This window comes from Primulina eburnea, chromosome 11, assembly GCF_022965805.1.
Source record: "Primulina eburnea isolate SZY01 chromosome 11, ASM2296580v1, whole genome shotgun sequence".
NCBI lineage: Eukaryota > Viridiplantae > Streptophyta > Magnoliopsida > Lamiales > Gesneriaceae > Primulina > Primulina eburnea.
The window spans coordinates 34,427,910-34,499,998 of record NC_133111.1 but is presented as its reverse complement, the minus strand read 5'-3'; the positions used below and the strand labels follow the sequence as shown (position 1 = coordinate 34,499,998).

Genomic DNA, 72,089 nt, shown 5'->3' with positions numbered 1-72,089 from the left:
GAGAAGAAGAAGAGTGGTTAGCATTGAACAACAAAAGCAATATGAAATGTGTGATTCTTGATATGACGGGTTAGTCTTGACGAATTTTCGATCCTGATACTAGTGAACTTACAATTTTTTCCTGATTTTGTCGACGCGAGATAATATCCACACTCTTAACTTTCAATTTATAGTAACAGGACTTTCTTTTCTTGTTCAGCTGTTACAGCAATCGACACGAGTGGTATCGACATGATCAACGAACTCAGAAATATACTCGATAAACGGTCACTTAAGGTACAGGAGTCCTCACATAACCACCAGTTTCAAATATCTCTACCAAATTTCCAGTCTTTTACATTATGCTGTAAACATTCAGTGTAGTAGAAAAATTGTACTGATCATTAACTCGATCTGGTCGTGCAGCTCGTGCTCGTGAACCCTGTCGGGAGTGTAGTTGAAAAGTTGCATCAATCAAATGTTTTGACTTCATTCGAGATGGAAGGACTTTACCTGACAGTTGCAGAAGCAGTTGTTGATATTTCTTCTTCATGGAAATCATAAATAGCCACTGAAAATGGCTTTAACACAATTTCTTTTAATACTAGGTTGAGGGATTGAGCTGGTTTAGGCTTGGTCGAGAGAAGTTCCATTAGAATAATCAAGTGTATTATATCATATAATTCATTGCATCTTATAGTAACTCTTTGAACAAGAAGAGTTTATTTGCGTAGAATCAAACTATGGAATCTGTAACTTGTAATTTAATGCCAATCTTAGCAATTTGTGATATCCCACTATGAAAACATTGTCATCAAGGTCTATGTTTTTCCCTGAAAATTTTTGGAATTTTTTTCTACACTACACTGGATAAATTTCACCTTATGTGATGTGACGCAGTAAGAGTCATCGCATCCTTAAATTAATGGAGTAGGTGAAAATTTGCTTAATTATCAAGAGTTCAATTTCTACTACAAACACTTTATCAGACAACTGGTCATACGAGGTTTGTTCAGTGTGGTCCTAGCTAATATGATTTATATCATATTGCGTTAATATGAGGGTTTACTCAGTACGTACCAAAAGATAGTGACTGCAAGTTCTCGTGTCATAAAAAAAACATATAGAAGCTATTATATGTTGAATTGGCATATGACGAGCCATCATTCTGGTGGTATAGTACGATAAACAACTCCCAAGAAGAAAGAAATATGAGTTCAAATCTATGCAAAATAAAACAATCCACTCCATATTGTTATAAAAAGAGAGAGAAACTAACTTAGGATCTTTCCAACTTATTCTGTAAGTGTTTTGTTAGCTTAAATCGATTAGCAAAATATTAAAATTACTAGATTCCATAGTGCAAGTGTATTGGTGAAATTCAACAAAGTAGTCATTATAACATAACTTGCGAACGCTAATTAAATTATAACACAAATTTTCAACCAATAGCACTTCTTTAATGATGACATTACCGTATATAATCTTACTTTTACCTATGGTTTTAACTTTAGAAATATAACCAAATGTGATTTTTGACCCTTTACATTCAATTATTTCTGATATTAGTTTTTTGTTTCCCGTCGTGTGCCTAGAGCACCCACTGTCCAGGTACCACGTTGATTCCTCGACCGTTTTTGTCTTTTTACCTGTTGACAAAAAAATAAAAAAAAAATTGGTACCATATCTATTTGGGACCAAAATAGATTAATCCTTTCGGGACCCATACTTGAATCACAAGGGCTTATCCATGTGTCTGTCCAAAAATTAAACAGTCGAGTAAAAGTGTCTGTAGTGCTATGTAGTGTTCTAGATTTACATATATGTTATTTGAGCCTCTTATCCTTGCTATCTAACCTGTATCCCTTTTGAATCGTCCTGCAATTGAAGTACTATATTGGTTTCCCCTTTTGAACACTTTGTCTAGGTTGTGATGGCATGTTCCAAGACTGGTTGAGATAAGACCAGTTTTCCTATCCATTCTCAGTTGGTCTGAACTGATTTAGCCAAGTCTTCTTAGACTTAAGCCAAGTCTTCTTAGACTTAAAGTTTTGAGGTTCAACATATCCCAATCTTTTATAGTTAGCTTTGTTCCTATATGAAACTTTTTGGTCTGCTTGGATTTCAGGCTTATCATGTTCATATATCGTACCGGACCTGACAAAGTTTATTACATTAAACTTGCCTTTGTCTAGATGTGGTTGAGTGCTTGTTTCAGAAATGCTGCAATCATTATTGCTAAAACCTAGGCTGGTTTTGTCATCAGCTTGTTTTTTATTTTCTTGCATCTTACTTAGAGAAACTGGAGATTGATTCCAAGTGTTGATTATTTTTTATCAACTTTTGATTTTCATTCAAGGTGTCTTGGAATATTCTGCACATATTATCATTCTCAGTGGTTAATAGACTTAGTTTCACCTTAAGTCAGTAAGCTCCTTTCATTGCAAGAAACTAGATTGACTTGGCTTTTCTTTTAGGCTTACTTTTTCTGTTTTCACTTCCTCGAATGATTGTTACAACTTCTTGTACTCATTAGTAATTTCATGTAGTGCAGTGAAAAGATCTTGACGTTTAAATTTACAAGATCCAAAATCAAATACCTCATCAGTATCTCTTTTGCTTCTAAGTTAGCCATTAAGCACTGTACCGGTTCATCATTACACTAATTTGAGTTGGTGCTAGATTCAGAAGACTCAATATTCGAATCCATCAATTTTATTTTGTTCTCCTCTGAAACAAGAACTTTCGGGTCCGTCTTCTTTTTGAAAGATTTCTTTTCATCCTTCGACCATTTTCTCTCGAACAGTTTCTTATCATCCTTCTTGGGTTTGTTTCATTCTGCAATAAAGTGACCCTTCTTAAAACAGTTAATACTTGATCATCTTTGGTATGTTTTTTTTTTTTTTTTTTTATAATATGGTTGAGTAAATTTAGATTGATTTTTGTGCATGAATTTACTAAATGTTTTAACAAATAAATACATGACTTCATTGTTTAATTACTCAACCGACTTCTTACTCGTGGTCTCTTCGACCAGAAGAGTAATAGCGGTTGCAGCTAGAGCCTTGGTTGGTTGGGAGATGGATGTTTCTTCTTTAGTTCAAATCTGAAGCTCAAGCTCATAGGCCTTGAGATCAGTAAATAAATCATGCAACTCCAGCTTGTTTAAATCCTTAGATTCTCGCATGGACACGATCTTTACATCTTACTCTTTGGGCAGTGATCTTATTACATTCAAAGCAATTTCTCTATTATATTATTCCTTACCAAGAGATGTAAGCTCAATAATGATATGGTTAAATCATTCATCAAACTCATTGAGAGTTTCTTCCGGCTTAATTTTGAAATTGTCAAACTTCTGGATTACATAGTTAGCTTGTTTTCCTTGGTTTGATAATTGCTCTCGTATAGTTCAGTTAACTTCTCCCAGATTTCTTTATTTGTAGGAAAAAAATTTATTTTGCCTTATCTAAAGTTTTATAAATGATATACTTGGCCACATTATCCAGGTTGGACTTATTTTTGTCATATGCAATCCATTCTGACCGGTGCTTCTCCACCATTTGTGGAGCAGCTTTAGTGTCAACAACGGTTGTACTTGTCTTTAGAGTCTTTATTGAACCATAGGCGATGACATACCACATATAATCATCTTTAGCGGCTAAATGTGCTAGGATACAAATTTTCTAATCATCATAATCTTGTTAAACAATGTCATTAAAGTGTGTGTGTCTATATATATATATATATATATATATATATAGAGGAGAGAAAGAAAACCTCTATGATACCACTTGTTAGGATTTTTAATGTGTTTAGAGGGAGTAAGTAAACACTTTTTAAATTTTTTATGAGTGGTCTTGATAGTGTTAGCTATGCAAGACCTGTTTTTTTTCAACTCTATGGAAATAGTCAAACTAAAAATATTCGAAAGAATGGTAAGATGATTCATTTGCTTAGTATATTCTTAAATATATAACGTCAAAAAGATAAATAAATTTTGTAGAGTAAATGACACATAATATATAGAAGTTCGAAGGCAAAATCCTTCTACGTCTCCCCTTCTTTCACTTAGGAAAGAATTTCTCTAGAAAACTTTGGTTTTACAAATTCTTTATAACAATCCGCTTCAATATTAGGTCTTATCTACTAATTAAGTTGAAACTCCTAGTATTTTTTATAGTGGTTGAGCCTCTGAGTCAAACAACTAAACCACAACATATATGACAAAAATGAATCCTAAGATTTAAAGTATTTGTAACTCCTCGAACAGTCTATGACAGAAAAAGGTTGAGTATTTGTTTTTCAAGCTCTGAATCCTTGTATATTTTATAATATCTTAAAGAAAGAGCTGTTGAGCAGAGTAGGTTATATGATAAATGTGCTCAAAACTCATGGAGTATGTACGCTTTATGAATTTTTTTTTCTTCATATTCATCTTTTTTTCTCTCTTTCTTTACTTCGAATTTTTGCTTGCATTATCTATATATAGCACTTGAGTCTTTTTTCCAGTTCAACGACTATTTTTACTGTAGACGAGAATATGGACATTTTACTATCACATGCTTCAGCTTTTATTAAATGCTCTTTAATGTTTTTTTTTGCTTTTGTGGTTTTAGAGTTCACCTTATACAAAAGCTGTCAGACAACTGACTGATTAAAATACTTTTTTCAGATGAGAGTTTGCAGGATATATGCAATCTGTGTTTTAAGCTTTTGACTTATATGTTTAATTTCACAAATATCCTTAACTCTGTCCAATCGAGAGTTGCTTTAGTATATCATTGGCGGTCTGGTCGGATGACATATTAGTGGGATAATAAAAGAAGCATTTGAGTAACTTTACCAGTATAGAGATTAAGTAGCTTGCGATCGTTTACTTAGCTCTTGAAACCGGTAGGATATTGCTCTGTCTTTGGAAAACGGTCGAGTACATGTGAATACACGAAAAATGATAGTTTGTTCTAATACAATGAATTATAGTTTATTATCATCAAAACTAATGGATGTAACAATATATTATTTGTGCTTCAATATTTTTGATAAAAGCAAAGGTTACATGTACTATCCCCAATCCACGTGGACAAAAATTTAATATTTTAAATGAGTTCATATATATATATATATATATATATGTATATATTTGTCAGCTATTTTTAGTAAAATTTGCAAAAAAAATTTTTGCTAAAAAAGGAAATAAATTGTATTTAATTATATATTTATAATTAACGCACCAAAATCATTCCCAAATAATCTGCTTCATTTGGAATTGTTCAAATTTCCATAATATTTATAAAATTCTGTAACAATATAATCAAATTCTTCTTCAGAGAAACTTTTAAATATCAATCTCCGAAAAATTCCCATTTGGGTTAATAAAATTCCGTTTTATCTTGGCTCTAGCTATAGAACTGTTAGATATGAATTTTATTGTGGCGATGACCAGCAGACCAGAACAACAGAATAGATTATCAGTAGCTGCTGCTCTAGTAAAACTAAACCAGTAGAAAATGGATAACAATACAAACCAGTAGAGAACGTTTTCTAACGTTGCTATCTTAATTGTTACCGTTAAAGAGTTCCTAGTACTAGCATTAATTGCAGCATTAAATACTATACGGAGTCATTTAATGCATATTACCCAATTAAGTATAAAACAAGACTGATTGTCTTATAGCTTTTCTGCAGGAACCTGTTTCGGTAATAAAGCTGATTGTATCAGTTATCTGAAGACTTCTCTGATTGTGAACGTTGAACTCAGTCGATTATATATACTTGGATCAAATCCTTGTTCGAGATGACACTTCGCATAATATCATTTTCAAGGAACAAAGCTACTCTCTTATCAAACGAATATCAGAATTCCTTGAGCACTTTTAAAGTTCAACACAAAGAAAAGTAGCACACGCTTCATAGCTTATATCTGATCTTTTATAGATCATCTTGTGCTACTAATTCTTTCACTCTTCACGATCTTTTACTGCACTAATACTTTATCAGAAGAGTCTGTAATCTGAAAAGAGTCTTTTTAGAATTTTGTGTTTCACATTTTTATGAGTTGATAAACTAAGAGTTTCAGTAGGCTGAGGTGTAAGTCCTTCTGAAGTGGGTGTGTACAAGTGTTGTACTGTAATATCCAAAGTTTTTTAGTTGTACCCTCTGGAAACAGAAGAAGGGGAGACGTAGAAGAGTTTATCTTCGAACTTCCATAAACAACTGCTGTCTATTGCTTTATTGTTTTTCCAACTACTTCATCAGATTGTTTCCGCACGTTCTACTGTAATCAGGTGAAAGTATTCGCACAAGATCAACTACTATCCTTAACAGGATTTTAGTACCTCATCAGAACGAAAAACGAGTAGAGTTTATTCACCCCCCCTCTAAACTCAATTTCGATCCTCAACAATTGGTATCAGAGCAGGTTATTCTTGTTTATGAAAAACTACAACAAATGGCACACTTCAGCAAGATCCCTATGTTCTCTAAGGAAGATTTTGACGACTGGAAGATAAGAATGCAAGCTCATCTTGCAGCACAAGATGATGACATGTGATATGCCATCAAAGATGGTCCACTGAAAATCTTAAAGCCTAACACAGCTGTTGCTGTTACTGACGGTGCACCACAGATGGTCGAAAAATCAAGAAGTGAATGGACCAGTGAAGATAAGAAAAAGGCCAATCTTGATAATGTGGCGAAGGATATACTGTATAAAACTCTTGACAAGAACACTTTCAGCAAGATAAAAATGTGTTCTACTGCAAAGGATATTTGGGAAAAGCTTATCCAGATATGTGAAGGAAATGAGCAAACGAAAGAAAATAATCTGTCTGTAGCAATGCAGAAGTTTGAAAATTTGAAAATGAGAGCTGGTGAAACTCTAAATGAGTTTGATGAAAGATTCAGTAGCTTGGTCAATGAGCTAACTGCTCTGGGTAAAGAGCATAGCAACAAAGAAATAGCCCTCAAGGTGATGAGAGCCTTACCCAGAGAATGGGATGTTAAAACAATGGTTATGAGAGTATCCAAAGACTTGAACAAATTGGAACTGCACGACTTATTTGCAGATCTAAAGGCCTACGAGTTCGAATTGGAAGTGAGAAGTGGAGAAGAGCCTTCAAACTTACCCACCAAGGCTCTTGCTGCTACTGCCACTGCTTTTACTGCTGCTGCCTCTACCTCTTCTACTGCTGCTGCAGTTGTACCTCAGGCATTACCTGCTGTGATCACTGACAATACAATGGAGAAGACTGCTGAACAAATCAGTAGTGATGCTATGTCCTTATTTGTAAAGAAATTCTCCAGGTAAATGAAGAAGAACCATCGAACCTATCAAGGTCCCAATCGCAACTTCAAGAAAGATTCACCATCTGGTGATATGGGATGCTTCAACTGTGGAAAGATAGGTCACTTCATTGCAGATTGTCCTAAACCAAAGAAGGATGATCAAAAGAGAAAGGATTACAAGAGGAATGACAAAAAGTCCAGAAGAGATCGAAAAGCGATGATTGCCGAAGAAAGCAAATCTAAGTGGGCGTACTCTAGTTCTGAGTCATCTGACTCAGAAAGTCATTCCAGTGACAGTGATGCAGAAGAAGTCAAATGTCTAATGGCAGACAATGACTCAACCTCGACATCTGGAGAGGTATTTGATTTTGACTCTAGTGAATTTACACGAAATGACTTGATTGATGCACTGCATGAAATGGTAAAAGAGTATTCCAGACTTTCTCAATCATTTGAAGAAGTTAAGATTGAAAATCAGAACTTAAAGAATCAGAACAGTAAGTTAACTTGCTTGCAAGTAGACAGCTGCAATGATTTACAAGTTAAGATGAGTAAATTAATAACTGAGAATGAAAGAGCCAAAGCAGATTACCATAAAGTGCTTTCTGAAAACCAGAAGTTGTTGCTACTGGTAAATGCTTGGAACAAGTCTTCTGTTTCATTGGAAAAGATGCAAGAATTACAAAAACAGTCAGGAGATAGGAGTGGTCTCGGTTTTTGTAATAATGAAGGCACTTCTGAAACGAATACTAAGCCAACACTGGATATGTGCAAAGGGAAATACATTCACTTTGTGAAATCCAGTGTGGTACAGGAACCAGAAGTACCTACTGCTTCAGTTGAAAGGAATGTAAATCTGACGAACAGAAGAATGCACTATGGTCTGGGTTACGTTAAACCTAAGGAAAAAGTTGACCATAGTTCTAGATTCAGAAAAGAATTCAACTCTGGAAGACAACATCCTATGAAGGTTAAGAACTACCAGTACTACAACTCTAAACCTGTTCAAAAGAGATACAGACTGGAAAACAGAAACAGAAGGGAATAACAACATTTTGGTATGCATACTGTTAGAAATAACAGACCTTCTGTTGCACACACATCTTTGGATACCCGAAGTACAAAGTCACCAAGAATTGTACAAATGTGGGTTCCCAAAGGACTGATAAGGCTTGGACCCAAATAGATTTGGGTACCAGTTACTAAAATTTGTGTTTGCAGGAACAGCAGAAGGAAGCAGAAATCAGTAACTCTACATGGTATCTGGACAGTGGTTGTTCCAGACACATGATTGGACAAAGAAACCTACTTTCCGAAATAGTAAGCTGTACTGGACCAAAGATAACTTTTGGAGACAACTCAAAAGGTAAAACCATGGGTAAGGGTAAGATTATCCATGGTAATATAACTATTAATGATGTGTTATTAGTTGACAATCTTTGTTACAATCTTATCAGCATTAGCCAACTATGTGATAATGGGTATTCTGTAGCTTTTCAAAAGCATTCATGTATAGTTAGAGATTCTGCTGGAACTACTGTGTTAACTGGAAAAAGAGAAGGAAATACTTACAGAGTCTCTTGGAACTCAAATCATGTCAATACTCCTACATGCTTAGTTGCTTCTCTTAGCAATAAACACTGGCTATGGCACAAGAAACTGAATCATCTGAATTTCAAGTCAATCAATTATCTCAAAAAGCAGAATATAGTTGATGGATTACCTGACATTAATTTCGTTAAAAATCACGTTTGTTCTGCTTATCAGCTTGGGAAACAGATAAGATCCAGCTTCAAGACCAAAGATAGCAAATCAACTTCAAGATTTCTGGAACTACTGCATATGGATCTATTTGGTCCTATCCCCGTCATGAGCCTAGGGGGAATGAAATATACTCTTGTTGTTATTGATGATTTTTCTAGATTCACTTGGGTAATCTTTCTCTCAGGAAAAGATCAAACCAGTAGTCTCTTGATCAAGCTTCTGAAAAGGATTCAAAATGAAAAATCTTCTACCATCATTAAAATCAGAAGTGATCGGGGCACTGAATTCACTAACAAGTACCTTGAGTTATATTTGAATGAGCAGGGGATTCATCATGAATATTCAGCTGCCAGAACTCCTCAACAAAATGGAGTAGCTGAGAGGAGAAATAGAACTCTAAAAGAAGCAGCTAGAACAATGCTAGCAGATGCAGACATTTCTTAGCGCTTCTGGGCTGAAGCTATCAATACTGCTTGTTACACGTAAAACAGATCTATGGTCAACAAAAGACACAACCAGACTCCGTATGAAATATGGAAAGGGAAGAAGCCCAATGTATCTTATTTTCATGTGTTTGGTTGCAAATGTTTTGTACTAAACAATGGCAAAAATCATTTGACGGCATTTGACTCAAAATCAGATGCTGGAATATTTCTTGGTTACTCTGCTGTAAGCAGAGCCTTTAGAATCTTCAACAATAGAACTCTTAATGTTGAAGAATCAATTCATGTTGTCTTCGATGAAGACAGCAGTGCTGAAATTTCTAACATATCTGATTTAAGTAACAGGATAGACAGGATTCACTTGGAAATCGACAGTGAAGATGATGTAGAAGCAAATACCAAGGATCTTCAAAATCCAGAACCAGACATTCCAATAGTGGAACCAGAAGTACAGACTCTGGATCTACCAATACCAGCAGAAGATGCTCAAGAACCTACTACTGGTTCTGTAGAAGACAATCTTAACATAACAAATCAGGAAGTTGTCCATTCAAATCCGTTTATCTGGAGAAAATCTCATCCTCCATCATTGGTTATTGGTAATCCAGCAGCGCCGTTGAGAACCAGAAGGCAAATGCTTAATGAATACATGCATGCTGCTTTTATATCTCTGGATGAACCAAAGAAAATTGAAGAAGCTCTTCTGGATCCTAGTTGGATTGAAGCCATGCAAGAGGAGCTGAATCAATTCAAACGTAATGAAGTTTGGTTTCTAGTATCTAGACCATCTCATCAAGCTGTTATTGGAACTCGGTGGGTATTCAGAAACAAACTCAATGAAGAAGGCACAGTGGTGAGAAATAAAGCTAGATTGGTAGTTCAAGGCTTCAGACAAGAAGAAGGCATAGACTTTGATGAGACTTATGCACCAGTAGCAAGGCTCGAAGCAATCAGAATATTCTTAGCCTTTGCTGCTTTCAATAATTTCAAAGTATATCAAATGGATGTGAAAAGTGCTTTTCTAAATGGTCTTTTACAAGAAGAAGTATATGTCGAACAACCTCCAGGTTTTATCGATCATTTCTCTCCGCATCATGTATTTAAATTACACAAAGCATTATATGGTCTAAAACAGGCACCTAGAGCTTGGTATGACACTTTATCACAATTTCTTATTGATCATGATTTCACCATCGGAGCAGTAGATAAAACTTTATTTACTTTAGTAAAAAATAAGCACATTCTCTTAGTACAGATCTATGTTGATGATATTATTTTTGGGTCAACTAACCCCAAATTATGTGCAAAGTTTGGAAAATTGATGCAGGATAAATTTGAAATGAGTATGATGGGAGAATTAACATTCTTCCTAGGATTACAGATTAAGCAATCAGAGACTGAAATCTTTATAAATCAAGCCAAGTACACCAAGGAGCTTCTGAAAAAGTTTGAAATGGAAGCATGCTCTGCTGCTTCTACTCCAATGAGCTCATCTATTAAGCTTGATAAAGATAAAAGTGGTATTCCAGTAGAGGTAACTCAGTATCGAGGTCTTATTGGTTCTTTATTATATTTAACTGCCAGTAGACCAGATATCATGTTTGCTGTTTGCATTTGTGCTCGATTTCAATCTAACCCCAAACAATCTCATTATATAGCTGCTAAACGTATTTTGAAGTACTTGAAAGGAACTCAAAACGTCGGCTTATGGTATCCCAATGATTCATCGTTAAATCTTATTGGATATTCAGATGCTGATTATGCAGGTTGCAAACTAGACCGAAAAAGCACAATTGGTTTTTGTCAATTTCTTGGTGATAGGCTGATATCCTGGTTTAGCAAGAAACAGACTTCCATAGCCACATCTACTGCAGAAGCAGAATATCTGGCTGCTGGAAGCTGCTGCTCTCAGATATTGTGGATTCAACAACAGTTAAGAGACTATGGGATTCAAGCCTCCGAATCACCTATATTCTGTGACAATACAAGTGCAATTGCAATCACACAAAATCCAGTACTTCATTCCAGAACGAAGCACATAGACATCAGACATCACTTTATTAGAGATCATGTGCAGAAGAAGAACATTCGTGTGGAATATGTTTCTACTGATCAACAAACAGCAGATATTTTCACGAAACCCTTACCAGAAAATAAGTTTTCTTACTTTCGTAATTCTCTTGGTTTGATAGATTTAACTTGACTATTTTCTGATATCTTAGTTAAACTTCCAATTTTACTTGATTGATTATCGCATTGAACTAACAGTAAGTTATTTGCAGAAAAGCAGAAGAGAAAAGTCAGATAAGCAAAACTGGAATTTTATTAGAAACCCTTTCAGTACTTTACACGATGCAAAAGGAAAAACAGTAGATCTTCTTTGCTATTTAACCAGTAGCGTTACATATAGTGCTTGTCTTCTGATACAGGAGCTTTCTGGCATTTGCTTGCAAAGTACTTCAACAGGAAAAAGATGGTCTTCTTCGAAAGAGAAAGGCCTAGAAAGAATCTAGCAAGCTTAGGTCTTGCCAGCACTAATGTAATTGTTAGATGCCTTACAGGGCATCAGAGAGGATTTCAGCATCATCAATCCACCAGCACTCTCTAATTGCATTAGCATGCTTCTGGAAGAAATCGATGCTTTATTTCAAACTCAATCGAAGCACAAGATCTGCATAACGGTGGAAACTACAACTCATGGAGTGTATTTCAAGGATCTTTACGATATTTATGATACCCTCAAACTTCTCTCTGGACAATTTTGCTTCATCTCCTGAATCTAACTCTAACTCTCTTTTTACTTGAGTTTTCATTGCTGTTGTTTAACTTCGTTCAAAGCCTTGCAGGTATTTATAGAGGGAACGAAGACTCTTGTGAATCACACGATTGCGACTGTTCATCTTCAAAGGCTCAGATTGAGAGATGGCCAAGAGTCACTTGTCGCAATTATGACTACTTATTAATTGCATTTACCGAGGGGGAACAGTATCTTAGTCAGACTAAGAGTTTGACACCTTTTCAGAAAACAGATAGGATATTTGTCTTTTCGATAAAACTACAAGTCTGCTGGTTTTGACAAAGTGCTCGCATATTTCAGCACTCTGAAACTTCCAGCAGACGTTATCATAAAATGACAAATCCTTTTCTGATTTCTTTTAGTAACCGTCTGGACAGCCCGCTCTTTTTCAAAATTTTAAAAATCATTCGTCTCTCTGACAGTTTCTGCAAAACTTTTCAAACACTCAACCAAGAACATACTGACACGTGTCTTTATGTTTATTTGACTGCTGTATATCTATTTCCTATTTCACTTTTTCACCTTTACTGTTTCATAACTATCGTTATTCAGCTACTGTTTTCTCTATATCATAACTAACTTCTGCAAATTTTTCCGATCTCATCTGCATATAGAAATGGCTGGAGCATACACTCTTAACGCCTATCAAGTTAACTTTGCTTCCGTTCTCACCATCAAGGATGAGAATCTCTTGAAAATGTTTCAGGATATTGAGAAATCAGGACTCCGGAAATTCCTGGAAGCACCAGCAGTTATCTACAAAAATGCTCTCCTGGAATTCTACGCCAAAGCAACAGTGCATGAAGGAAGGATTGTTTATACTCAAGGAGATGCTTCTATCTCCATTGATGCCGCTCATCTAGGAGCAACCTTCTTCCTTCCACTTTCGGGTATGTCTGAACTCTCTGATATTTCCAAGACAGATATGTCTATTGCTCTCAGCTCTTTCTCCGCATCTGGAGAAGAAGTGTCTCCTTCCTGCCACAAGAAATTGCTCAAAATCGAGTATCAAATTCTGGCCGATATTGTGGCTAAAGCTATTTTGATCAAGGCTGGCACCTTCGATAAGTTGACGAAGGAGAAGGTTCAAGTAATGACTGCCATCACCAAGGGGATTAAGGTGGACTGAAGTCATTTTATTTTCAGAATCATGAAGGATATGGTTGTCAGAAGAAGTTCTGGTTTCGCGGTTCAGATCAGTGTTTTGCTCAAAGATGCTGGTTTCGCATCTACCACTGATCTCGATGCTACTTCCGTTACCATGATTGATGCAGCAAACGTATTGGCTTTAAGGCCTAAGCCAACCATGGCGGAGTTTGTTGCGATGAAGAAGAAAATTGGGGAAACTGCTTCTGAGGCTCCTAAACCTCAAAAGAAAATTTCAAAGAAGCGATTGATTATTTCGACGGATTCCGATAAAACAGCATCAGAAGAGTCTGCTGCTGTTGTTCAACCAGCAGTGCCAACCCCAGCCAAGAAGAAACCGCGCACTATTCTTAAGATTAAAAAGACAGCAGCACTGTCTGAAATTGAGAAAGTACCTATTCGACAGGTCTTTCCAGAAGCGGTTCCTTCTGCTCGTTTGACTGTTTCTTCGACTGCACTCGCTACTGCGTCCATCTCAACACCTTCTTCTGCTACTGCTTTTAAGCCAACATCTGGAATTGTTATTCGGGAACCAGCAAGCGGGTCTTCTGCTTTCCGACCTATTGTGCCCATTTCATCTACTGACAAAGGCAAAGGGAAAATGGTTGAAGAACCACCTACTTTTGGTCACAAGGCCACTGTCACTACCGGCGTTGATCTTCATCTAGCAGAGATTGAGACCTCTGCAAACGATGACATTAAATTCTTTGATGAATGGCATACTGTCCTATTGTTCCATTCTTTTGACTACTTCAAAACAAAAGGGAATTACAGCAAGATGATGAATGCAGAAAGGAGGACTTTTCAGCTGGCAAAAACAGAGAATGTCATCGAGGCCTTGCGCAGAAGGACCTTCATCCTCGATCAGCTAAAATGTCAGAAATTAGAATCAGTTCTGAAAGTTCTTCAATCGAATTTTGATCCTGCCGTTCCTACTGCTGTTCAGGATCAAAATGTTATTATGATTCTATCTGACAGATTAAAGCAGATGAGTGAGCAACTTCTTGCTTAAGAACAAGGCTTTGGAGAGCCTACTGTTTATCATGTTGGCCTTGTCCCGATCTTTCAGCAGAATCAGACAGTTGAGGAAAGGACTACAGCCTCCCCAAAGGCTGCTGTTCTTAGTACTCCTGCATCTCCGACTAGGCCCATTCAGTCCTCATCACTATTGTCTGTGCATGAACTGGCTTCAGTTGAGGAAGTCATTGAATCGATTGTCCCTACTGTCTCTACAACTTTGGAATTGCCGGCTTCTGGTTCTCCTACCCCAGGGCAACAAGTAGCAGAACTAGACGCTACTTCTTTACTGCCGAACTTAGAGTTGTTTTCTGCTGCACATCAAGCAGAAATGAACGTTCTTCTGGAACAGCCTTCTGCACCTTCTATTGAAGTACCTTCAGATTCTCAGGCTGTTACTGCACCAATGGAAGAAGTTTTGGCCTCTGACTTGGAAATTTCTCCTGAAGACATTTCTCTTCCTCTGGTTGTTGTTGAACCTTCTGTTTCTGCAATTCCAGCAGAAAGCACAGCAGACCCTGCCGTTCCTACTGCATTGATGGCTGCTCCTCTTGTTTCTACTGCGTTGACTGTCTCCCTCCCTATTTTGACTGCGACGAATTCTCGTCTTTCTGAGATCAAACAACGTATTCTTGAACGAACCCCTTCCCCGGAATCAGATGCATTCAACCTCGAACATCAGATTCAGTGTCTACAAACCGATCTCAACAACATCTCTGAGTTAGTGAAACGTATGTCTTGTGAAAACCTTGCGGAATTCACTGGTGCTAAATCTTTCCGAGAGCGAATGGGGAAATACATCTATCTCACTAAGGAGACCTCGGACAAAATGTATGCTGAAGCCTCCGTTTTCAGAACAGCTGTATCAAGAAATCATAACGCCATTCTGCTTGCTCAAAGTGATATACTCACTCGAATCACTAAGCATGATGATCTCTTCCGATCACTCTCTACATCTGTGGAAATTTTGGATGCCAAGATTGACTCTCAAAATCAATCTATCACTGCCTTAGATAATCGCATATCTTCTCAGACTCCGTATCTGTAGATGCTAACCGATGACATTCAAAATATTTCCGGCAGACTGAATGATCTCTTTACCCATGTGGTGGCCGCTGATGCCAAAAAGGGGGAAGATAGAGGAGATAGAGAAGATCAAGCAGGAGTTAGGCAAACAGAAGATGATGCTGAACCTTCTAACAGAAGATATCAAGAACCTCAAAATGAAGAAATCATTTACAGGGACATTGCAACCGATTGATTTGTTTACTTTAATGCGTTATTAACATTATTCGTTTGTTTAAATGATTATCTGTTTTACTTAACGACTTTCTACTGTTTAGGTTTTGGCATCACCACAAAGGGGGAAATTGTTCGATATGAATTTTAATGTGGCGATGATAACTAAAACCAGTAGACCAGCAGACCAGAACAACAGAATAGATTATCAGTAGCTGCTGCTCTAGTAAAACTAAACCAGTAGAAAAGGGATAACAATACAAACCAGTAGAGAACGTTTTCTAACGTTGCTATCTTAATTGTTATCGTTAAAGAGTTCCTAGTACTAGCATTAATTGCAGCATTAAATACTATACGGAGTCATTTAATGCATATTACCCAATTAAGTATAAAACAAGACTGATTGTTTTATAGCTTTTCTGCAGGAACCTGTTTCGGTAATAAAGCTGATTGTATCAGTTATCTGAAGACTTCTCTGATTGTGAACGTTGAACTCAGTCGATTATATAGTTGGATCAAATCCTTGTTCGAGATGACACTTCGCATAATATCATTTTCAAGGAACAAAGCTACTCTCTTATCAAACGAATATCAGAATTCCTTGAGCACTTTTAAAGTTCAACACAAAGAAAAGTAGCACACGCTTCATAGCTTATATCTGATCTTTTATAGATCATCTTGTGCTACTAATTCTTTCACTCTTCACGATCTTTTACTGCACTAATACTTTATCAGAAGAGTCTGTAATCTGAAAAGAGTCTTTTCAGAACTTTGTGTTTCACATTTTTATGAGTTGATAAACTAAGAGTTTCAGTAGGCTGAGGTGTAAGTCCTTCTGAAGTGGGTGTGTACAAGTGTTGTACTGTAATATCCAAAGTCTTTTAGTTGTACCTTCTGGAAACAGAAGAAGGGGAGACGTAGAAGAGTTTATCTTCGAACTTCCATAAACAACTGATGTCTACTGCTTTATTGTTTTTCCAACTACTTCATCAGATTGTTTCCGCACGTTCTACTGTAATCAGGTGAAAGTATTCGCACAAGATCAACTACTATCCTTAACAGGATTTTAGTACCTCATCAGAACGAAAAACGAGGAGAGTTTATTCACCCCCTGTGAGGCCCATTTACTCTAACGACAATTAATAATCAAACAATAATGGGTTGACTTAAAACTGCAGCGGAAAAAGGTTTAAAATACTTTAAAACGGACCTCAGGGCCTAGAAAAATTTCGGCATCACCTCTCCGTAAGTAGGACATCCCGAAAACTCAAACAACAGTTTATATCAAAATATACTCCAACTAGAGTCATTAAAACAACAACCAAAGTCAACAACCTATAGCCGCACTGGCCAGGCCTAAACAGAATTTAAAACTTACCAAATACTCACCAGATCAAGAATATCACAGTGTCGCCTCAGAATATAACCAGAACAACCAAATATCAATACAGATACACGGGGCATCTCCCCGGCAAATAACGTACAATACAAGCCTGAAACAAACTCAAGACATACATATAAACTAACTGGGAGACTCCACTGAACAGAACCAAGCAATCCAACCTCAATCCCGAGCTCCACTGCCGGAACCTCGGCCTGATGCTGCAAAACGACTCGGAAGATCTACCATGGTGTCCAATAACAACCACAGCAGCCCCCCCAGTAAACAACTGAGGTTAGGATTCTGGTATGAAACAGTTCAACAATAACAACAATAAACATAAATCATGTATAATCATATAATAAAATGTGATATGAAATGCATGAAAGGCTCAACGAATAACCGGGATAACAGGAGCCAACAAACGGTACGATAACAACTGGAATAATGCTCGAGCAACAACACAGGGGAGCTAAATCGTCATGCAGCTAAACCGCCCTGCCAAGTATGCGAGGTATGCCAAGCTGTGCTGAATAACACCCCTGACTCGGCCTCCATACAGCTGATACGCTATAACAGGATGGCACAACAGAACGAACTAGATGACACAATCCCAGCGCTCACCTCAAAAGGCTGCACTAACCATGGAATTGTTCAATCACATCTACAGTATCATGTGTATAGGCCTATCAGCCACACAATAATCCCGAGATAAACAACAGTGCCAGATAACAACAGATATCAACAATGGGCTAACAAGAACGATAGGCTCAACATGAATGTCATAACTGTATGCCCGATGCTAAATGCCAATAATATGTCATAATAAATAAACATAGATCACAATGAAGGCATTTAACGATATACAACAGTCACCAAGTCATAAACACGATCCATGTAACACAGAATGACAATTAAACATAATTTATGTTTTACCGTCGTATGTTACCGAGCTGTAACATACCTATACCAACTTGACAATCCAATATCACTTCACTTCAAGACTCTCGGCCTAAACAAAACCACAATAAGCCGATCTTGAAAACTACATTTCCACACCAATGTCCGATTTGGCACAAAAGAGCATAAAATTCATATCTCGCTCAATATTAACTCAAATCACTATCCGCTAATTGGAAATGAAAGATAACTCGATTATCTAACTTTTTCTAGAAGAAACCATTTCCAGAATCCTAATATATAAATCCCAGAATTGTCAAGAACACACTGTCACTCTACATATTTTCGGACATAATATTGTACTGAGCAGTTTCGGAAAAATGAGCATAACTTGCTCAATTCTTAATGGAATTTAACGAATTTTATATCATTATGAAGATAACACATAGCTCTACAACTTTCTTTTGAATCCCAAGTCCAGAATCCGAGCGCTTATATGCCAAAAACCCGAATTACAGTAGGTGTTCTGCACAGCACCAACACAAAATTCCATTTGACACATTTTGGTAGAAAAATCATATCAATTCCGTTTCTTATCCAAATTCGATGATTCCAGTGGCTATGAACAGCTAACATAAAGCCCTACAAAGATATTTAGATCATTGCTACAAATTCAAGCTACAAAAATCGCAGCAACCCAAAAACTCTCACCCAAAAATCAAAGGAATTCGCGCAGAAACAGGGCACGGGAACAGCAGATTCGATCTACCCGAATCCTTGCTCAAACTTCACGATTTCTGACTTGAATCGAAGCTTAGGATATTAGGAAGACACCCCTTCAGACTGATCGAGATTTGGACGCCGGACGGAGGCGTTATCGCGATTTTCCCGCAGCTGCTCCAAGAGTTGCGAAAATTGGGTTGGGGGAATGAGTTCTCTTCTTCTCTCTTTCCTTTTTCTTTCTTATAAAGGTAAGTTGTGTGTATGTATATGTATATATATATTGTGTATTTGGTTACTAAAATAGTAACTCGAGCCCATCTATCTCGGTCTGTATTTATTTTGCTCTCGTGTGTTATTTAAACTCTATATGTATTTTATATCGTTAAATTCTCCGATATTCTAAAATACATATTTTTAACACATTTTTTGAATTTATTTGGCATAATTAATTATTTTAATTTACAACTCAATAATTATTCTAATTATGCCAAACTTACCGGATAATTAATTACAGGGCCTTACACCCCCCCTCTAAACTCAACTTCGATCCTCAACAAGAACCTTTAGTAAAATCTATTTTTAATTTACTATCCATTGAATACCAAAATTCATTTCTGAAACTGTATCAGTTTCTCTATTTTTTTGAAAATTACTTTTATGAACAATATTATTTTGATCTATAATTAAATATTCTACTGTATCTTATACCAAAGATTCTAAATCTTCTCTTATCTGATAAATAGATACACTAAAAGTTTGTGGTATATCCACTTTATAATCTAGATGTGAAATAAAAGAATAACTAGATCTTGATCTAGAGTCTAGAAATACAATTGCATCAAATTTACTTTCTCTACCAAAATTAGATTTTCCCAAAAATTTATACTATAATAATAATTAGTACTATATATAATAATAATATACCGATTTCAATTCAAAATTTGCTTCTTCATCACCATCACTTCATTTAATTACAATTAATTTTTGGATCCATATATATTTGAAAATATCCATAAGCAATATGTATAATAATGTACCAATATAATTAATTCCTAATTTGCTTCGTTAACATAATTCAAAAAGTTTAATTTACTTCGGAAAAGACTTAAGTTAAAAAGGGAAAGAGATAGTAACTAACTGTAAACGAATTTTACATGGAGCAATATTCGCCTGAAAATTTGTTTTGACTAATATTTTGGTGAGTGAGTCTCATGTGAGACCGTCTCACGGGTCATAATCTGTGAGACGGGTCAACCCTACTTATATTCACAATAAAAAATAATACTCTTAGCATAAAAAGTAATACTTTTTAATGAGTGACCCAAATAAGAGATCCGTCTCACAAATACGACCCGTGAGACCGTCTCACACAAGTTTTTGCCTATTTTGGTAGCTTTACCATACATATACGAAAATTTCAATAAATGATATATATATATATATATATATATATATATATAATATAAAAATATATCGATTTTACCAATCAAATTTGGAAAGTTTATCATCAATTTAATTTTTTTCCCGTGTATACAGGAAATTAACGTTGTCAATTTGAACACACATAAACTATATAAATAATGCTCAAATACAAAACCATGATATAATATTTCAAAAATACACAAATCGCTCCTTTATTTAGAGTTATCCGTCACATAGACCTTTCAACCTTGTGCTGGATGCTGAAAATACAACTGGTTCGTTGTTACGATATACTTTCGTATGAAAACAAGGGGAATCCTATGCTGGAATGCATATTTCATGATGATAAAAAATTGTGTTAGACGGTATTACGGGTCGTATTTTGTTAGACGGTTCTCTTATTTGGATCATCCATAAAAAAATATTATTTTTTATGCTAAGAATATTACTTTTTTATTGTGAATATCGGTAAAGTTGACTCGTCTCATATATAAAAATTCGTGAGACCGTCTCACAAGAAAATTACTCTGTCATGATGTTAAGGTGTTAAGTTTTTTCTTATTGATATCTATCAATAAAAATTTGAGTATAATTTACATTTTTCTCTATTTATGGGGTTCCAGCAACAATCAAATATGGTGTCAGTGAGAAAGTGAAACCAATCGTCAAAGAAGATCATCTTTTTGCTATTAAAAACATAATTTTTGCAGAGAGTAGTTTTAAATATAAGACGACGACAAACAAATACAAAATTAATTTTTAATAAAATAAATGTATGCGAGATTTTCAATGATACTTTTCCCTCGAACATGTTTGAGTTAAAAAACTTTAGAGATTTGAAGAATGCATATGTTATTGATGAAACAAAACTTTATCAACGATAATTGCACTATGTTATCAAAAATTTAGTATTAAAAATAGCAAAAAAATAAAAAATAAAATATTGTTACTTTGATTATTACCCCAATTAATTTAAATTTTCAAAATGACAGTATCCTAGAGAAAGAAAATACCATAAGTTTGGGATTCAATCTCAAAGTTGTTGGCGGGGAACGTAGAATTGCTCTTGCTTTTTGACCTATCTGTTTCGAAGCCCGCTTTTCAGCCTTTCAATATGCACGCTTTGATTATGAGGCATTGGTTCCTATATTAAGTTACTAATCTATGCTTTCCAAATATACATCATATAAATTTAAGATTCAAACAATCAAATTCCTTAATTGAATTTAAATTCAACTTTTATACATGTTTGTAGGGGTGGGCATAAAACCGAAAAAAGCGAAAAATCCGACCGAACCGAATAATTCGGTTTAAATGGTTCGGTTTTATCGGTTTTTCGGTCGGTTACGGTTTTAAAATCTATGAAATTCTGTTTTTCGGTTTGGTTTTCGGTTTTATTCACCAAAAAAACCGAATAACCGAATCGGCCGTATTATTGTTAAATATAGGGTTTTTATGTATAATGGGTCATATTATTGTTAAATATAAAATTGTTTATGTATAATAGGCCTATTAGGTATTTAAAATCATTCACCCTCAAAAAACCAATCGTTTCTTTTTTTCCTCCCACACACTGTCACAGTGAGTGGTAATCGGAGTTGAGTAGTTGAAGATACTTTTTCTTTCTTGATTTCTTCACTTTCCATCGCGCAGAGCTTAGAATATAGGCTAAAAGGTACGTGATTTTTTGAATCTTTCTTGTTTGAGTATTTTCTTGAAGGTTTTGACATATGGGGTGAGAGATTCTTTATGTACAAATTAAACTACTGACGATTCTTTCTTTTTGTTTTTGTCCACGGGTGATGTGTATTTTTTTTATTTCTTTTTAATTATTGGATTACCGGTGCCGTTCGTGTAGTACATGGCTTTATTGAGGTGGTTTTATTCGATTTTTCTTCAAACTTTTTGACTATCTATGTTTCTCGTGATTTTTTGTGTGTGAAATACGAGCTGGGAGTTGAGTTTTCTTGAAAATTTTCAAGTTAATTCATGTCATTGATCGTGTAGTACATGGCTTTATTGAGGTGGTTTTATTCGATTTTTCTTCAAACTTTTTGACTATCTATGTTTCTCGTGATTTTTTGTGTGTGAAATACGAGCTGGGAGTTGAGTTTTCTTGAAAATTTTCAAGTTAATTCATGTCATTATCAAGCATTAATGATGAATATATTGTTTCCTAGATTTCAGCTCACTGTCTTGAGCCATCCGTTCAGTTCGTTGAATTTGATTTTTTTTTCTTTGTTAAGATAAGATGTATGTGTTGCTGGCATGTGGAATTCGTCTTTTGTACACTTATCTTTTCTGCTTCTAAGCATTGATCAAATGATTTGGATTTTGCTTCAATTTTTTATCCTGCTTTTTTTTTTGTTTTGCCTAAAAGTTCCATTTTGCCTTTTATTGTCATCATATTTATCATTATTGTTTCTTGACAAGTTATTTGTTTAATTTTTTTTTATAGATGGCCGAAAAGGATGGTATGAATATCGATGAAATCAAGAGTTCAAATGCTAACGCACCTAATTCTTCACCTCCAGATTCGGTTGATGTTGGGAAAAAACGGACCTAGATCTCTTGTTTGGGAATATTTTGAGAAAAATGAGGATTCTAATGGGGCACCTAGAGCAAAATGTAATTATTGTGGTTCAAGTTATGCTGCCGATTCAAGTTTAAATGGTACTTTATCTTTGGGTGCTCATTTGAAAAAGTGTAAAAAATATCCACGTAATTTGGAAACTAAACAAGCAAAAATAGCCTTTCAAAACATTTCAAAAGATCAAATAACAATCAATGCTTGGAGATTTGCTCAAGAAGGTTGCAGGAAAGCTTTGGCCAAGATGATACTTGTTGATGGATTACCTTTTAGTTTTGTGGAAATGAAAGGATTTAGACACTTTATAAATGTGATACAACCATTATTTAGAATTCCATCTCGTAGGACTATCAGAAGGGATTGCTTTGAATTTTTTTTGGAAGAAAAGAAAAATCTTAAGCTCTTTTTCAAGGAGACACGTCTAAGAGTTTGCCTCACAACAGACACATGGACTTCAATACAGAGAATTAACTATATGTGTCTTACTGCTCATTTCATTGACAAAAACTGGAATTTGCAAAAAAGAATATTAAATTTTTCTCCGATATCTAGTCATAAAGGTGATGATATGGCAATTGTGATCACTAAATGTTTGCTTGATTGGGGTTTGGATAAGGTCTTCACTATCACAGTCGATAATGCTAGTTCGAATGATACTACAGTGAAAGAGATGTCAAACCAATTCAATAAATGAGGAAGTAATTTGATGGATGGTAAACACCTTCATGTGAGGTGTGTGGCTCATATAATCAACCTCATTGTTCAAGATGGCTTGAAAGAAGTTGGAGATTCTGTTAGACGAGTTAGACAAGCTATAAGATATATTAGACAATCTCCTGCAAGGATTAAAAGATTCAAAGATTGTTGTGAAATTGAAAAAATAACATGTAAGAAGTCCTTGTGTTTGGATGTTGTTACTAGGTGGAATTCTACTTACTTGATGTTGAAAACTGCTTTGGAATTTGAAAATGCATTTGTAAGTTATGGTATTCATGATCCTGGATTGTTGGATCATCTTCTTACCCATGTTTGTGAAGATGGAAAGGATATAGGTGCATTGACAAGTGGTGATTGGGAAAATGTGAGAAAAATGGAGAAGTTTCTTGAAACTTTTTATAATCTTACCTTTAGAGTTTCAGGTTCGTTATATGTTACTTCAAATATCCATTTCCATGAAATTGACGAGCTTTCTTGTGCTTTAAAGTTGTTAGTAGAGAGTGATGACAATGTTTTGGCTATGATGGCAAAAAGGATGAAATCTAAATTTGACAAATATTGGGGTGCTCCAGAAAAAATGAATAAGATGATTTTTATTGCATGTGTGCTTGATCCTCGTTCCAAATTTGATTATGTGGCTTTTGTGCTTTTGAAGATGTACGGGCAAGAGAAAGGGGATCAATTAAGAGTTGAAATAAAGTTGCATATGACTTCTTTGTTTGAAGAATATAGGAAGGTCACTTCAAAAATGTCTCAAGGATCATCTACTAGTAAAGTTGAGCCATCGGGTATAAACACAAGAAATATTCATAAAAGAACACTAATACAACTAGAATACTTGAGATATAAGGCTGAAAGTGGAAATATGGATGCTAAGACTGAGTTAGATAAGTATCTCGATGAAGATGTTGAGGTTGCAAATGAACATTTTGATATTTTGCTTTGGTGGAAAGTTAACTCTTCCAAATTTCCTACTATGGCTGAGATGACTCGTGACGTGTTAGCGATTCCTATTTCTACTGTGGCATCGGAAAGTGCTTTTAGCACCGGGGGACGTGTTCTAGATTCATTTAGAAGTTCATTAACACCTCGATTAGTGCAAGCTCTCATTTGCCTTCAAGATTGGTTCCGAAAAGAATCTTCTCCCATTAAAGTAGAAGAAGACTTGGATCATCTTGAAGAAATTGAATCTGGTAAGAAATTTGTGTATTTGTTCTGTTTTATTTTAGAATTATTTTGTTATTTAATGTTGGTAATAATTTTCTTATTTTTTTTTTAGATTTGATAAATATTGGAAGGGATTCTTGCATTGGAAGAGATTCTTGCATAACCAATATATAATCATTTCAATGAAATATTGTAAGTTAACTAGTTAAGTTTAAGCATTTTCACTTATTGTTACTAGTTGTAATGAATTTATTATTTTTTCATAAAATAGGATTTTTTTATATGACTTTTTGAAAGATCTTTGCAATTACTTTCATTAAGTTAAGTTATTACTTCAAAATTGTCTTTGTTTTTATATGAATTTAATGTCTTTGTTTTTTTGTTTTTTGGCTAAACAGGATTTTAGAGTTTGAGAATTGGAAGTTCAAATATTTTGAAGGAGATGGCCCTGCAAAGTGAACGAACCTCTACTTTTGTGGATATAGGCCTAATCATTTTTTTAATTGTATCTTCCCTCCTTGTTTAAATAGATTATGGTTTTTTAGCATGTCAATTGTCAATGCTTTCGGATATTAGTTTTCTCTCGACTTGACACCAATTATCATGGTCGGATTACGTATCATAATTAGTTATATATATATTTATATATATATATATATATATATGTATATATATATATATATATATATATTGTTGAAAAATATATTTAAAATGTGTGTATTGAATATTTGAATGTTGAAAATAAGAGTCGTAAATATTAAAAATTAATGTGTGATGATGTAGGTAATGATGAAATTGTTTTTGGATTGTTTTTCAAAGAAATCCTATAAATAGGTCTCCATTTGTAAAGATTTGATACAATTGAGTAGAGAGAAAAATATTATAAAGTGTGTAGTTTGGTAAATTTTGAGAGTTTGAGATTTTTACTTTTTACCATAAATTTTTACTTTTTCACAACACTTTATCAGCACGAAGCTCTAAAAGTCCTTCATATTTTTCCAAGCTCCAAACCAGAAGAAAAAGGTAACAAAAGTAATAATATTTATTTTAATTTTTATTTATTGTGTATATATTTAATATATAATATAATGTTATTATATAATAAAATAAATTTTTCAAAAACTTGTTATAAATCCTGGGAGGATGTTAAGATGACATCCCACACTCCCGGTAAGGGATACGACAAGTATAAAAGCCTATAAGGTTTTTAAACAAAATAAATTATGACACCTCATTATAATAATGTGATATGATATACATAACTATTTAAACATGACTAATATTATATACACCATATTATTACCATAAAATTATACAAATACATACCTTTATTTTTTGTACACCAACAGTTATAAACGTTAAAAAAAACGGCTAGTTTTTGTCCTATAAATATGATCTCACAAACACATTCAATCACTTCAACTTTCTCTTCTTCTCTAAAAATTATTCTTCATTAAAATTTTCGAATAAAAAAAAAGATGGCTTTCTCAAGGTTATTTTTAATTATTTTGGTTATTATACTCACGAGTCTTTTATTTATCGGAGAATATCCTCCTCGTGTGTTTTCTTTATTTTTACAAATTCTTGTACTTGTTGTTTATCCATTACTTTGTATTGCAATATTCATTAACTAATAAAATGCATCGTAATTTTTTTAGTACTACCATGTCAAATTTGACAAAGCTCGAATTTGTTGCGCTCGACATCACGGGGAAAAATTATATGCCATGGACTCTCGATGTAGAAATACATCTTGAGTCATTGGGTCTAAGTGAGACCAAAAAAGAAAATGGCATATCGACATCACAAGAAAAGGCAAAAGCCATTATATTTTTGCGTCGACATCTCGACGAGGGATTGAAATATGAAATTTAATTGAAAAAGATCTCATGGCTTTGTGGAAAGGATTGAAAGAAAGATTTGAACATATAAGAGAAGTTATACTTCCGACCGCCCGTGATGAATGAAATATGTTAATATTCCAAGATTTTAAGAAAGTCAGTGATTATAATTCAGCAATGTATCGAATAATCTCGCAGCTAAAATTTTGTGGACATGAGGTTACAGAATCGGAAATGCTTGAAAAAACATTTTCCACGTTTCACGCATCAAATATAACTTTACAGCAACAATATAGAGTGCGTGGATTTGCGAGATATTCTGAACTCATCGCCTGTCTTCTTGTGGCGGAAAAAAACAACGAGCTGCTAATGAGAAATAATTTGTCCCAACCCACTGGATCAACAGCATTTCCAGAAGTAAATGCTGTAAGTAAAAATGAATTTAAACCTGGAAACCAAAATCAAATTCAAAGACAAGGTTTTGGTCGAGGTCGAGGTCGAGATCGTGGTCGTGGACGTGGACGTGGAATTGGTCGTGGTCGTGGTCGTGGTCGAGGCCGTGGTTTTGAAAACAATAGAGATAGTTATTTTTATAACTCATCTCAAAAGGACGTCACTAACCACCCACCGAAAAGGCATCATGAGAATACAAGTGTTAATGAGAATCACTCAAAAAGATATGAAAGTTCTTGTTTAAGATGTGGTACTCCAGGACATTGGTCCCGTATTTGTCGAGCCCCTGAGCACCTTTGTAAACTTTATAAAGAATCATTAAAGGGGAAAGAAAAGGAGACCAACTTCACTGAACGCAGTAACCGTTTGAGTGATTCAACTCATTTTGATGCCGCTGATTTTATGAATGATTTATCTGGAAATGATCAATATGTTGGTGAGATAGAAATGAAAAATATTGATGCTACAGATTTTCTCAATGATTTCTCTGAGAATGAACAATATAATGGTAGAATATAAATGTATAATAATTTATTTTTCATGTATTGATATAATAATGTTTTATTGTACAATTATGATATGTGTTATATTTACATATGTTTTGTCAGTAATTTTATTTCATTGCATATTTTTTTTTGAAGTTCAAATATGGAAAAAACTATGAGCAAAACTGAAGTTTGCATACCCGATAGTGGTACAACGCACACTATCCTCCGAGATAAAAGATATTTCTTGGAACTAAAACCAACAAAAACAACGGTGAATACAATATCAGGTCCTGTAGACTATTAAAGGATGTGGTAAAGCAAAATTTTTGTTACCTAATGGTACAAATTTTTTGATCAATGATGCTTTATATTCACCACAATCGAAAAGAAATTTGTTGAGTTTTAATGATATATATTCTCATGGTTAAGATTCTCAAACAATGAATGAAGGGAATGAGAAGTATATGTGTTTCATCACATATAAATCAGGAAAGAAATATGTGATTGAAAAACTACCAATGCTCCCTACTGGATTGCATTATACACATATAAGTCCAATTGAATCAAACATGGTAGTTGATAATTCTTCAATATTAACCAATTGGCATGATCGATTACGACATCCTGGTTCAACAATGATGCGAATAATTATAGAAAATACACATGGTCATCCGCTGAAAGACCAGAAGATCTTTCAGAATAATAAGTTTCAATGTAAAGCATGTTCTCTTGGAAAACTTAATATAAGACCATCACCAGCCAAAATCCAAACTGAATCACCAATGTTTCTTGAACGAATTCAGGGTGATATTTGTGAACCAATCCATCCACCATGTGGACAATTCAGATACTTTATGGTATTGATTGATGTCTCCAGCAGATGGTCACATGTATGTTTATTGTCAACTCGAAATGTTGCATTTGCAAGATTACTTGCTCAAATAATAAAATGAGGAATCAATTTCCCGATTATACAATCAAGAAAATTAGACTTGATAATGCTGGTGAATTTACTTCCCAAACTTTCAATGATTATTGTATGTCAATGGGAATCATTGTTGAACATCATGTTGCTCATGTACATACACATAATGGATTGGCTGAATCATTGATTAAACGTCTGCAAATGATTGCTAGATCAATGATTATAAAAACAAAGCTCCCTATTTCTATATGGGGACATGCAATTTTACATGTTGCTTCATTAATTCGCATCAGACCAAGTGCATATCATAAATACTCCCCATTGCAGCTTGCATTTGGTAAAGAACCAGACATTTCTCATCTGAGAATTTTTGGATGTATGGTGTATGTGCCTATTGCACCACCACAACGAAAGAAAATGAGACTTCAAAGAAAGGTTTGAATTTATATCGATTATAATAGTCCATCAATCATTCGATATCTTGAACCTCAGACAGGCGACGTGTTCACATCACGTTTTGCTGATTGTCATTTTAATGAGGAAATCTTCCCAATGTTAGGGGGAGAACAGAAACATACTGAAAAGGAAATTACATGGTATGTATCATCATTGTTACATCTGGATCCAAGAACAAAACAATGTGAAAAAGATGTACATCAAATTTTGAACTTGCAAAGAATAGCAAATCAAATACTAGATGCATTTGCAGACACAAAAGTGGTAACTAAATCATATATACATGCTGCAAATGCCCCTGCTCGAATTGAAATTCCGAAGAAACAAATTGAAGATACTCATGATGTCATTAAACGCCTGAAGTGTGGAAGGCCAGCCGGTTCCAAGGATAAAAATCCTCGAAAAAGAAAATTCATAGAGAAACACGATGATCAAAAAATAGAGAATGATGTTCCTGAAGAAACACATGATGGTAACAAAATAGAGAATGGTGTTCCTGAAGAAACATATGATGATGAAAATGTTCTGTCAAAACAACAAACTGACGAGAATCATGAAATCTCTATCAATTATATTAATACCGGAAAAATATGGAACCAAAAAGATATAGAAGAAATTGATGATATATTTTCTTATAATGTGGTAATCGACATCATAAATGATAATGAAGATCATGTACCAAAATCTTTTGGTGAATGTAAAAATCGGCAGGATTGGATAAAATGGAAAGAAGCCATCCAAGTTGAATAAGATTCGCTAAATAAACGTAATGTTTTTGGAACTATAGTCGTTATACCTGAAGGTGTAAAACCTGTTGGATAAACATGGGTTTTTATTCGAAAGCGAAATGAGAAAAATGAAATAGTAAGATATAAAGCTCGACTTGTTGCACAATGTTTTTCTCAAAGGTCTGGAATTGATTATGAAGAAACGTATTCTCCCGTGATGGATGCAATTACATTTCGGAATTTGATTAGCTTGGCGGTATCTGAAAATTTAGAAATGCGTCTTATGGATGTTGTTACAGCTTACTTATATGGATCACTTGATAGTAATTTATATATGAAAATCCCTGAAGGATTTAAGATGCCTGAAGCACAAAGTTCAAAACCCAGAGAATGTTATTATGTGAAATTACAAAGATCATTATATGAGTTAAAGCAATCCGGCCGAATGTGGTATAATCGGCTAACTGATCACTTGATGAAAAAGGGATATGTAAATAATTCAATATGCCCTTGTGTTTTCATTAAAAAAACAACATCCAGATGCGTAATTATTGCTGTATATGTTGATGATTTAAACATCATTGGAACGAATAAGGAAATTCAAGAAGTTGTGTCATACTTGAAGGAAGAATTTGAAATGAAGGATCTTTGAAAAACCAAGTATTGTCTGGGTTTACAAATTAAACAAAAAGAATGTTGAATGTTTGTTCACCAGAAAAATTATACAGAAAAAGATCCTAAACGTTTTAATATGGATAAATAAAATCCTTTAAGTACTCCAATGGTTGTTAGATCATTAAACATAGAAAATGATCCATTCCGTCCATGTGAAGATGATGAAGATATTTTTGGTCCAGAAGTACCATATCTAAGTGCTATCGGTGCCTTTATGTATCTTACAAATTGTACAAGGCCTGATATATCTTTTGTCGTAAATATGTTGGCAAGATTTAGCACATATCCAACAAAGAGACACTGGAACAGAATTAAACATATATTCCGTTATCTACTTAGAATGACAGACTTGGGACTTTTGTATTCAAAAGATGCTAATCCAAGTATAATTGGTTTTGCCGATGCTGGATACTTATCTGATCCACACAAGGCACGTTCCAAAACTGGATATGTATTTACTCGGGGAGGCACTCCAATTTCTTAGCGTTCACAGAAACAAACGCTCGTAACAACTTCATCAAATCATGCCGAGATTATTACACTACATGAAGCAAGTCGTGAATGTGTGTGTTAAAATCAATGACCCAACATATCCAAATCTCATGCGGATTATCATTCGACGAGAAGCCTGTGATACTATATGAAGATAATGCTGCATTGTTGCTCAAATGAAAGAAGGATACATAAAAAGCGACAGAACTAAACATATTCCTCCTAAGTTCTTCGCATTCACCAAGGAGCTTGAGAAGAATAAATGTATTGATGTTCGTCACATTCAATCAAGTGAAAACTCATCAGATCTCTTCACAAAGACACTTTCTACGACAATATTTAGAAAACACATATATAGTATTGGGATACGCAATCTACGAAATTTGTGAAGAATTGTTCATGTCAACATCAGGGGGAGTTTACGTGACTGGACTCTTTTTCCCTTACTATGGTTTTTATCCCAATGGGTTTTTCCTAGTAAGGTTTTTAACGAGGCAGTATAAAAACACGTAATGAAGACAATCATTATGATCATCATCACAAGGGGAGTGTTGAAAAATATATTTAAAATGTGTGTGTTGAATATTTGAATGTTGAAAATAAGAGTTGTAAATATTGAAAATTAGTGTGTGATGATGTAGGTAATGATGAAATTGTTTTCCAAAAAAATCCTATAAATAGGTCTCTATTTGTAAAGATTTGATACAATTGAATAGAGAGAAAAATATTATAAAGTGTGTAGTTTGGTAAATTTTGAGAGTTTGAGATTTTTACTTTTTACCATAAATTTTTACTTTTTCACAACATATATATGTATATACAAATTATATGTTTGACAAATATTATGATTTATCTTTTAGAGGCATAAAGTATCGTAGAATTTTATTGCTTTACAAAATTTTAGCTAACCGTATATAACCGACCGTATAAACTGAACCGTATTACAAAAAAACCGAACCGAACCGTAATAAAATAGTTTGGTTTTGGACTAGTGATATTCAAAACTGAAAACCGAAAAACCGAACCGTTGTAGAGTAAAACCGGACCAAACCGAACGTTGCCCACCCCTACATGTTTGGGATTCAATCAAATACTAACAAGTATAACATTTTACAATAGATTAAGATATGCTAAATAAAAAAATAAATATTTTATTTTAAAAATAAAACTAAAATTGTATAAATTTTGTATATTAAATAAATTAGGCAAAAACTTGTGTGAGACGGTCTCACGGGTCGTATTTGTGAGACGGATCTCTTATTTGGGTCATCCATGAAAAAGTATTATCTTTTATGCTAAGAGTATTATTTTTTATTGTGAATATGGGTAGAGTTGACCTGTCTCACATATTAGAATCCTATTCCAGAATAGATTAAATTGCTTAGTTTTATAGACATATACTAATAATGCTGAGAAATGAGATTTATAAAGACACCAAATATCCTGCTCTCTTTATACAAAATAAATATCCAATCTCTACAATAAAATCGAAAACTTTCTGAGAAAACTGCACTATTTTATCAAAATTTAGTCTTAAAAATAGGAAAAACTTAATAATATTGTTGCTTTCATTATCATCCCGACTAATTTAAATTTCAAAATGATAAAGAGTACTAGAGAAGGAAAATACCATATATTAGGATAGAGTTAAAGTTTAGAGGGAAGAAATAAACTCTTTAAAAGATTTCTCAATCAAAAGATCTACAATAGCTCGTTCTTAAAATATTCAAAAATTAACCGAGCACCGAGAAATTAAATCGAGTTTGGTTCTGAAACCAAGCGGAAGAAATCCAAAATAAATCTTTCTAAAAACCGATTAAACATTTAGAAAAGCATTTAAAAAGTATGAAAGTTGAAATAATATGAATGATTTGGTTGAAGCATTTTATCAAACATTTTGTATGCAATATTTTTGTATTTGACAAACACATAAAATGATTCAACTATACCTACCAAAACAGTAGAAAAAGTAAGTAAATGCGATAAATAAATATACACGGATTTTTTTATGGATGTTCGGAAATTAACAAGTCTTACGTCACTCATTTTCTCCATTGGAAAGATTAACTAGAAGACTTTTATTTATACAACTATTTGTACAAACTCATTTCGACTTAGAACTTACCCCTTGCATAATCACTACTAGCACTCTCAATTTTATGTCGTAACCTCACAATCCATATAATATTTAATGTCTTTTATACCAAGACTGCAGACATAGTTTTTAATGTCTTTGTGTGAAGTCACTCAACCAAACTTTGAAGCTCATCTCTCTTATATATATGAGTGATTGTGTGTGATAGGAAATTAATCCATTACGCTGTGTATATTCTCAAATGTATTCTCACACACAAGGGGAAAAGCTCTCACTAAGCTAAAATATCTATTCATACTCCAATTCTTAGGCTTGCTTCATTTTAGCTAATTTCTTCACGTAGACTGCCCAAGTTTTGAATCTCCTTCAAAAGCTTATATTTGATCTTCAAGATGTTGTATATATATCTTCAAAAAGTGATATATACGTTAGACACAAGAATATGACCATTGGAAAATATTTTGTATTGTTTCTGACATTGCAACAATCATATTTGACTTTCTGGCAGGTTTTTGGTGTGGTCCGGTCTAGGAGCAAAACGGATGAGTGGATGATAAAAATGGTTGAGTGAAACGTGGTCTAGTCCGGTAAATATATCTCTTGATTCGTTGATTTCTATGTAAAGTGGTAAACATGAAAGTTATTTTTCTTAGCTTTCCATAGAATTAAGAATCACACAATTTATAGTTCATATGAGAGATAAATGTTTGAAATACTGGACTATATACACTCTTGAACTATTTCTGCAACCTTTGTAGAACTAGCAACTTCGTCGTGAATTATCAGCATATTAAGTGAAAGTTCCATTTCCACAATTTCAATGTGATGAGGGTGGGTGTTGTGTATATCAGAATGTAGGTGTTGTGCATAGGTATTGTAACACCCACGACAACATGCAGCGGAAATTATAATTTAACACATTAACACGCAGCTGGAATGATAATAATAAGATAGACGAGATATATATTCTGCACAAGTATAAAATACTTGCGTGGTGCCTTAGGGCAAAATAATTCACTAGAAAAACTTGTAAGTTTACAAAAACAAATACTAGTGAAAGAATAAAACAAGTCCCTAATTAAGGCGAGTAAAAACCAATTGCATCCTAAACCTCTAACAAACTGTATAAACAATATACAGAGGATGCATCAACTGAGAAGTGAAAAGTCTTCAAAAATCAACACACTAATCAAACCAGTGATTAGGCGTTGTCTTCAGATGTTGTCAGCACTTCACAACCACATTTTAACAATGGCACGATATTACTTCGATCTCAAAAACTCTCCGTATGAATTCGTCTCTCCAGGATTTTTATGCTCTCGGTCTCTACCTTTTTCTTCTCCTTTGAGTCCTATTAAACATAGAAAAAACAATTTCATTAGGAAACTAACTCTTTTAAAAAAAAGATATCATATCTTAAATATATTATGATATCATACCTTAAAGATATTATGATATCATATCTTAAAGATATTATGAGTCATATCATATATAGTCTCATATAAAATATTAAGTCTACACGAGATCATATCATCAATTCGAGATTATTCTCATGTCTATAAAGGCAAAACATTAAAGATATTAAAAAGAAAAATATATCAAGGAATAAAATTCTTTTCAATCTCCCCCTTTTTGCTTTTCTGGACAAAACAACCCAAAAATGGTTATACGGCTCAGCTCCCCCAGTGACTCAGCCAACATTAGTTGACTCCCCCTGAATTCTACCGTTAAGCCTCCCTTGAAAACAAACACAGTTAAAACAAATGTCGTATGTTAGATGTTGCAACATTCAGTAAAAAACTCAAAATCTCATTATCCTTCATTACTGCCAGCATCATCATCATCAGCCATTTTTGCTCCACTGGTTCCAGCTGTATCTACACTGGTTCCAGCTGTATCTACTTCCGCTTTTTTTTTTCCAGAATGGACACCAACATCCAACAGAAGCTCATAATCAGCCACTTGATTTTCATAATGTTCAATGGTCTCCTTGGCATTTTCAATCTGTTGTCGACCATAGGCAATCTGATCTTGAATGTAGGAGATAGACAGTGTTACATAACCAGTAGGAGGGACATCTGTAGGAGGCGGTTTAGCAGTCTCAGGCACAGGCTCATATGTTGTATCATCAGTGTTGCCAACATCCGGAGCAACACTAGAATTCAGCCAAGGCAGATCGATCTTTCTGTTGCCTTTGAAATAAGCAGGAGAAATCTTCAGAGAATCTCCGACAAGACAATGATCTTCATCAATATCCCTAATGAAACCTTGAGATTCCAAGATTCCATAAATCAGTGAAGGGTAAGGCAGCTTGGTTTTCTTGAAGTCTCCTTCAGCATATTGCAATGCTGTCTTAAACACCAGCTTCCCAAAGTTAAAGGCACGTCCAGTACCAATAGAAAACAACACTAGGGCCTGAGATCTAGTCACAGCAGTAGAATTGGTTGACGGTGTCCAATTCCAAATTGAGGTCTTGTGCAGCACAGAGAAAAAAGAAGTGAGATTGGCAGCACTCAACTTCTTGGGATGGTCAGGGAATACTTTGATCTGGCCTCCAGTGAGCACAGAGTTTACAACATTTATGTCCAGATTCTCTTCAACTTCCTCAACATCAGGAGTGTTGTAGAATGCATTGATCATAGAAGGTGAGAACTTGTAGATACGATCACGAACAAACACTCTCCCATACTTCACCGATTCCTCATCTCCAACACTGCCCAGGAGATTGCAGTAGAATTCCAACACAACATGGCGGAAGTAGGGCATAACAGTAGTGACAGTGGAGAGCAACATTTGGTTCTTTAAAAACTCAATCAAGTTGTGTTTCCCATATGCATCAACATCAATATTTTTCTCCTCAATCAGATCTCTTTCAATAAACAGGGGCCACAATGCCGAGGCCTCATCAGAATAAAACTTGGGGGAAAAAGACTTACTTAAAACATAGTCAGCATAGTCAATGTTGTGCTCGGTGTTGTCAACATCCACCTCAACACCGGCAGCAGTAGCAACAACATCTTTAGAAGACTCACTTTCTTCAAAGCCAATATCTTCAGATTCAGCATCATCTTGTTCCTCAGATTCAAAATCAGACACAGAAGATGAAGAGGAATCATCAGAAGCTCCAGGCCGGTTTTCCTCAAATTCCCTCATCATTTCTGAATCAGGTTCATCATATTTAGAAATTTGTTTCTTAGCAGCCTTTTCTTCTTTAAGTTGAGCAAGAAACTCGGCCAGAGATTGTTCATCTTCTTCAGGCTCAGTAGGAAATCTTTCTTCTGCAACATTTTGTGGATCTCTGACGGGGTTTTGCTCTTGAACATCAGAAGTAGAACTGGGTTCCTTTGCAGCAACAGTTGGTTTGGGGCTGGTTTGGGGCGAGCCACCAACTCAAAATCATCATCATCGGAGTCATCTCCAGATGAGAAATCAGGGTCCAGAAACAAATTCAGGATCGAACCCTGCTTGTCTCTTTGACCTTCGGCGCATAAGAGCAGGGGGAAAAGCTTTATTCAAGGCTTCAAAGTCCTGTGGATTCTCAACGTTTATCTCGTTCCCAGGTTCACTAGGGGCGATTATTTCCAGCGGAGTTGGTTCTTCTGGCACACCCAAAATTTCCAGGCCCTCAACATTGGCTTCGGCGGTGGGTGTGGTGTCAGGTGACTCTCCACGCATGCTCGTAGCCATTTCACTTCTAATGTCGTGAGGATCAAAGCCAGCCATCTGCGAGATCAAGAACAAAAGAAGTAGAGTAGTTCGAAGAACACAGAAAATCGCGAAGAACAGAGATAATTTGCGCAGAAAAAAATGAATAGTGAGGGTAGGAGAAATTTTAGAATGTGAGAGAAAATAATAAACGGTAAATTTATTCCTCATCCATTCCTAATTATTTAAGCACAACCCTCCAACGGTAACATTCTGTTGAGCCGCAACTTCAGCACCTTTCCAAACCAATTTTTACTCTCACCCAACGGTAACTTTCTGAAACAGTGCAATCATTATTTCAAGAAATCAGTCAGGATAAAACACCACGTCGAATTAACCCCACAAACATTTAGAGATCAAGATTTTTCAAAATCAATTTGGTTAGGGTTTTCTTCGTATTTCATGAATTAAAATCTGGTAGCCCACTGGACTTGATGAATTCACATAAAATCAAAATGAATGACTTAAATTTATGCCTAAAATATGATCAAAAATGAAATACACAAGCATGTGATCAAACTGTGATCTGTCTGTACTTGGGTGTTGGTAACACCTCCTGGCAACACTCACAATTTGGACTCAAACTTTCTTGAACATTTTTAATTCAGACATGGTAGCTCCCACTCTAGAAGAACGGTCTTCATTGGACTCCTCTAGGTAACCTTTTCCATTTTCTTCTAAACATTTTTTGTTCTATTTTTCTCCTCTTTTCTATTTTTCACCTTGTTGCTCAAGACTTTTCCTAGTCATTTTCCACATTGGACAAGATCATGTGATACACAAACATCCTCAACTACTTAATGACTTAGATTGAGCATAATCCACACTTTAGAAAATTTTGTGAGAAAGTTTTATTCTCAACTGAGAGTACACCATTCAGTATCCTTCATTTGTACAGACTTCACACAAAACAGGATGAATGAAATATGTCTAGCATCCTAAAAATACAGTGCACATGCATGCTGAGTGTTGTCCACAGGTGTTGTAACAACCAGGACAACATCCGTGAGTGATCATTGTGCACACAAGCTGAGAAACTTCCTAAGATTGTAAAATCTCTCAAAATCCAATGGTTTTGTAAAAATATCAGCCAATTGGTTCTCAATTCCAACAAATTCCATTCGAATTGTACCCTTCTCAACCAAATCTCGAATAAAGTGATGTCTAATGTCTATGTGTTTTGTTCGAGAGTGTTGTACTGGATTTTTTGAAATATCAATTGCACTTGAATTGTCACAGTATACAATTAAGGTGTCACTGTTGAAACCATAATCTTTAATAATTTGATTCATCCACAAAAGTTGTCAGCAGCAACTAGCAGCTGCAACATATTCAGATTCAGTAGTGGACAGAGACACACAATTTTGCTTTCTACTATACCATGACACCAAATTGTTATCAAGATAAAAACATCCACCAGTGGTACTCTTACTATCATCTAAGTTTCCAGCCCAGTCAGCATCACTAAAACCCACTAAATTGGTGTTTGTTTCTTTGGTCTACCACAAACCTAAGTCAACTGTCCCAGCTATATATCTCAAAATTCTTTTGACAGCTTTTAAATGAGTGACTTTAGGATCAGCCTGGTACCTGGCACAAAAACATACACTAAACATGATGTCGGGACGACTTGCACTCAAGTAAAGAAGACTGCCTATGATGCTACGATACTGGGTGTTGTCAACACCTGCGGAAACATTGTCTTTAGAAAAATTTTCAGTCGACCACATTGGAGTTTTCATGTGTTTAGTGTTCTCGGCAGAAAATTTCTTTACCAAATTCTTAGCATACTTGGATTGACACATAAAAATACCATCATGCATTTGTTTAATTTGAAATCCAAGAAAGAAACTTAATTCTCCTACCATGCTCATTTCAAATGTGGTAGACATGCATTTAACAAAATCATCAACATGCTTTTGAGAAGAAGCGCCAAAAATGATGTCATCCACATAAATTTGACACACAAGAATATCATGCTTCGAATTTTGAATAAAAAGGGTTTTATCAACCTCACCTCGTTTAAAGCCTAAGTCAAGCAGATATTCAGTAAGCCTACCATACCATGCTCGTGGAGCTTGTTTCAGTCCATAAAGTGCTTTCTTCAACTTGTAGACATGGTACGGGTGGTGTGGATCTTCAAATCCTTTAGGTTAGCTTACATAAGCTTCCTCATTCAAAATGCCGTTCAAAAATGCATTTTTCACATCCATTTGATATAGTTTTATGTCCATGTGACAAGCAATGGCAAGTAGAAATCGGACTGATTCAATTCGAGCAATAGGGGCAAATGTCTCATCAAAATCAATCCCTTCAATTTGCGTATACCCTTGAGCAACTAGCCTTGCTTTATTTCTCACAACAATTCCAGATTCATCAGTTTTGTTCTTAAAAATCCATTTGGTTCCAATAACATTCACATTATTAGGTCTAGGAACCAAATCCCACACATCAATCCTAACAAATTGTTCAAGTTCCTCATGCATCGCATTGACCCAAAATTCATCTTTTAAGGCTTCATTTATATTTTTGGGTTCAATGAGTGAAACAAAACAAGAATGACTTACTTGAGAGTACACGGAAGTCATGCATACTAGACCAATCATTTTTCGATAATCTACTTTCTCCTTTCTTCTAGTTTGCATTCCTTCAAGTGCTTCTCCAATGATCTGAGATGATGGATGATTTTTCTGAATCTTACTGGGAATATCAATCCCCTCATTGGTTACATCATCATCATTTACAGCATCCTCTCCTGGTTCATCATTTGATTCTGCCAGTGCAGGTGTTGTCTCAGGTGTTACAACACCGGGTACAACATCTGTGTTAGGCAGTGTCTCACTTATGTTCAGTATCCCATCAACTTCATCCTCGATTGTTTTTCCTGTTAGATCTGCAAGATCATCAAAAACAACGTTAATAGATTACATAGTCGTTCTTGTTCTAAGATTATACATGCGATATGCACGACTATTGGATAAATAACCAAGGAATAAACACTTATCACTTTTTAAATCAAACTTTGCAAGATGGTCTCGGTCATTTAAAACATAACATACACACCCAAAAACATGAAAGTACTTTAGGTTTGGCCTCTTTCCCATGATAATTTCATAGGATGTCATCGTAGAACCACTCCTTAGATACACACGATTTGAAATATGACATGCTGTGTTTAAGGCCTCGGCCCAAAATCGTTTTGAAATATTCTTTGAACTTAACATGACCCGAGCCATTTCTTGCAATGTCCTATTCTTCCTTTCGGTTATTCTATTTTGTTGAGGAGTCTTAGGGGCAGAAAATTCATGAGTTTTCCCCCTCTTTTCACAGAATGATGTAAAGTGTGAATTTTCAAATTCCTTACCATGGTCGGTCCTTATTTTACCAACCTTCAAATCATGTAGATTAGTAATCTTAGCATGTAATTTCTTAAAAAAAAAAAACAAATGTGTCGGATTTTTCTCTAAGAAAATTTACCAATGTAAAACGAAAGAAATCATCCACACAAACACATGAATACTTCTTACCTCCAAGGCTTTCACTTCCATTGGACCCATAAGATCCATGTGCAAAAGTTCAAGACACCGTGTTGTCCCAAAGTGTTACAACACTTGATGGGGAACACTGTTTGCTTACCCTTTTGACATGCACCACAAACACAAGGAATTCGAGAGGATAAATTAGGCATACCTCTCACAGCATCGTACTTACCAAGGTTCTTTAATGTCTTGAAGTTTGCATGACCCAATTTTTGATGCCACAAGTTTAATTCACTCACCTTTGAATGATTGCACACAAGGTCCTCTCCAAGTTGATAACAGTTGTCAGCAGACCTTGTACCTGTCAAAATACAAGTATTAGTGTTATCAAAAACTTCACAATTGTCTTTATCAAACTTAACATGTAAACCATCATCACAAAGTTGACTTATGCTTATTAAGTTTGAGTTAAGTCCCTCGACATGAAGCACATTGTGTAGATTAGACAATCCATCAACATTCAAGGTCCTTTTGCCAGCAATTCTTCCTTTAGCACCTCCACCATACGTCACATGACCATTCCTCAGTTCAACATAGTCAACCAAATGGTATTTAGAACCTGTCATGTGTCTTGAACAACCACTGTCAAAGTACTATATTCTTGCAATGTTAGTCTTTAATGAAGTATAGATAACAGAACATTGAATATTAGCCTTTGACACCCAAACCCTTTTTACCGATGGTTTCCTATTGACAGTGTTGCGCCGGGTGTTGTACAATACTGAGGCAACACCTGTTCAGATTCCCATTTCTTGTAGTCATCTCTCAGTTTAAAACAGTAGGGTTTGATATGTCCAGGTCTAAAACAATAGTGGCAGATAAAGTGGCGTTTCCTGGACTTGGACTTCCTGGTAGATATTTGTCTTTTTGATGAGACACCTTTTTTAGCGTGTGTAGCATTAGAGATTTCAGCACTTTCTTTGACAAAGACAGTTGGTTTTCTTTCAGTATTGGAAGATTCTCCAATTTCAAACAGGTTATTTGTATAACCAAGTCAAGCTTTGTCATTCTTTCCAATCATCAAGAGTGAATCAAGTTTGGATGAACTTGAATTAAGCTTAGCAAGAATTTGAGTTGCTTCTCCAAGCTCCTCCTTGACTTTGCATAATTCCAGATCTTTCTTGCTTAAGATTACTTCAAGTCGTGATTATTGTGACTTCACCTCAGTGTTCTCTTTGGAGAGAATTGCATTCACTTTATTTCTTTTGATCCAATTTTCATACAATTCTTCATACATTGTCTGCACACTTTTCAGAGTGACTTCATCATCATCTACTTCTTGGATTTCAGACAGACTTTATTCACCAAGGTTTGTAGAATTAAGACACGTTGAATTTGAAGAGATGTTGCGACAAGGTATTACAACACCTGTGGCAACACCCAAAAGATTGATTTGTATTAAACGTTTCTACTTGATCACAGCAGACAATGATGTGTGATTTTCAGATTCATTTGATCCTTGATCATCATCAGACGTTTCATCACTCAAAGTGATTGCCATGCCTTTGTTTCTCCGAAGTCGATTGGCACACTCATTGGCATAGTGTCCAAATCCAGAACACTCTCTACATTGCACTGAATCCAGATTTCTAACATTTGATTGGATTTGCAATTCATTCCTTCGTCCAAATTGTCCTTTCATGGGAGTAAACTTTTGAGCTTTTGCAGAAGTGGTGATATTGGGCAACACAGATTTTTGTCCAATTTTCTTCTTCTCTCTCATTTTTTTAAAGTAATCACCAAATTTCTTAGTGATTAGATAGATAGAATCTTCACCTAAATCAGACTCATTCACCTTTTTAGATATTTGAAGGATTTCATCATAAGAGTCGGTTGAAACTTCAAGGGCTATTGTCTTCCCTTTATCCTTCTTTTGTAAATCAAAATTCATCTCAAAAATTCTGAGAGAACTTATTAATTCATCCAGGTTGATCGTTGAAGTGTCTTTAGATTCTTCAATTGCACAAATTTTGGCATTAAATCTCTCAGGAAGAGATCTTAAAACTTTGTTAACCAATCTTTCATCGGACATGGGATCTCCGAGACTGTGGGCTTCATTAGAAAGTTGTCTCAAACGGCTATCATACTCAAGAATAGACTCCTTGTCCTCCATTCTCAAGATTTCAAATTTTGATTCCACTATCCTTAGTCTAGTTTTGCGCACACTCTCGGATCCTTCACAATGTTTCTGAAGTATATCCCAAGCATCTTTGGCACAGACACTAATGGTGATTAGATTGAACATCCTTGTGTCAACAGACGAAAATATAGCATTGAGAGCCTTGGAATTAAAATTTCAAGTTTGCACTTCATCAATTGTCCATGTACTTTTTAGTTTGAGCCGAGTGTCTCCATCAACATCCTCAATCTTTGGTGGACTCCAACCATCAAGTACATGTTGTCAAGCTCTTTCTTCAATGGATTTAATAAAAACCCTCATCTTTACTTTCCAAAATGCATAGTTTGATCCATCCAACACGGGAGGTCTAAAAACAGTGTTTGTTGATGCTTCCATAATCCTTTTTCACATGTGAAAACAAAACAAAACATGATCTCACTTAGTAGCGTCAAGTGGAGGCTCTAATACCAATTGAAATTTTCGTTTTCACAGTGTCAATGTGATGAGGGTGAGTGTTGTGTATATCAGAATGTAGGTGTTGTGAGTAGGTATTGTAACACCCATGAAAACATGCAGCGGAAATTATAATTTAACACATTAACACGCAGATGGAATGATAATAATAAGAGAGACAAGATATAAATTATGCAAAAGTATAAAATACTTGCACGGTGCCCCAGGGCAAAATAATTCACTAGAAAAACTTGTAAGTTTACAAAAACCAATACTAGTGAAAGAATAAAACAAGTCCCTAATTAAGGCGAGTAAAAACCAATTGCATCCTAAACCTCTAACCAACCGTATAAACAATATACAGAGGATGCATCAATTGAGAAGTGAAAAGTCTTCAAAACTCAACACACTAATCAAACCAGTGATTAGGCGTTGTCTTCAGATGTTGTCAGCACTTCACAGCCACACTTTAACAATGGCACGAGATTACTTCGATCTCAAAAACTCTCCGTATGAATTCGTCTCTCCAGGATTTTTATGCTCTCGGTCTCTACCTTTTTCTTCTCCTTTGAGTCCTATTAAACATTGAAAAAAACAATTTCATTAGGAAACTAACTCTTTTAAAACAAGGATATCATATCTTAAAGATATTATGATATCATATCTTAAAGATATTATGAGTCATATCGTATATAGTCTCATATAAAATATTAAGTCTACACGAGATCATATCATCAATTCGAGATTATTTTCATGTCTAGAAAGGCAAAACATTAAAGATATTAAAAAGGAAAATATATCAACGAATAAAATTCCTTTCATTAAGCTTCTATGCAAACTTCAACCTCTGGAAATGATTTGTAAACCATTGTCTTAGATTCCAACTAATACTTAATCCATTATGTTAATTGAGCTGAGAGATATCACCAAAGTACCATAGCTGGACTATCGAGCTGTCCGACTCAAGGATGTTTGGCCGGTCGGATCTTGTGACCACCATTTCACCTAGATAATATCTGAATTCACTCAACCGACCTCGCCAGATTTTCGGTTTGATTTCATTTAAGTTCCAACTTGTCAAATATCTTAACTTGACATCTTGCAACTACACACTTCTGTAAATATATTAGAAACACAACAGGTTTTGTTATTATCAAAATCAATATTGATAGCATTTCCGCAACCCAATACCATAGGTTTGAGATTCAATCCCATGATATATTATTGCCAAATAAACATCCTATCAATTTAAGATTCAACCAATCATTCAACCTGATTCCTTAATTGAATTTAAGATTCAACCTTATACACTTAATCGTAAAATTACAACTTTCATACACTTATTTACACAATTACATACTGATGGTTTTATAGAATGAAAATTCCATAAATTTCAAAAAGCGATTACCACATGCTTTCAACTTTTTCCATATAAAATCAGAGTATTGGCCCCAATGCTGCAATAATGAGAAACAAATATTCAATAAGTCAAAGGCCGTAAAATTTCGAAGGCGTGAAACAACAATGAAGCGATTGACAAAATATACGATTACAGGCGCCAAGATTAGAAAAATAACAACGAAACAGGAGGTAATTTTTCTACTCATGCTTTTAATTTAACTTTTGGATTTATATGTGTAGTTTTGCATACTTTATTTTGTAACTTTGAAATAAATGATTTGAAACTACCACATGTGGGGGCCCATGCTCCAGATTAACATTAAATAACCAAAAAATCAGGATTCGTTAATGTAAACAGCGAAAGCGATTAAATTTTTTCCTTCTGGGCTAATAAAAAATTTCGCCATTACCTCCCCATAAGTAGGGCATCCTAAAAATTTCCAAACAACACAAATAACATTTATATACTTGAAATAAAGTCATAACATCAATTCGCAAACCTACAGCCGCACTTGACAGGACTAACACATGCAGAGCAGACAAGGCTCGATCACACAATTATCAATCCAAAATATCGTAAAAATAACAGTACAGCTACATAGGGCATTCCCTGACACAAGTGTGACTCGATGATATAATACACACATATATGTACTACATATACTGAGCACCGCTACCTGACGCTTCACCATATGCTTCAAAGCCTCCTGGATAACCTACTATGACATAGAAAACAACCACAAGATAAAAGAAAAGAACGACGAACCAGTAAAATTATGACAAATATAACTGACATGAAATAAAATCAAGTAAGAAATTCAATGCAATGCGTGTCGATAATAACGAAATAACGGATACCAAAATGAAGTCCAAATGAAACGCATCAGCAATAGGAACAGTGGCAACCCGTGCCAGGAATGTAGCAAGAAAAAATCAAGCCGCCGCTCATCCATGCACGTAGCATCGAGGGTCCGGTAGCGACCTGGTTAGTCCTCGTCCAATCATCAGGAATGAGCTAATCCTATCACTCACTCCCTCGAGGAGATGTCAAGAGTGATCTAATCCTATCACTCGCTCCATCGATGACTCAACAGCTCAATAGATCAATAATAATAGCAATCAACAGAGTCAAGTCTCGAAATGCTATGAACTAATAGTATCAACTCAAATAAATATGTGAATGCAATCACGTTATTCATAGAAGCACATAAGACATGACACAACTCTTTACAAAATATTTAACGTCATTCTACCTCATTATAGACGTCATAATAAAATAGTTCATGTGTACCTCAACTGAACACCTAATTTACCACTAAAAGATCTTAATGATTTATTGAAGAACCTGATCATGTGGCAAATAATGCATTTCATATCAAGTTCCATTTATTTTTCTAATATTTGACAATTTAGCCTAAAATCCCAAAAGTCCACAATTTAGGCTTTAAAATTTCGAAAAATATACGACAATTCTATAGTATCTAAACCCTAATTATTGAACACTAAAATTCAAAAACCTAATTATAAAATTCTGAATTTTCGAAATTATGTTCGAATAAATTCTGAAATTTTGTTAATACCTTCAATTAGCTACGATAAAGCACCTACAATTAATAATACAATATATATTAACTCTTGGAATTCAAATGAATCAAAATACCTAAAATTCGAAATCCTAAATTCTGAAACATACATATGAAAGTTTCGAATTAGGTTCTAAGCTTCGAATTCAAGCTTCAAACAACCTAAACCAATGTTTCTTCCCAATTTTTCGGCAAAAATAAACGGCGGTTCTTCGACGGGTTTCTGAGAGTTGCGAGCTTTTTGCAAAATTCTGGTATAGCTAGCTAGATCTTGGCGAGAGCGTTCTGAATCTATGCTTACTTTCGAAAAGCGGTGACCGACAGTGGAGGTACGGGTGGTCAAAGGCAGACGAAAATTGTTAAATATGGTTATGGGAGAGAGAAATCGTGACGATGATGATTATCATTTCTTTTCTTTTCTTTTTATTTACTTAATTAATAAAACTGGGTTGGGCTTGGGGAATTTGTTTGGGATTTGGGGAAATGGGCTATCATATTCTCTCTTACTAATAGAAGATTTCGTCCTCGAAATCTAGTGTACATCACTTATATACAATGGGGTTTATAAACATTTACCACTTATAGTACATAGAGAAATTAGAATACATAGAATAATTTATTACATTTTCAAACAAATGAGGTCATTCCTGACGCATCTTAACCTCTAATTCCCATGTAGCTTCTTCTTACCCATGTCTAGGGGCGGATCTAGAATTTCAACTCTGTGGGGGCCGCTTATAAAATACGGACAAAATATTAAAAGAATAAAGATAATAATTTCATCGGTTATATTCCACTAAATATAAATAGTACGTTTACAAAAATTCTAACTAAAAAGAATTCGATGTTCCTTAAAATTTTCAATCTCTTCAAGTAATAACATCTATACAAATATTTTAAGCAATTTTTCTTTAAATAAATATCATCAATACATACGAGAGAAAATCATCATCAATTTTGCTCTGAAGCCTAATTTTGACCATATTCATAGTTGACATTGACCGTTATGTATTAACAGTAGAAACTAGAAGAGTCAGCAAACTCAACACTTCATAGTTGAAAAGGCTTTTCATAGATGATAAATTTAAAAGTAATAACATATTTAAAAATTAAAAGTAAATCCATTATAAAAAAAAGGAAGAAAAACCTAGTGTTAGGATCGGTTATTGGCTAATTAGTGTTTAGAAAGGGGGGTTGAATAAACACTAATAGGAATTTAAATGTTTTTCGAAAAAGATAGTTCAGTCTTGTTACAAACTGAACTAAGTATCCCGTCAGTCAATATCAACCAGTTAAACTGAATAAGCAGTTGCGGAAAATAAACTGTTTGATAGATAGAATATCTAACTGAAAATGAAAAGCTAAAGTAAAGATGACACGGTATGTTTATGGATGTTCGGAGAATTGAATAACTCCTACGTCACCCCTTCTATCTCAAGGATAGGATATTTACTAAAAGACTTTGATCGAGTACAACGCTTGTACAGACCCACTTCAGTTAGGACTTATCTATTGCCTGAACTGAAACTCTTAGTATAATACAATGATCTCTGTAAGTAACTGAACTTAGCACTCAATTGAATTTTTCAATATTTCACAGTGCTAATTTGCTCAATGTGTAGCCTTGATTGCTACGAATAGATCTGATACGAGTGAGCAGAGATTTTGACAGAATAATGGCAAGTTTAAGATTGGTCAATAGCGTTACTTGTCAACTGCTTTTTAGTCATATTTATAGACTTCTCTTCCAACGGTAATTTTGAATTCTCGTATCCGTTGATTGCCACTTTATCATTTCTTGGACAATGTTCTTGATTGCCGCTTCATCATTTATTGCAAGACGGCGTATAAATCTTGATAGCCGAAACACATTGTTCTATGCAGTGCGGCTTTCCACATTCAGTTGCTGTCTGATATGTCTTTTTGTCTGTTTGAATGATCTTTTCCGAGGTATCTTCAGTTGAGAAGCTTTAATATGTTCGGCTGAATGTTTTACTGATCTGTTCTCAACTGATCAGTTTGTGTCAACTGATTTTAGTTGAATGTTCAGCTGCCGAATATGCTTTCATGTATTAGTTGGTTTAGTTAATTGGTTTATGTTTTGTCAAACTCCAGAATTCAGTTTCCAACAATTTCCCCCTTTATGGTGTTTGACAAAACCAAGAGATTTGACTCAGCTCTTTGTTGATAATGGATTGTGCGACTGAATCAAAAGATAACAGAATTCCTTGTAGATAATATAAATTCTGAGAGAATAACATCTGTTGGAGAAAATAACATCAGTTGATAATAATCTGATTCATTCAGATAATTCTTTAGCTGTTTTCCCCCTTTTTGTCAAATACCTCCATTTTGTCCGTTAGCTTTTGAACGTGAAGGGAGAGAATTTTGACGTCTGATGTGATGCTTGAAGTAAAAGTGTTGAAGGAGATCTGTAGTAACTCCGTTTGCTTTGAAACAAAAGCTTCCAGTCGCTGAAATCTTTGACTGTTTACATTTTGATCTGTAGATAAGGAGTTTAGTAACCCCTGCTTTGTTTGATCCATAGTTGTGACAAGAGAGTCCATTTTGACTCTAAGAGCATTCAATTTCTCTAAGTTGATCTCTTTTAGATGATCCAATTTTAGAGTATGAGATAGTTGCGTGTTCTGAATGTTAGAGATGGCAGAGATCATTTGCTCCATATTATTGTGTAGATGCTGGAATTCTTCCAGAATAAGATCAATATCTGAAGCATTTTGAGGAGGAGATTGGTAGGATGATCCTGTTTCTTTGGTGATGTGTTCAGAAACGACTAGTGTATGATCAGTTGAGACTGGATCATCAACATTTTGAATTGAAACATCAGTTTCAATTATTTCTCCTTGAACTGTAAGGGGAGGAGATGAATTCTGTTCAGTAAAATGACTTGTCTGAAGAATAATAGATGGTGGAGAATTGAGCACCGGTTCTTGTAGCGGAGGATCTTGACAAGCCTGAGGGTTTTCTGTTGAAGTATTTATGTCAGCAGATGAAGCTTGCTGAATTGGTTCTTTTGAAGAGATGGGAGCCTCTTCATCAGTTTGATCAACTGGATGATCAATTTTGTCATTTGTAGATTTACTTAAGTTGGAATCCTGAACGATTACTGAAATGATCTCGTCGATGGGAGCAAAAGAAAGCTCAGCTCCGGTGTATAGTTGTTGTTCAGTCGGAGGTGACTGAAGCTTTTCTATAACTGGTACGTCAGTTGTAATAAGGGCCAGTTCAGACGATGGTTGCTGCTGTTCAGTGAGTGATTCGTCATCTTCGTTTTCATCATCAGTGTCTGAGTTTCCTTGATGAATAACCAATTCCTGATCCATTTCCCAAAATTTTATCTGAGATAGCAACCCTACCAGATCAGAATCTAGTTGAGTGATCACTGCTTGATCAGCATAGGCAGTTGGATTTGTGGGAATATAGTTGTTCTTCAATTTGCTGATAATTTGAGTCAACTTCTTTGCTCGCATTTGATCAAATAAGTAGTTTTTCCTTTGCATAGCCAGAGTAATGGAGGCTGCTTTCACTGTCTTCAGAATATAATCTTCCAGTTTAATAAATTTATTCAGTTGAGATTTGTTCTTCAGTTTCTTGGCAAAAATTTCAGTTCGGTAGGCCTTCCAATCATCATAGACCTGGATTTTTGAAGCTGCAAAATCATTAACCTTTGCCCAAACAAGGTCAATGTGGGTCTGAATCGGATTTGTTGGTCGGGATTTTTCAATCATCTTCCCCTTTCCTTTGTCAGATCTCATGAGGTGTGGAATTTCTAATCCAGTTTGAGTTGAATCCACCACTTCTACAAACTTGATGCCTTTCGGGCGTGCAGGTGCGACACCAATTGGTCGGGATATCTGAGTTAAGGGAGCTTTGGCCCTAACTGATTCCCTCTTTGTGCTAGCTGAATCATCAGGTGGAATGATGTTCAAGGGAACAGCTTCTATCGGTTGCTGATTCTCTGTAGTCATTGACTGATCAGCAGTAATGGTGACTTCAGCAACTGACCTCACTCTTTGAGTTCTTGTTCTCTTGACAATCTGAGGTGATGGGGTTCTCTCTGAATCAGTTGTACTCAGAATCAATTTTCTTTTAGTGATCTTCCGTGGAGGTAGATTTTTGATTTTCTTTTCTGATTTTGTAGTCGCCTGATCTATTCCAATCTCCTTCTTAATCTTGACGAATTTGGCAGGAGAAATGTCCATGGTGATTTTTGGTGGCATGGTATTCTTTGCATTGAACACCTTGAATTTCGATAATCTTTCAGAATCATCATCCACTAATCCTCTTACTTTCAAAAGATAACTGATTTGTACGGCAAAACCCTTGGATTGTTTTGATGACAACAACATATTCTTCAGTATGTTAAAGATGAGCCGTTTCCAGTTGAATTTTTGATAAGTCATAATAGCAGTAATAGCTTGAAACTTTTCCAATGTAAGAGCAGCAAATGATCCTGCTTTTGCTAAGAGCCCTTTAGCAATTATATCAGCAAGCAATTGAATTTCATGTTTCAGTTCCTTCTTAGGATCGGAAACTTTAATTTTCCGTCCATCAGCAGATAAAAGTATTTGCATTTCATCAATATCAGATGCTTTGACATCCGACAGTTGTGCTAATCCCTCACAAGGTAAAGAAAATATTTCCCCAAAAGAATCTTCAGATATAGTCAGCGACTGATTATTGACAGTAGAATTTATAATACCTTCTGAGTCAACCTTGCCAGATGAATAGAAATCTTGAAGTTCTTTTGGATATATATCCTGCGATTGTTGTCCCAGAAATTTTCTCAGACCAGCATTTTCGAGTTTTTGAAACACCTTTTTGACTTCTTCATCTCCGAAAGATAAAATGGATCCAAAATTTATTGTCATAGCATTAAGCATGTAAGCGGGAATCTGAGTCGTCATTTCGTACTGGGTAATTTGCTGAAGGAGAAATTTAGAGAAGATATGTGTTCTTTCTTTCGGCAGTTTGTGAAGAATCGAACTGAAATAAGGCGGGCATTTGTACATATGTTTGTGACTATTCAAATTTTGGACACGTGTCAGTCCGAAGTAATTTGTGTTTTTTTTTTTTTTCAAAATAGTGTACGCGTGCCATGTGTGTGCAATTTTGAGCGGTGAAAAACGTGTACACGTTGTAAACTTAAAATTCATCATGATTTAGCAGATAGTCACGTCATATGATTTGGAATATAATAGGTTTAATTTATTAACTTTGATGAGAAGATTAGTAGAATTTTCAACTGAACGATCAGTTAGGGAAAACTGATTCTATTCAGTTAAGAATTCACTAACAACTGTCTTCTCAGTTAATCTCTTAAACCATCATTCCCCCTAAATAAATGCATTAAAGAAAAATGACGGCGATAGTCAGTAATGATTAAAGACGAGTATAGTGCTTGGCATATCAATCGTCACAGAGAGAAGTGTCCTTTCGTTTTCCTTGTCCTGGCCTATAAATAAGACTGAAAAGTTAGTCACAAGTATCAGCAGAAAATTTTTAAGAAGCAATGGCAGGAGCAAGTAGTTCAAGCGTCGTTCCAGTTTCACTTGAGGCACAAAAAGCTGCGATAGAAGACGAGGTCTTCTATGCTAATCTTCCCTACTGGGAAGAGTTACAGGAGCTAGAGCTCCTGTACAACTCAGGAAGGGTCACCACCTTTAGGCGGATGGCCCAGTTAAGAGAAGTGCGAAAGCACTTAAAAATTTCTGCTGAGGTGGATGCCTTCAAGGAGGGCCACCTTTATGAATTGATGCTGCGTAAGGAGTTGGAGACTCTTAACAGCATCACATCTTCTCATAATTTCTGCAAAACTTCATCCTCAACACTAGCTGTTTGGATGAGAAAGTGGATAGGTAGTGTGCAAGAAACTTATGATCATGTAATCTTGTCCAATATTTATGGATAAATGAAATATTTATTTTGATTAATGTGTCATTTTATTTTGTTTTTGTGCACAATGATCTGGTATGAGATATAAACGTTTAAACACTAACTGATATCAGTTGTGATAAATAGATAAACTAATAAAGGATCAATTTTAATAATTTGGTTACAAGTTATTAATTATTAACTAATAACTTAAAGTCATTGGTAAATAGGAAAGACATATTTAATGACTTAAAACGCTTCGGCTTCTTCATTTTTCCTATAAGTAGTGATCACAATGTGATATATTATCAGTTAAAATTTCAATATGTCTGATTCTGATACGGGCAGTAGCACTCATGTTCATGTGGCTGAACAGTCAGCCCATCGTTTAGCTGAGATTAAAATAAAAATGGAGAAATATGTCTTTCACAAGGTGTTGACAACCTGGGAGAAGATTCAAGATTTGAAGAATGTGAGTGACAGTGGTGTCATGCCTACTCATGCTCAGGAAAGGAGAGCACAAAAATTTCTTGCTCGTTTTGAGGTTAGCCATGTTAGAGATTTGGTAGAAGATAAATGTCTTTTAGAGGCACTGCTGTGGAAGGAGTGGCATGTTGTTGATAAGATTTCGAAGTCTAGGGCATTTGCCAGAGTTCGAATCTATGAGTTGAATGACTGGGTTAGAGAATGGCTAGATACAGTTGGATCTATGATTTCTGCTGTAAATTGGGAACGTTGGTATTCTTAATAAAATATTATTCTTAATTTGTTGTGTTCTTATTTTCTGTATTTAATTCTGTTATAGAAGATATATCAATTAAACCAAGAATATTTCGAAAATAAGAAAACTTAGCCTCTGGTAGCGGTTTTGTGAAGATGTCTGCTGCTTGTTGTTCCGTTGAAACATACTCCAATCTGATGTTCTTCTTCAGTGCATGATCCCTGATGAAGTGATGTCTGACATCTATGTGCTTGGTTTTGGAATGAAGAACTGGGTTATATGTTATAGCGATTGTACTTGTGTTGTCACAAAATATCGGTGACTCCTTTGCATCGACACCATAATCTTTCAGTTGTTGCTGAATCCAAAGCAGTTGTGCGCAGCAGCTTCCAGCAGCAAGATATTCTGCTTCAGTTGTGGAAGTTGCTATGGATGTTTGCTTCTTACTGAACCAAGAGATCAGTCTGTCTCCTAGAAACTGACATGATCCACTTGTGCTTTTCCGATCAAGCTTGCATCCTGCATAATCTGCATCTGAATAGCCAACTAAGTTGAAAGATGAGTCTTTTGAATACCATAAACCAACATTTTCTGTGCCTTTAAGATATCTCACAATACGTTTGGCCGCAGAAAAATGTGATTGCTTGGGGTTAGCTTGAAATCTTGCACATATACATACAGCAAACATAATATCAGGGCGACTAGCAGTTAGGTACAATAAAGAACCTATTAATCCTCTGTATAGTGTCGTCTCAACTGATATTCCCCCTTGATCAGTGTCTAATTTAATTGATGAACTCATTGGAGTGCTTGCTGCTGAACAAGATTCCATGCCAAATTTTCTTAGCAATTCCTTGGTATATTTGGTTTGACTAATAAATGTTCCTGAATCCAGTTGATTCACTTGCAAACCAAGAAAGAATGTCAGCTCACCCATCATGCTCATCTCGAACTTTTCCTGCATCAACTTAGCAAATTTCTTGCATAATTTGGGGTTAGTTGACCCAAAAATAATATCATCAACGTAAATTTGAACAAGTAAGATATGATCATTTTTCGAGAATTTAAACAAAGTCTTATCAACTGATCCAACAGTAAAATCATGATCAGTTAGAAATTTTGATAGGGTTTCATACCAAGCCCGTGGGGCTTGTTTGAGACCATATAATGCTTTGTTCAAATGATAAACGTGATTAGGAAAATTATGATTGACAAAACCTGGGGTTGCTCAACGTAAACTTCTTCTTGCAATTGGCCATTTAGGAATGCACTTTTCACATCCATTTGATAGACTTTAAAGTTTTTGAAAGATGCATAAGCAAGAAATATTCTTATTGCCTCCAGTCTTGCAACTGGTGCAAATGTCTCATCATAATCGATCCCTTCTTCTTGTCTATAGCCTTGTGCTACGAGCCTGGCTTTGTTGCGCACAACTGAACCGTCTTCGTTTAGTTTGTTCCTGTATACCCACTTTGTACCTATAACAGTTTCAGAAATTGGTCTTGGAACTAAGTTCCAGACATTGTTATGAACAAACTGATTTAGCTCTTCTTGCATTGCATTAATCCAATTAGGATCAGCAAGAGCTTCGTTAGTTTTCTTTGGTTCTAATTGAGATACAAAAGCTGAATGAATAAAAAGATTAAGCATCTGATTTCTGGTTCTTACTGGATCAGATGGGTTACCTATTACCAGTTCTGGAGGGTGTGATTTCTTCCATCTATATTCAGCATTTGTTGCTTCACAGCCAGCAGATTCTTCGTTGGGTAACTGAATGTTCTCAGTTTCATTTGGAACTGATTCAGCTGATAATTGATTTCCATTAGTTTGCTCCATGAGCTGATTGTCAAGATTTGCTTCTAATTCAGCTGGTTGATCCAATATCTCAGGTTCAGGTGTAAGAAAGATATTCTGATTATTACGATTTTCATATGAGTCATCATCTTCCAGACTGATATCTGTAAAACGATCAGCTAGCTCAACTGGATCAGTTGGCTTATCAATTAGTGCAGTTTCATCAAAATTAACATGTACAGATTCTTCAACATTCAAAGTTTGCTTATTAAATACTCTGTAAGCTATGCTAACTGATGAATATCCGAGGAATATTCCTTCTGCTGATTTGACATCGAATGCTTTTAGATAATTTTTACCATTGTTGTGAATGAAACATCTACAGCCAAATATTTTGAAATAAGTGATTATGCTTTTTCTTCCATGCCAGATCTCATATGGTGTTTTCATGTGATTTTTGTTAATCATCGATCTGTTCTGAGTATAGCATGCAGTGTTTACTGCTTCTGCCCAAAATCTTTGAGAAATACCTGAATCAGCAAGCATTGTTCTAGCAGCTTCCTTAAGAGTCCGATTCCTTCTCTCAGCTACACCGTTTTGCTGAGGTGTTCTTGCTGCTGAGAGCTCATGCTTGATTCCGGTATTTTCTAAAAAGTTTGAAAGTGTTTGATTGATGAATTCAGTTCCTCGATCAGTTCTGAATCGATCAATCCCAACTGATTTTTCATTTAAAAGTCTTTTGAAAAGTTTAATCAGTTGTGCAGCAGTATGGTCTTTGGATTTGAGAAATATAACCCAAGTGAATCTTGAAAAGTCATCTACAACCACTAAGGTGTATTTCATTCCCCCTAAGCTCATGACTGGTATTGGACCAAAGAGATCCATGTGCAATAGTTCTAAGCATCGGGATGAAGATTTACAGCCTTTGTTTTTAAAAGATGATCGAACTTGTTTTCCATACTGACATGCTGAACAAAGTTTTTCTTTTGAAAAATTTATTTTGGGCAAATCAGTTACAAGTTCATGCTTACTCAGATAGGCAAGAGATTTAAAATTTAAATGATTTAATCGTTTATGCCATAACCAGTTTTGAGATGATTTAGACGCAATAAAGCATACTGGTGTATAAGGTTGATCATTCCAACTGACTTTGTAAGTGTTACCACACCTTTTGCCAGTTAGAATAATCTCTTCAGTTGAGTTTTTGACTGAACAAGAGTGTTTGTCAAATTGTACTGAGAATCCATTATCGCATAACTGACTAATGCTTATCAGATTATACTTAAGATTCTCGACTAATAAAATATCATTAATGGTGAAATTACCATGGATAAGCTTACCCTTACCCACTGTTTTACCTTTGGAGTTATCTCCAAAACTGATGTTTGGACCATTGTATTTGACCAGTTGGGACAATAAGTTTGAATCTCCTGTCATGTGTCGAGAGCATCCACTGTCCAGGTACCATATTGATCCAATGCTTGTTCCTATTGTCTGCAATTAAACACAAAATAAGATTCTGGTACCCTTTTCTATTTGGGTCCATAGTTGATTAGTCCTTTTGGAATCTAGACTTGAATCAGCTTAACTGACTGTCCTGTTGCTGTATTCCATATGGTCCTTCCCTGTCTGTGTGTGCTTGGTGTATATTGTGTGGATGATTTTACATTTGTTTTGTTCTTCTTCAACTGATTGTTCAGTCGATATCTTTTCTGAACCGGCTTACAGTTGTGATAGTTTGAATAGCCATATGAATATTTTCTACTGAGATTTTTTGGTTGCTGATTCCATGAATCAGTCTTACCCTTTGGAATATATCCAATGCCACATCTCATGCCTTTATTCATATTCTGAGATGGCTGTACAATCGGTTTGCTCGACTCTTCTTGATTTTGTACCATAACTGATTTTACAAAGCGAATATATTTCCCTTTGTTCGTATCCAGTTTTGGTTGAGTATCTTGGGAAGACAAATCATCGTTACTGCAGAATCCTAAACCAGTTTTATCATCAACTGATTTCTGAGAATTCTGTATATTAGTTAGAGCTCTTGATGATTTGTTCCAAACTTGAATGAGCTCATTGAGCTTTGTATTTTCAAGCGACAATTTTTGAATCATTGATTGATTCCTGCTTCTTTCATCAGTTAGTTCAGCAATCTCCCTTCTCAGACTCAACATTTAAACTGATTCATCAGTTTTTGTTTTATCGTCTTTGGGATCATCTTGCTTTGCTCTGAGTTTTTCAAATGATGAAGCAAGCTTTTGATACTCATTGACCATGTCATGAAGAGTGGAAATGAGTTCTTCTCGTGTAAAATCAATAGAGCTAAAGTCAAATACCTGCTCGCAGCTTGATTGATCTTCTATGTTATCTGCCATTAAGCATGTTACTTCTTCCTCATCACTTGAACTGCAAGAGCTTTCTGGATCTGACTCTTCACTGTCAGTTTCTGCCCATTTTGCTTTGTTGTCTTCAGCTAGCAGTACTTCATGTTTCTTCTTGTAAGGCTTCTTTTCGTCTTTAGATCTTCTTCTGTGCTCATATATCTTCTTCTTTCTTTCAGTTGAGATTTGATTGTCCTTTTTAGGCTTTGTACAATTGGCAATAAAGTGTCCGGATTTGCCACAGTTGAAACATACATTAGATTCTTCTCTGGAGTTGTTTCTTTGATAATTCTTCTGAAAGTTTCCTTGATTTTTCCTCATGAATCTTCCAAATTTCTTAATAAATAGAGACATGGCATCATTACTCATCTGATCAGCAGTTTTCTCAACTGAACCAGTTGATTCATTTCTAACAGCAGTCAAGGCGGTAGTTGCTGCTGGAGTGGATGGTTCACCTTCTCGAGTTTGAAGTTCAAACTCATATGCTTTTAAATCTGTAAATAAATCATGAAGTTCAACTTTGTTAAGATCTTTGGATTCCCTCATTGCCATAGTTTTGACATCCCATTCTTTGGGAAGTCCTCTGATTACTTTCAGCGCTACTTCTTTGTTTGTATACACTTTTCCAAGTGCATTTAGTTCGTTGATAATACAGCTTGTTCTTTAATCATATTCATCCATTGTTTCACCCATCTTCATTCTGATGTTGTCGAACTTCTGCACAGCGACTGAGAGTTTGTTTTCTTTGGTTTTATCATTTCCTTCGCAAAGTTGAATTAACTTTTCCCAAATTTCTTTGGCGGTTTTGCACATTTTGATCTTACTGAATGTTACTTTGTCCAGCGTCTTATACAGTATGTCTTTTGCAACGTTGTCTAGGTTTGCCTTTCTCTTGTCTTCTGTAGTCCACTCATCTCGAGGCTTTTCAATTCGGTGAGGTGCCCCTTCAGTAATAGCAACAGCTGTGTTTGCTTTCAAAATTTTCATGGGTCCATCAGTTATGACGTACCACATGTCATCGTCTTGTGCAGCTAGATGAGCCTGCATTCTGATTTTCCAATCATCAAAATCTTCCCTGGAGAACATTGGAATCTTATTGAATGAAGACATAATGATTAGATTGAGGATAGATAATCTTTTGACAGGATATGCCTTGCTCTGATACCACTTGTTAGGATCGGTTATTGGCTAATTAGTGTTTAGAAGGAGGGGTTGAATAAACACTAATAGGAATTTAAATGTTTTTCGAAAAAGATAGTTCAGTCTTGTTACAAACTGAACTAAGTATCCCGTCAGTCAATATCAACCAGTTAAACTGAATAAGCAGTTGCGGAAAATAAACTGTTTGATAGATAGAATATCTAACTGAAAATGAAAAGCTAAAGTAAAGATGACACGGTATGTTTATGGATGTTCGGAGAATTGAATAACTCCTACGTCACCCCTTCTATCTCAAGGATAGGATATTTACTAAAAGACTTTGATCGAGTACAACGCTTGCAGACCCACTTCAGTTAGGACTTATCTATTGCCTGAACTGAAACTCTTAGTATAATACAATGATCTCTGTAAGTAACTGAACTTATCACTCAATTGAATTTTTCAATATTTCACAGTGCTAATTTGCTCAATGTGTAGCCTTGATTGCTACGAATAGATCTGATACGAGTGAGCAGAGATTTTGACAGAGTAATGGCAAGTTTAATATTGGTCAATAGCGTTACTTGTCAACTGCTCTTTAGTCATATTTATAGACTTCTCTTCCAACGGTAATTTTGAATTCTCGTATCCGTTGATTGCCACTTTATCATTTCTTGGACAATGTTCTTGATTGCCGCTTCATCATTTATTGCAAGACGGCGTATAAATCTTGATAGCCGAAACACATTGTTCTATGCAGTGCGGCTTTCCACATTCAGTTGCTGTCTGATATGTCTTTTTGTCTGTTTGAATGATCTTTTCCGAGGTATCTTCAGTTGAGAAGCTTTAATATGTTTGGCTGAATGTTTTACTGATCTGTTCTCAACTGATCAGTTTGTGTCAACTGATTTTAGTTGAATGTTCAGCTGCCGAATATGCTTTCATGTATTAGTTGGTTTAGTTAATTGGTTTATGTTTTGTCAAACTCCAGAATTCAGTTTCCAACACCTAGGATTCGAACCCTGGGTTTATTGGTATAGAAACTCTTGCCTTGCCATGGAGATACATACTCTTTAATATTTTGTGGTGGGCCATTTATATATATTAAAGTTTTATAATATTAATATCAACTAAAAAAATTAAAAAAATTGGGGTGGCCATGGCCCTTGTCTGCCCTACTGTAAATCCGCCCCTGCCCATGTCTACTCCACTGCACCATAATCAGTGGAATCGTCTTATTCCTTAGTTGTTTTTCTTTACGATCAAGAATTTTCACTGGATGCTCAACATAGCTAAGGGAACTATCCAACTCCACACCATCAGTCCTCAAGACATGAGAAGGATCTGGCTCGTTTTTCCGTAACATAGATACATGAAACACATCATGTATCGCAGACAAACTCTACGAAAAGTCTGAACGATAAGCCAAAGTGCCAATTCCCTCAACAATTTCATATGGACCAATATAACGCGGAGCTAGCTTCTCTTTGCATCCAAATCTCATAGTACCACGAAACGGTGATACTTTCAAGAAAACCTGATGGCCAACCTGAAATTCTAAAGGCCTATGCCTTTTATTAGCATAGTTGACTTGATGATCCTGAGCTGCTTTCATTCTTTTCCTGATCATTTCAACATTTTCTTTCATTTCTTAATGGTCCTCTCTGACTAACCATCTGTCTGTGGGTGATATGTAGTGCTCATTCCCAACTTTGAACCCAATGCTGATTGCAAACTGCCCCAAAACTTCGAACAAATCTGGGATCACGATCTGATACTATGGTTATAAGCACACCATGCAATCTCACTACACGATCAATGTAAATTTTTGTCATTTTCGTATAAGTACAAGTACGATCATAAGGAATAAAATGGGCTGATTTAGACAATCTATCCACAATCACCCAAATCGCATCACAGCCACGATTAAAACGAGGTAGGTGTTTTACAAAATCCATAGCAATGTGATCTCAATTCCATTGTGGCACTTCAAGACTATATAACATACCACCAGGTCACATTCTCTGAGCCTGAACCTGTTGGCACGTCAAACATGCACGTCAAACATCTAGCCACAAAGCCAAAAATCTCTTTCTTCATACATTCCCACGAGTAATGAGTATTAAAGATATGATACATCTTTTTGATTCTCGGATGAACACTGTGTCGGCTATAATGAGCTTCTCAAATTATAGCTTCTTTTAAGTCTATCAAATTCGGAACCACAAGTCTACCATTATAGCGCAAACATCCATCTGAAGCAACACTGAACTTGTCTGATTGACCTGTCTGAAAACTCTTTCAATCTATGAACATGTTGATCAGTTCTCTGTGCTGGTTTGATTTTAGAAACAATCTGTGGTTCAACTTGAATAGCAGAAACTATAAAGTAGTCGCCACTAGGATAGTAAGTCCATCCTTAAGTTCCCAAATGCTCATGAACTTCTGAAATAATTAAAGATGCCAACATTTTAGGCTGAAACTTTCTGCTCAGAGCATCTGCAACTTGATTCATTCGCCTTGGTTGGTATTGAATCTCACAATCAAAGTCCTTAAGTAATTCCAACCATCGATGCTTCATATTCAAGTCGGACTGTGTGAAAAGATACTTCAAACTCCTGTGATCAAAATAAATCACAAATTGTTAGCCGTACAGATAATGACGCCATATCTTCAATGCAAACACAATGACAGCTAACTCTAAATCATGTACTGGATTTCGAGTCTCATGTGGCTTCAAATGACGAGATGCATACGCAATCACTCGCCTATTTTGCATCAAAACACAACCCAGTCCATTTAGAAAAGCATATATACAAACAACAAATCCACCTGAGCCTGAAGGCAAAGCTAGTACTAGAGCTGTGGTCAACTTTTCTTTCAAAGTTCGAAAGCTAGACTTACATTTCACAGTCTACACAAAACGTCGATTTTTTGTGTCAACTAGGTCATAGGCCTAGCTATTCTAGAAAATCCCTCAATGAAACGCCTATAATACCAGCTAATCTAAAAAAGATTCGAATCTCAGACACATTTGTTGTTTTAGGCCAATTGATAACAGCTTCAACTTTACTAGGATCAACAGATACTCCTTGTGCATATATAACATGGCCTTAAAATAAAACTGTCTAACCAGAACTTTCACTTAGAAAATTTGTCATTCAATTGCGCTTCTCTGAGTGATTGAAGAACTAATTACGTTTTCGTGCTCTTTCTTTGACTTGGAATAAATCAATATGTCATCAATAAAAGCGATAACAAATTTATCTATGAATTCTCGGAATACACGATTCATTAAATCCATAAAAACCCCTGGAACATCAGTCAAACCAAACGGCACGACAAGGAATTCATAATGTCCATAACGTGTCCGAAATGCTGTCTTAGGAACATCTTCCTCTCAGTCTCTAAGCTAATGGTATCCGGAACGAAGATCAATCTTGGAATACACCGAAGTACCCTGCAACTGATCAAACAACTCATCAATACGAGGCATATGATACTTATTCTTCAAAGTAGCCCGGTTAAACTGCCGATAATTGACGCACATTCTCATCATTCCGTCTTTCTTCTTTACAGACAATATTGGAGCTCCCCAAGGCGGCATACTGGGTCTGTTATAGCCTTTTTCCAGTAAATCCTGAAGCTGCTCTTTGAGTTCTTTCAACTCTGCCGAGGCTAAACGATATGGTGCTCTAGAAATAGGATTTGTCCATGCCATCAATTCAATGCTAAGATCTATTTCCCTTTGAGGTAGAAAGCATGGAATCTCATCAGGAAATACATCAGGAAAATCCTTCAATATTGGAAACTTTAAATTGTTCTTCTTGTTCCACATCAAGAGCATAATAAATCCTTCGTTATCTATTGATAACAATCAGAACATTTCCATTGCCAATACTAACGGAATGCGAAACTATGAATCATAACCGTAAAAGTTTCATTTGCTGCCATAATACGGCATAAATCTGACAACTCCAGGGAAACAATCCAAAGTATCTTGATAATTTGTCGATATATTTGATCGAGCAAAACTTGCACAGTGAATAGTCCCAAAATTTATTTTATAAATGAAAGCTCGATTTAAATATCGCAAGTGCACGATAGTCAAGTTATAATAAACGTAAGTGAATACGAGTATCGATCCACAAGGACTGCGTCACACTCTTTTTATTTTCAAGTAAAATTTCTTTAGCAACGATAAATTGATTTGATGATTGAACTAATGTAGAATAAACAATTCAAATAATTAAAATGCAAAGAAAATGTGTTCAAGAGAGCAATGATTAATTTGGATTAAATCAAATGAGAAATGAATTTGTTGGGAATTATCAGTTCACCTACCACTCGTGTTTAAATAACTACACTCGACTTTTACTCGTGCATTCGAAAGAATTCCCTAGACTAATTAATATACTCTGTCGAGCTATATTAATACTAATCAAAAACATGCAGTACTCAAGTGTCCTCAAATATTTAACAGTTCAAGATTGCATTACATTCTATGGAATACATTAGCTTTCATTCGGGTGAACTATCACTATCGACACGTATCCAATTCCGTATATCTACTAAAATTGTAAATCCGTGGTTTATAATATTTGATTCTATTGTTAATTATTCTATCGAAATCATCGACAACATGAAATAATCAAAGGAAGTTAGCTAGGCTTCGATTGAAACAAGAACGAACAATAGCATTAACAAATCACTAATAAAAACGTCGAGAAATAATGTTAAACACCGAGTACGGGGTAGGATCCCCTCAAATCCCAACAAATCTAGAGTTTAGCTACTGAAATTCATGATAAAAACCAACAATCAATGTAAGAAATAAAATACTGAATAATGAAAATACTAAAGATGACGACGGATGACGGCCACGACGCGTGGAAATCTCGAAGTCTTCGAAATCTCCTTTGCTCCTAGCCTCCTCTTCCAGAAAAATGATGAAAATTCTGATCAAGTGTGTCAAAAACGGCTGATCTCGTGTGTTAGGTTTTGGTGTAGGATAGAGTCCCTCAAAATTTGGAAACAAATCTTTCTCAATCTCGCTTCTCGCTAGGGGGGTATATTTTGACCGCCCTAGCGAGTAGTCCTCGAATAAACTTCCTCGATCATGTCCCTGGTATCGCTGGGGCAGTCACTTTTGACCGCCCTAGCGATACACTCGCGCAAAAATCCTCGGGCAGACGACAATGCTCGCTGGGGCGGTCACTTTTGACCGCCCTAGCGAATCCTCTTCGACATTATGCCAAAGTTTCTCCCACTTTTTGGTTCAATTCCTACAAAATCACCACAAAATACACGAGGTCAGTCAAATGCTAAATAATGCTAAAAAGATGCAAAATTAAACTAAACAAACTAATATGATGCATGAATGCGACTCAAAACCAACACTAAAAACACGTAAAAACGAGTCCTATCAATATTCATACCGAGGATACAATCGAAATCAGACATAGATAACTTTATTAGATTAGTTATCATAATATTATCCTCAAATGTAATCACACAATTTAGGACTATCTCACGAGACATCAAGTATATACCTGCATGAGTAGCCACAGACACAGTATCCAACAACGGAATAGTAGAAATCTCATGCTCATCAACAAATGCAGCAGATAAAAATGAATGAGATGCTCCAGTGTCTATTAATATACGTGTAGGATAATAAAAAACATAGCAAATACCTGCAATCACTCCTTCTGATGCATCTTGAGCCTGATCCTGAGTCAAGGCATGGACTCGATCCTGCTATGGCATTGGAAATTGCTGGTGAGGAGGACCTCTAGGTAGGGGATAACTGGACTGCTGAAATGACTGTGCAGGAGCATATGGCCTGAAAGCTGGTCCTCGAGAAACCTGACCAGACTGTTTTGGCTGAAATTGTTGCCTTTGTGCATTTGGGCATACTTTGGCATAATACCCAACTTGACTACAGATATAACAAGACCCTTGAAATCCTATACAATGTGCACTGAAATCTCTTCTTAAATTGTTTTCCTCTTGCCTTGAATCTTTGTTGTTTCGGTTGCTTGGATGACTGTAGAGGCTGGTAAGGAGGTAAACCAGCTGGCATCGGCATATTACTTCCAGATCCCTGAGAAATAGAAGCTGGAACTGGATGTGATTCTCCCTGAGCAAACTAGCATCTATCTTCTTCGCTATCTTTACTTCTTGAACATATGTATTAGGCAATCCAGTCATCACCAAAGCATGAATAGTCCTTTGTAGTCCTTGCAGGAAATATGAAAGTTTGGACTGATCATTTTTTGCAACATGTAGCACATATGACAAAAGAGCAGAAAATCAAGAAGAAGATTCAACAACTGTTTTATTGCCTTGCATCAACTGGTTAAACTCTTCTTCCGTAGAATAATAATACGAAGGTGGTGCAAATTTCTGTGTAAACTGAGCACATAATACTTCCCAAGTAATGATTTCATCAGATTTTTTAAGTGCTTCCTCAGCAGCTTCCCACCAGAGTTGTGTTCAGTCTTTTAACTGATAGATGGCCAGCTTCAGTCCGACACTTTGGGAATATTCGAGCAAATTGAATAGATGGTTTATACTTTTCCACAATCCTACTGCTTTTTCGTCACTTCATTGCCAAAAAATTTTGGAGGACGTAATTCTTGTAGTTGAAAGATTATTAACTATATCCTTTCAACTTTCTGAGTCAAATGTTCAACTTCTTGGTTCACCTCTGCTTCCACATTTCTAGTGACCTGGGCTGCAAGACGACCATGTTTACCCCTGACAATATCCTCGAGTCATCTGAAATTTTGTGCTTCAAATTCTTGTACAACTTCTTTCTCTTTTTTGCCTCTTCCTCCATGAGCCATTCTATAAGAAACAAGGATTTAATACCAAGGCAAACTAATTTAATAAGCACGAAATAGCTAAAGGAAAGCTGAAACTTAGTCTAGTAGCTATTTATTAAAATAATTTCAAAATCTAATCAACTGCTACTGCTAACTCATGCAAAATCAAGTAAATCATAGCAAATAATTCAAATAAGAGTAAGTTGTCAAACACATACACAATCATTTTATTTGTGTTTAGGCTCAAGTGCCCTAGACTCTAATTCGAGCATATCTCAGTTACGCTCTGATATCAAGTGTGTGAGTCCGTGTTCTTGATTAACGATAAATGACCAAAAAACCAGGATTCGTTAATGTAAACATCGAAAGCGATTAAAATTTTTCCTTTTGGCCCAATAGAAATTTCGCCATGACCTCCCCGTAAGTAAAACATCTAAAAATTTCCAAATAATAGAAACAATATCTATAAACTCGAAATAAAGTCACAACATCAATTCACAAACCTACAGCCGCACTGGCTAGTACTAACACATACAGAGCCGACAAGGCTTGATCACACAACTATCAATCCAAAAAATCGTAAAAATAATCGTACAGCTACACAGGGCATTCTGTGGCACAATTATGACTCGATGATATAATACACACATATATGTACTATATATATATATATGTATATATAAATGCAATACAATGCGTGTCGGTAACAACGAAATAATGGCTACCAAAACAGAGTCCACATGAAATGCATCAGCAATAAGAACAGTGGCCACCCGTGCCAGGAATGCAGCGTCGAAACATCAAGCCACTGGTCATCCATGCACGTACCATCGAGGGTCCGATAGCGACCCGGTTAGTCCTCGTCCAGTCATCAAGAGTGTGCTAATCCTATCACTCGCTCTATCGATGAGATGTCAAGAGTGATCTAATCCTATAACTCGCTCCATCGATGACTCAACAGCTCAATAATGATAGCAATCAACAGAGTGAAGGCTTGAAATGCTATTAACTAATAGTATCAACTCAAATAAATGCGTAAATGCAGTCACGTTATTCAAAGAAGCACATAAGACATGCCACAATTCATTACAAAATATTTAGCGTCATTCCACATCATTATAGACGTCATAATAAAATATTTCATGCGTACCTCAACTGAACATCTAATTTACCACTGAAATATCTTAAGGATTTCTCGAATAATCTGATCATGTGGCAAATAATGCATTTCATGTCACGTTCCATTTATTTTTTCAATATTTGACAATTTAGCCTAAAAAGTCCATAATTTAGTCTTTAAAATTTCTAAAATTAATATGACAATTTTTCTACAGCATCTAAACCCTAATTATTGAACACTGAAATACGAAAACTCAATTATAAAATTCTGAATTTTCGAAATTATGTTCAAATAAATTCTGAAATTTTGTTAATACCACCAATTAGCTCTGATATAGCACCTACAATCAATAATACAATATATATTAATTTTTTGAATTCAAATGAATCAAAATACCCAAAATTTGAAACCCTAATTATGAAATATACCTTTGAAAGTTTCGAATTAGATTCTAAGCTTCAAATTCAAGCTTCAAACAATCTAAACCAAGGTTTCTTCCCCATTTTCCGGCGAAAATAGACGGCGGTTCTCCGACGGGTTTCCGAGAGTCGCTAGATTTCTGCAAAATTTTGGTATAGCTAGCTAGCTCTTGGCGAGAGCTTTCCGAATCTATGCTTGCTTTGGAAGATCGGTGACCGACGGTGGAGTTACTGGAGGTCAAAGGTGGACGAAAATTGTTGAATATGGTTACGGGAGAGAGAAATGGTGAAGATGATGATTATCATTTCTTTCCTGTTCTTTTTCCTTATTTACTTAATTAATAAATGGGCCATGGATTGGAGAATTTGTTTGGACTTTGGGGAAATGAGCTCTCACACCATCATTCCGATTTTATTTACGCATTATGCTGTCATTTAACTCTTTTTGCTAGGATGCATCTGAAATATATAAAGATGTTTAAACATCATCTTAATATGATATATAGACACTTATCTTAATACAAATGCATTATCTGCTATAGGGTATTTACATATCGATAATAAATAAGTGATACATTATATGGTTTTTCCTACAGCCTTAAATCACGTTGTTGTCTTACTGGATTGATTACTTGAAATTAAACAAAACATTGATAATAGATTTAATTTCATTTAATACTAATGAGGAATCAACTTGCAATATCAAACAATGGAGTCTTCTTGTGGAGTTTATAGAAGTCTTAACTTATTATTTGAGATGAAACTCCAATGATGCATTAGTTTTGTTTTGAGGTTTTGGATGAAAGCATGAAATTTATCAATCCTTCGAGCCTTCATTTGCATTTTTTGGAGTCCTGTGGCGATTTTGACAAACATAGTATGTTATTCCAATAGGCAATAAGTAAGATATTGTTCTCACAACCATCAATTCTTTGTATATATGGAGACATTACACAATTTTGAGATTGAAGAAAAACATGCGAATACAAAATATAGGTTATGATGAAAAATATGCTAAAACAAAGAAATTTTCAACTTAGATTGCTAATGTAGGAGATGGAAAAATTGGATAACCAAATGACAGTTACACAACAATCGATATTCCTGATGAATTTTTGCTGAAAGATTGTAACGATCATATTGCAACAATAGTTGAGAGTATATATTGATGCTGCATATTTTCAACAGAGAGTTATTTTGGCACTGACTCTTGATGACGTTCAGTCATAAATGAATACATGATATCACTAAACCATTATGAGGGAATGTTGTATTTAATTTCAGATACGACGTGACAGTCAGATAAAAATGTTTATATATTACATAATGTGCATACCCCTGAAGTCTTGAATAGAATAAGATGTTATGGAATACCAAATCATGAGTTAAACTTGATAGTTGGAACTCCGATAATGTTGCCTAAGAACATTAATAATTATCTTGGATTATGCAATAGCACTAGATTGATTATGACGAGTCTCAGGAAATCATGTTTTGGAAGGAAAAAGTTTGACTGGAAGTAATGCGGGTCTTAAAGTGTTTATTTCAAAAATGTCATTGACCCCTAGTGAACTAAATCTTCCAACGAAGACATTATTCTTTAATCGTATCATACTAGGTCAAGCATTGTATCATGTAGGGCTTCTTTCGAGAAACCTCGTTTTTAATCATGATCAGCTATATTTCGTTATATCTAGAGTTACGAATTCTAGGGGTTTAAAAGTTTTGATATGTGGTAATACAACAATGAACATGGTATGCTATTTTTCCTGCCAATGAAGATGATTAAAAATGACAAGATTTCACAATTGATGCGGATGAATAAAGCATTGTCAACTATTATCTGTCTCCTTTCTCCTCCGATAAACTTTTTTATTTGATTTACCTCTAGCTTCAAGGTTTTGCTGGTTCTGATTATTCTCTTTAGTTCTCGATGCGTTTATTTGACTCCTCAGCTGTAGTATTTCTCCCTTTGCAAATGCCAATTCGTGTTGTAGTTTCTTTCCTCTCTTTTCTAAACTCTCCAGTTCTTTTCCCAGTTCCATTACCACATTAGTGGCATATTCCAAGTTTTTCCGAGCTTCTTGATTCATTTGTTTTTGCTCATCAAGAGACTTGTGGAGTGCATTCTTTTCATCTTCAAAACTGGAAATTGTAGAGTTAGCAGACTCGAGATTCCTCAAAAGAGTTGATTCATTCTGAGTCTTCTCACTAAGAGATCTTGAAGTTGCTTCTAAATCTGCTTCAAGAATTTTCTGAGCTTCTTTGTTTCTTGAAATTTCCGCCTCGAAAACCAGTAATTCATTGTTCAAAGAAGATACAATTTTCCTTTCTTCCGAAAGGGCATCAGCAGCTGCTTCTGCTTTCCTGTGGGCATCAACGAGTTCTTTCTCTGAGCAATCACACTTTTGCACTGCAGCTGCCAATTCTTGGGACACTAATTTGCAGTTTTTCCTTCATTTCGCCCAAAAGTTCCCTTACCGACAATAATTCTCCTGCTAAGGATTCCTTACCTTCATGCGATTCGTCAATTTCACACTGCAATGATTCCAATGCTTTGGTAAACTCAGACTTAACCTTGGAGACCTCGGCTTCAAGTTCTGAGCACAAGCTTCTTGACTTCTGCAGCTGCTTTGACAGATCAAATGCCTCATTTCTTGATTTCTGTAGCGTTTCTTGTGTAATCTTTAGTTCTTGTTCAAGAATCTTCGCACTTTTCAGTTCAACATCCAACTTTTCTCTTAAATTCTCGTTCTCTCGAGTCAAATTAGCAATCAAGACTCCATCTTTGTTAACTTCATCCAATGCAATGTTAAGTCGTTCCTCAACCTCGTGAAGCTGCTTTTCTCTTTCACCCAAGCGCTCCTCATCCAAAGCCATCTTCTTTTCTGCAGAAAATTTAAACTCGTCAATCTCTTTAAAATCCCATCAAGCTTTTTGCTCGATTCATCTCTCTCAGTAATTAAAGAGCTTAATTCTTCATTCAAATTCTTCAATGTCAAATTCTTCATTTCCAACTCCATTTCATTCTTCGAGACTGTATCTTTCAGTTCTTGGATCTCAGAATCTAACCCTTTCAGTTGATCTCGGGATTTCTGGTATACAGACCTCAGTTCATCACATTCTCGTTCTTTTTCAACAACTTTAGAATCAAAATTTTCAAGATCATCTTCCTTAACCGTGATCTCTGAAGAAAGCACTCTGATCTTTTCTTGCAAGGCAGCTACAGAATCTAGCTTCTCCTGCAGCGATCTTTGCAGTTCCCTTTTTTCGTCTTGGGACTTACCGAGGTTTCTTTCCAGATTCTCAGCTTGGGTGATTAGATCTTGGTTTAATCTTCTCTCATTTTGCACCTGCTTTCTCAGGTTTGTTATTGTACCATTTGCACTGTTCAATTGATTGATCAAAGATTGTTGCATCTCATTTGTTTTTGCGAAGTTCTGCTTACGAGCTTCTTCATTTTTCAGCATGTCTGACTCAAACTCTTTTTCCATATTAGTCATTGCAGCTTCCTTTTCCTTCAGATTAGTTTTCACCTGAGCACCCAAGAAAACGACAAATAAATAATACAAAAATCCTAATTCCTGAATTTTAGACAGAGAACATTAGGGGGTAAAAGAGCCAAGCTTGAGCCTGGTATAGCAAAATTTTCTGACTGAACCTCAAGCTCAAGCTCAAGTAGAAAATTTAATTAAAACTTGAGCTAAGCTTGCGTATAAATAAATTTTTATATAGTAAAATTACAAATTGTATTAATACATTATTTATTTAAATACACTCTAACAAACACAAGAAAACTCCATGCAGACAAGGTTGATTTAAGTTTATTTTAGTTTTCCCTGGAGGTTTACAATAATTAAAACAAAACTAACTTTAAAAATTACATATACCTCCACTCAGTTTGTATCAGTCTTACATTTATACCCACTAAAGTTTAAATATTACATGCATATCCCATGAGGTTTTTATCTACCTTACAACTGCCCCCACATGTTCAAGGTGATAATTGTAAGATGGACATACACCTCGAAGTTTGTATATATAATTTTTAAAGTTAATGAGCGTAAATGTAAGTTTGGTACATATATCATGAGTCATGACAGGTATATGTGGCATTCAAAGTTAGTTGGATGTTTTTGTAATTCTCAGAAATTAACCCTACTATAATTAAGCTCAAACTCGAGTTTCTACTTGGCTTGCACCAGAGAAAGAAGGCATATTGATGCCAACTTAGCCAAATATAGCAAATTAGATCAGTGGTTTCAAGGCTGCTTGTTGATGCCAACTTAGCCAAATATAGCAAAAACTTATGAACTCCTATAACACCAGAGAAGAAAGCATATCGGTATCAAATGCAATCGAATCAAAGAATAATAAAGATTTTTTTTATTACATGTAATCAGTGGTTTCAAAGCTACTTGTTGATGACAATTTTACAAATATAACAAAAATAATATAAAATCTTTTAAAATGGCTTACAGATTCTATGGTCGCATCAGAAGTGGCTTTTTCCTTGGTTGTTGATGAATAGAGAGCAGCAAGAACGCCAGACGACAAAACCCCAATTGAATTGATAACTGAAAAGGTCGGTTGTGGGGCTGGGGATGCATTTTCCTTAATTGTTTGCTGGGCCCAAGAAACATATTATTTAGGCAAATGATTTGGAGTATTATATGCAAACTATCAACCTTAGAACCGAAAAACCAGTAGTTAAATAATGTACTCTCTACACCATGCTATATCAAAGAGATGCAGACCTCTGCATTTGGTATCCTGTCTTTTGTTTTCAATTCAGTACTTTCCTGTGTTCCCAGTTCAGCACTTGCTTCTGTTCTCGACTTGGTACTTTCTTGTGTTCTCAACTTAGTATTTTCTTGTGTTCTTGACTCAGTATTTTCTTGTGTTCTCGACTCAGTATCTTCTGAAATGAAACAGAAAAACCCCGAAAGTATAGTTGTTAGCCAGTTCTTATAGGATGATTGGTATTGGGAAAGATAGATATGAATTTTCTTTCAAGTAGTCAATTAACATACTGAATAGAAATTGCCAAAATTCAAACGCCCAAGTCATGGATTCATCCATCATCTAAAATATAACTTCCCATAGTCTTGGAAAAGCCAGCCACATGAATTAAATAGTATTCAATGATCTTATAAACACAGGAAGAACAGAATCCACTAGGTGCATCTTTAATCGATTCCTTAATTGTGTGGAAAAGGTGAGATCCTATATAATTCAGCATGAATAGCTAGTTGCTAAACATGGTTGGTTAGATAACATATTTTGTAAAAGTAAAACTATCATTTCAACCACCTCCCATGAGTTTGTGTTTTTCAGAAGTGAAAGGTTCAAAACCCTTGGTGCGGAAAATCCTATATATTTCATTAAGTTGGTAATTTGTTACCCAATATTCAATCAACGTGCATGCATGTGTACACCTTATAGATTAATTATTCACAGTATCTGGTTTGCATGGAAGTGAACATTTAAAAACATGAATACATTATAATCTCCATAAATTTGTAATCTCTATTGGATAATCGTTATTTTTTCAGTCCCAACATCGGCTAAAAAAATAAATGGAAGTTTTTGATAAATTAAGAAGATATTTTTACACAACTTTATTAACCACTCATCTCACAATTAATGGTTCACGTATCTCATCTGTCATTATTGATTTTTGAACATTCTTCAAATGGGAAGTCTTTGTGTTTGGAACAGCATACTTTTCAAATGGGAAGCCATAATGGTCACATGATGTTTCACTTAGCTCACCCATTACCACTTTAGTCGCTTCCTTTTCCGGTTCAAATGACACAGCACTTAAAATTTAAAAGTGTTGGGAGCCAGAACAACACTTCTAGTCCTGTCCCCTTCCAATACTGACTGACTCTAGATGAAATCATATCCACCCCCTGGTCTCGTTTTTATAGTTTTTTGCATCCTGCGGCACATTGGAGATTAAAACCATGTTTCAAGAGTTGGAATATAAGGGGACTACATGTTCCATAACTTCAACAAAACTATGCAAGTTCTTTTGATCTGAGCAAGTTTAAATTCCATGGACTTATTGAAATAGAAACCTATTTTTCGATCATCGCCAATTGGTTATACCAAACGTCTCCATCAATTAAAAGACATCATATTACTGATGTAACTTTAGACAAGGACATGCATTGTGAAGGAGCTAAAAAAATGCAGGCCGGCAGCCAGACCATACGAAACACTCAAATCATAGCTAACAAGTACTGATTGCGC

The 72,089-nt window shown here is 35.4% G+C and overlaps 4 protein-coding genes across 5 annotated transcripts in view; 3 read left to right on the top strand and 1 right to left on the bottom strand.

Annotated features, from left to right (window-relative positions):
- The window catches only part of LOC140805236 (probable sulfate transporter 3.4), a 4,957-nt gene extending 4,188 nt beyond the window's left edge, over positions 1 to 769 (top strand). Inside the window, 3 exon segments of the mRNA XM_073161476.1 lie at positions 1 to 69; positions 200 to 276; positions 406 to 769. The exon segment at positions 1 to 69 is cut by the window's left edge and continues 17 nt beyond it. Of these exon segments, the coding sequence (XP_073017577.1) occupies positions 1 to 69; positions 200 to 276; positions 406 to 543 (284 nt within the window). The 3' untranslated portion in view covers positions 544 to 769.
- A 20,886-nt stretch (positions 770 to 21,655) lies between these two features.
- On the top strand, positions 21,656 to 25,183 carry LOC140804786 (zinc finger BED domain-containing protein RICESLEEPER 2-like). 2 transcript variants are annotated; one of them, XM_073160915.1, is made up of 4 exons: positions 21,656 to 21,773; positions 22,557 to 24,598; positions 24,685 to 24,764; positions 24,971 to 25,183. In XM_073160915.1, exons 2-3 carry the CDS (start codon positions 23,395 to 23,397, stop codon positions 24,744 to 24,746), a joined length of 1,266 nt encoding a protein of 421 aa, XP_073017016.1. In that variant the 5' UTR covers positions 21,656 to 21,773; positions 22,557 to 23,394; the 3' UTR covers positions 24,747 to 24,764; positions 24,971 to 25,183. The 2 variants fall into 2 exon arrangements, with proteins under 2 accessions (XP_073017016.1, XP_073017017.1); XM_073160916.1 differs by lacking the exon at positions 24,685 to 24,764.
- LOC140805561 (zinc finger BED domain-containing protein DAYSLEEPER-like) lies at positions 22,642 to 23,382 on the top strand. Its single transcript, XM_073161826.1, has one exon. It carries the CDS (start codon positions 22,642 to 22,644, stop codon positions 23,380 to 23,382), a length of 741 nt encoding a protein of 246 aa, XP_073017927.1.
- A 42,299-nt stretch (positions 25,184 to 67,482) lies between the features above and the next one.
- The window catches only part of LOC140805560 (MAR-binding filament-like protein 1-1), a 9,050-nt gene continuing 4,443 nt past the window's right edge, over positions 67,483 to 72,089 (bottom strand). Inside the window, 5 exon segments of the mRNA XM_073161825.1 lie at positions 67,483 to 68,266; positions 68,268 to 68,749; positions 68,752 to 69,367; positions 70,311 to 70,457; positions 70,589 to 70,752. Of these exon segments, the coding sequence (XP_073017926.1) occupies positions 67,664 to 68,266; positions 68,268 to 68,749; positions 68,752 to 69,367; positions 70,311 to 70,457; positions 70,589 to 70,752 (2,012 nt within the window). The 3' untranslated portion in view covers positions 67,483 to 67,663.

Excerpts from the sequence above, each read along its gene's own strand:
- LOC140805561 (XM_073161826.1), top strand. The coding sequence starts at position 22,642 with ATGTTGGGAAAAAACGGACCTAGATCTCTTGTTTGGGAATATTTTGAG.
- LOC140804786 (XM_073160915.1), top strand. The coding sequence starts at position 23,395 with ATGGATGGTAAACACCTTCATGTGAGGTGTGTGGCTCATATAATCAAC. Across the intron at positions 24,599-24,684 it reads TCTTGAAGAAATTGAATCTG|ATTTGATAAATATTGGAAGG; the intron begins GTAAGAAATTTG and ends TTTTTTTTTTAG.